Below are 71,249 nucleotides of genomic sequence, written 5' to 3' on the forward strand. Positions count from 1 at the left end.
GCGCTTGCGGGCGGGCCGGCGGGCGTGCGGGCGTCCGCGCTCCTCCTCAGCGGCGGGCCCCGGGCGCGGGCGCGGGCGCGGGAGCCGCGGCGGACGCGACGCCAGAATCCCCCTCGGCGCTGCCCGCGGGCGGGGGCGGGGGCGCAAGATGGCGGCGGCCGGGGGCGGGCGCGCGGCTCATGGAGCCCGGGGGCGGGCGGCGGCGGCGGGGCGACTACCGGGCCGGCGAGGGCGGCGGCGGCGGCGGCGAGGGCGGGCGGGGGAGGGGTGCTTCCGCGACGCCCCTCGGCAGACAATACGGGCGCCTCGGAGCGAGTCCCGAGCCTGCCCGAGCCAAGATGGCGGCCGAGAAAGAGCGGAAGTGACGTCAGGCTCATTAGCATAAGAGGACTCATTGTCCGGCCGGCGGGGGGGGGCCGCGGGGGAGGGCCCCGACGCCCCGACACCCCCCCCCCGAGCCCCCTTCGCCGGCACCTCGGCGAGCTCCCGGTCTCGGGGGGGGGGGGGGGGGGAAAGGATGGGCCCAGCACCCCACCCCCACAGGGACATTATATAATCCCCACCGAGGGGGGAGCTCTCGCGAGACCGGAGGCTTCGCCGCGACCCCGCTAGGGGGCGCCGCGGATAATGGCCGCAGTGCGCCGCCGGGCCCGGGAGCCTTGCCTTCCCCCGGCCGCACCGCGGGCGGCGGAGGCACCAGGAGCGGCGCGGGCCGCAGCACGCCCTGCGCGCAGTCAGGTGGCCGGGCCGCGGCGTGCCGGGATCCCTGCGCGGGCCGGGCCTGGACTACATGTGGCGGGCGGGAGGGGTCGGAGGGGGCGCGCGGCCTCGGCTGCTCCACGTGCCGCGGCCGGGAGGGGCGGGGCGAGGCGGGGGGCGGGGCGAGCGGCCTGCGGGGACTAGAGGTGTGATGTGCGGCCGCGTGCTCCGCCACGCTCCTCGCACGCGCGGGGACGGGCCGTGGAAGCCCAAGGCTCTGAACGGGGGTTGTCCACGGGGCCTCCGCAGGACCAGGACGCACACGGCACGTGCCCCCCGTGACGGGCACTTCCAGGGCTCCCCAACTTTGGTCCTTGTGAAGACAGGGCAAGCGCCACCTCTGTGTCCTCAGCATTCTAGAACCACTTCGAGGAAACTCTGGGAGCAGCACCTCGGCCCACGGAGCACGCCCGCTTCCTTCAGACTTATCTGGGCGCTAATCTCAAGCTGAAGATCAGCTCAGAAACAGAAAACATTCCTAAGAACGGGACAACTGAAAATTGCTCAAGCCTTGCTAGAGAGCTCAATGTCCAAGACTCCAGTCAGGCCCCAAAGCCGCGTCATCCAACAGTAGTCAATCAATCCCGGAAACTGTCTAGGTAGAACTTTTCAAAGTCAGTCATTTGAGTAAACTCTGAACGTCGAGCAAGAGTGGCAAAAAATGTAAGACAAAGGGAAGGGAGGGGTGAGATTCAAGCAACTGAAGATAACGAACCTACATGTTGCACAAGACAGGCAAAGGATACTATGAAATAAGCTCGGTAACTGTTAGTTTCCTTAGATAGACTTAGATTTTAGACAGTGATAATAGAAATACAAAGGGAGAACATCTGGATTTCATCCGTGGCCTCATTTACAAAGCAAAAAGGGAAGGGATGGATGCTGGATTCATATGTAAATGTTCAAAAAGATTTTGCAGTGTTTCAGATCGCAGATTTACTATAAATATGCATCCAAATAGCCCAGAGTCCTTTCTTGACAACTACCAAATGGTGAATATATTCTCATTGATCAAATACTTTATCATAAATTCCAACGGCAATAATGTTTATGGGAATAAAAATGTTTATTTTTGTTTAGAAAGATTGAGAAAAAAGTCTGTGTCCTAGAGTGGTCGGTGAAGACATTGCTTGATACTTGCATTTCACTGAAGTCCTGTTATTTACTGTTCAAAATATTGGACAATAAGAACTTAACTAGGGTCTAGAAAAGGTAGAACTTAAACACGCTCTTCCCCCAAATACCATACTTCTTGAACCTAATTGCACATAAAACCGGGATGAATCTTCCACTTGATTCTAACAAGAAAAGTTACCTTCACCAAGGAAGGTGAGTGACAGTTCAAGGGAAAGGGAAAGAGGCCGTTGGTAACAAAGTGTCCTATGATTTCAGTTCTGAGAGCAAATACCTTCAAAATGACTGGCTCTAGCTACAAAATTTGCTAGAGAAAAATGCAAATGGAAAGTCAGACTTTAAATTTCTTTCCAGCCATATTAAGTTACACAGTGTGAACACTATTCACCTAATATGGTTATTAACTAATCTGAGGCAACTTGAACTTCCAAAGTTAACTCTTCAGTCTGTTTATTCCAAATCTTTCTTGCCCCACACTTGAAGGGATACTGTATGATCCTAAAACTAAGCTACAGTTAAAAATAATTTCTGGGGCCAGAGGTAAGGCACTTGCTTTGACCACGAATGCTTAGTTCAATCCCTGGCATCCCATTTGGTTCCCTGAGCCCACCAAGAATAATTCATGAGAGCAAAACCAGAAGTAACCCCTGAGCATCACCAGAAACAGATTAGTAAAATAAGCCAACGGTGTTTGCACTGGCTTTTTTTTGGCTAATAACTTGTATTTCAACTGGCAGAACAAAATTTTCTGATGGGAGACATAAAAGAGGGAGAGATTTTCTGACTCACTGGAAACGTTTTGTTGTGTGTTTTGTTGAGGAGCCTGAAATAATAAGAAAACAAATGTTTTCTAAAATTTTATTTTGTTTTTGGGCCACACCTGGTGGTGCTCAGGGGACCACTATATAGGATGCCCCATGGGGGGTTGTGCTCAAGTTAGCTGCATGCAAACAATTTATCCACTATGCTATCTCTCCATCCCCGCATTTGAGGTTTTATAAAATTTATTAAGACATTAAAAATTATATAAGCTATGTTTATACTATTACAGTATTTTTCAATAGAAATCACTGCTCAGAAAAAAAACCCACAACACTAAAACAACCCTATCCATTCAACTGCTGGTCAAGCTGTTTCTAATCCAGAAAACTTTTATTTTTATTGTTGGTTGTGGGGTGACATCTGGAGATGCCAGGGGGCCTAATGAGCTCATCTATGCAACACTTGTGCAAAGACACTGTCACATCCCCAGCTCCCCTCATGCACTTATTATATATAAAAAGACTTGATTTGACAGACAAAACATTCAGCAACTGTAAAGAACGAAACTCAGTCGTTTAAGAGATTTTATCTAGTTTAAGATACTCACTATTGTTTTTCTGTCACACCTGGCAGAGCTCAGGGGTTTACTCCTGGCTCTGCTCTCAGATATCGCCCAGGAATGCTTGGGAACCATGTGATGCTGGAATCAAACCACCATCTCTTGGGTTGGTCATGTGAAAGGCCCTATCGCTGTGCTATCTCTCCTGCCCCTACTCAATGTATTTTTAAAGAAAGGGTAGGTGTCCTCCCAATTTATACAAAAACAGTCATATAAAAATAAGCATTTTCTTACTTCTGATAGCAATTAGATACAAATAGCTATCAAGCCAGTCTATATATAGAATGCAAGATCTACCTCTTGTAAGAGATTCTGCAGCATATTAGGCAAAAAACCATTTGCACTTATGCCTTAAAACAGCAAAACATAAATGCAGATCTAGAACACTGCTTATTTTTCTATTTTAATTTGAAACATAAATTGGGGTTTCCTCAGGAAAAAGACTTACATGAAATTCACCTTACCTTTAGATACATGCTTTAAGAGCACATTTTATTAAAATCAGCAACCAGGCTTCTTTAATGTTTAAATTCAAATGAACATAAGTAATAAATGAATGACTTTCATTTATGTAGTAGCAAAAAGAGTTAATAATCCTTTCAAGAAAGAGACTATTTCATTTCCTCCCAACTTGGATTCACCATAAACTCGATCCACAAACGTTATTGGAACCTAGTTGAAAAGAAAAAATAAAGTCAGTTAAGAAACAATATTAGAAAATCAACAAAAACAGGCACAGAACAATAGTGATACAATAGGAATATAATTAGTTCCCTCTAAGTCCTTTGAATAAATTAAGAATTACGTTTTCTTACACCAACTGTGTTCAATTTCAATGTTAAAACATACATTTTATTACCTAAAAATAGGTCATAATAGCTTATTATTGTAGGACAAAGCACTGATTTTTAATACTGAACTCGTCTAAGCTTCAGCATGCATTACTAAGAAAAATATTCCAGAAGTAAAACTCCAGCCTTTTACTTAAATGTTTTCAACAGCTGGGGCCGGGCGGTGGCGCTGGAGGTAAGGTGCCTGCCTTGCCTGCGCTAGCCTAGGACGGACCGCGGTTCGATCCCCCGGTGTCCCATATGGTCCCCCAAGAAGCCAGGAGCAACTTCTGAGCGCATAGCCAGGAGTAACCCCTGAGCGTCACAGGGTGTGTGGCCCAAAAACCAAAAAAAAAAAAAAAAAAATGTTTTCAACAGCTATCTATGCTATCTAAGCCTTAGTATTAAGTGAAAAATTTTGGAATGCCTACATGAGAGGTGACACTGGATTTCACTGTGAATAGGATTAATGCAGAATGAATGAGTCTTCCCTAAGAGTTCATGAGCTAGCTAGCTGTAACTGTAGACACCCTTGTGCCTCAAACTAGGCCTCTGCACTAACAGAAATTGTGCAAACAGGATTCATTATTTTAAATGATTTGTATTATGCAATGGCAGTGTTAGAGAGCTGTATGATCAAATTCATTAGAGGATCCAAACAGGCCTCGAACATGAGTACTCCACTAAGCCCTATCCAGAAACAAAATTTCTACCCTGTAGTGCACAGCAATTCTAAACCACTGAAACTCTTCCACATTTTTACAGCAGTTAGGAAATTAGGTTTTCATTATTAGTCTTAATATTGTTTTTTATGAGGAATAGACACACTTTATCATCTGTAGCATACCTCGCCAATAGTGTAATTCAACTGTCTTGCTCGAACAATCATTTCCATCTGGAAGACATAACCTTTAGAAACACATTTTTCAATTAGCTTCTGTAGAACTTCTTTTCGGTATAATCTGGAAGAAATTAAAATTTCTTAAGTACCTGGATAATGCACTTGCCACTATCGACTTTTCAAAAAGATCATTTATTTGTGAAAACATAAGATTTTAACTAGTCATTTGTATATAACAAAGATGTCAGAGTTGGCAATCACAATACATTTATCCTGAACTGGAAAGACTAGGAAATTTTGGTTTACAATTTAGGATTAACTTTGAATTCCTATATTTTTTTAAATACTGACATGTTTATTTTTATTTTTGTTTTTGGACCACACTTGGTGGCACTCAGATGTTACTCCTGGCTCTGCACTGAGATTGTTCCTGGCAGGCATGCAGGACCATATAAGATGCCGGGGATCCGGGGCCAGAGAGATAGCATGAAGGTAAGGCGTTTGCCTTGTATGCAGAGGGACGGTGGTTCGAAACCCGGCACCCCATATGGTCCCCCGAGCCTGCCAGGAGCAATTTCTTTTTTTTTTTTTTTTCGGTTTTTGGGTCACACCCAGCGGTGCTCAGGGGTTACTCCTGGCTGTCTGCTCAGAAATAGCTCCTGGCAGGCATGGGGGACCATATGGGACACCGGGATTCGAACCAACCACCTTTGGTCCTGGATAGGCTGCTTGCAAGGCAAACGCCGCTGTGCTATCTCTCCGGGCCCCAGGAGCAATTTCTGAGCATAGAGCCAGGAGAAACCCCTTAGCACTGCCAGGTGTGACCCAAAAACCAAAAACCAAAAAAAAAAAAAAAAAAAAAAAAAAAAAAGATGCTGGTGATCCAACCTGAGTTGGTACCAAGTTGGCCATGTGCAAGGCAAACACCCTACCTGCTGTGCTATCATTCCGGCCCTGAATTCTTATATTATTATTAGTTAAAAATAAAATCGAAGCAAAAACCTCTTATTATATTGTATTTTAATATTATATGGTGTTTAAAAATCTTAAATGGGGGCCGGAGAGATAGCATGGAGGTAAGGCATTTGCCTTTCATGCACGAGGTCATGGGTTCGAATCCCGGCTCGAGTCCCATATGGTCTCCCCGTGCCTGCCAGGAACAATTTCTGAGTCTGGAGCCAGGAATAACCCCTGAGCACAGCCGGGTATGACCCAAAAACCACACACACAAAAAAATCTTAAATGTTCTTTTTAAAATATAAAGAGGAAAAAAACGATTTTAGAGTTTGGAACAACAGTTGAAGCTAAAGGAACAAAAATAACCCAGGGAAGAAAAAGTCCAAAAGAAAGATGACTTCCTCCTAAATGACTAGGATCCTTGTTTCTGAGATGCACCTATAATTTCTCCAGGACACACCCCTTCCCTGCATATGGAACCTGCACTATGTGTGTGCGGTCACTTCCCTTCATCAAAGCTCACCAACTCAAAAAGACAGAAAGGGCACTCTTGTCACTGGGATTCAGAGTCCAACCCCCATTAGTTCCACTACACAGCAAACAAGAGGTGGCGGTTTGGGGGAAAGATGGGTGAGGGAGTTTGATGTGACTTTGTTTTCTCCCCAGTTAAGGCCCCAGGACCTGGATTCCAGTTCTTTGTTTCCCCCTATTTTGGCTTTTTAAGCCTTTACATGGTTGTGCAATAAATAAAGCAAGCAGAGCCCATGGGGTCCCTAAGGGCTGAGTGGGCATACTCTGCTACCCACAGAGGCTCCTGAGGAATGTAAAAATAAGTTTGGGGTGAATATAAGCTAGGAAAATTGGAAAGAACTTGGTTCCAACTGTGACTTGCCTTTCATGTTTTGGTGCTTTGGTAGTAGAAGACACCATTTGGGAAGGGCCTGGGCTGTAAATTGCTCCCAAAAGGCAATCACCAGAGTTGTTTTATTTGCAGGGTGTTTGTTTCTCCTATCCACCCTCCCACCCAATATTTCTACACCTACGGCTAATTGTGAGAAATTCTAATGTAGGCAGAATAATCAGGATCCAAGTCTCTCATTAGACTGCAGTCTTTTGGGATCTCCTTTATTTTGTACACAGCACATGCCTCAAACTGTTGGTGCTGTGCCAGAAGGAACCGATGACTTCTTACTGACACATAACCACTCGTACAAGGCACAGGTGTGTGGTGTGTGGGTGTGGGGACAGTGAGGGACACAGCATGGTTGGGATACTCTTCCTCCCCTCTCTCTTAGTGAGGCACCCCTCTTCCACTCTCCCTGTTCTGTTCTCCACAGCCCGATACACCAGGTGATTCTGCACCAGGACACTGACCAACTCACTCATCAACTTCTCCCCATGGGAATGCTTATGTCAGGGCTTATGTCAGTGGAGTTCTGAGGAGTAAAATGACCTTTTGATGAAGCACCTAAAAACAGGTCAAGGTGCAAAGTCCATTTGCACAAAGGCAGAAGCATCACAGCTGGAACAGAATAGTGACAACCACTTGCCATGCATAGTTAAGGCCCTGGGCTTGAAAAAGATATAAGGAACCCCAAACCCAAACAATTACAACCCTCAAATTCCCAAATATCACCACCCATGTTGGCCTGTGAAGTTCCCAGTGGCTATATTCCCTCTGCAGAGTTTGTGTGTACCCTACTAATCTTTAACATTGTTCCTACAGAGAAACTGAAGTATTGGGCACACCCAGCTGTGCTTAGGGATCACTCCTGGCAGGGTTCAGAAGACCCTATAGGATGAAAGAGATTGAACCCAGGTCAGCAGAGTGCAAATTAAGAGCCCAACCAACTGTATATCACTCTGACAACCTGCAACTGAAAATCTTTTGTCTTTGGGCCATAATCAGTGGTATTCAGGGCTAACTTCTCACTCTGCTCACAGGTATCATTCCCGGAGGAGCTTGAGGGACCATGTGGGGTGCCAGGGAATCAACCTGGGTTGACAATGGCAACGTAGGCATCCTACCACTGTATATCAACCCGAATCCTGAAGATCTTAAAATATAAAATCACTCATGTTTACTGTACCTGAAACTTCCTGTTAAGTCAGATGCTCCAGGTCTCAGCAAAATCTGAGTTATAAAGTTGGCTCCACGACTGTCAAATAAAACAAGAGAAATAAACAAGAGAAATAAGAGAGAGAAAAAAAGAAATAAACCTTAAATACTAAAAGATGACAAGTTTTTCATAAGTGCAACATTACTATTCACCAAAAAGTTTAATTCTATGAAACCATTTGCCTAAATTTTAGGTAAGCAGACTAATAAATCAGGGAAAAAAAGCAAAAGCACCATAGCTGGGTGCTGAGCAGGGGAAGGGTGTTGTAAGTTAGCCCCTGAAGAGGTTGACTGATGGGAGGGATGGAGGATGAGGTCTTTCCCCTCCAGCTCGGAGCACACGTCTGCCACCCTGTTCAGCCGGTGGTTCTGAGGCGAAACGGTGGGTAAACAGCTTGCAGACAGTCAGGCTTGTGGAAATAATAGCTTTATTTGGTGGACAATACTGAAATCCAAAGCCTCAGCATCAGTTCCAGCCAAAAAGCCCCTTGCCTTCCACAGACCCTTGTTTTTATCCCCCAGAATCAGGTACCACCCAATGGTGGGATCAGATACCCAATGGTGGAAGCAGAATCAGGTACCACCCTAGGGTGGGGGCAGAATGCCAGGTTACACCCTAGGGTAGGGCACAATCACCGATCAGGGTAGGGTCAGCAACATAATAATCCCATAAAATGTTTACATATACAACAGAGGGGCTGGAGCTCAGGGCTCCACCCATGCTACCCTGTGTTGTGAATAACAGATTTATAACTCCAAATGCATTATATGCCATTAGTCATTAGTTAGAATTTAGAATATCTGTTGGATAACAAAAACAATCAGGAATGTTGGCATTTCCTTTTCAACTCAAATGTGCCAGCTATTTCACCTAGACAACAGGTCTATGCAAAATTGGCATTTTACAAATGGTACAAACGGGAAGGGGTTTTGGTTTTAAATAATCTGTTTTCATTCTACTATGCTTATCTTGGCTCCAGCTGCTACTATAAAAAATACTTAGGCTATGTGGCTTAAATGTCTGGTATTTATTTCCCATAGTTCTGGGGGCCAACAAGTCCAAGATGAAGATGTATGCTGTCTTGATTCTTGGCAGGTACCCTCCACACTTTCAGATGGCAGGGTATAGACGGAAGGGCTAACTGAGGGCTCTTCTGAGAATTACTAAAACCATCCAGACTCTGGCCACTCTCGCTCCCCCAGAGTCCTTCCTCTACCTAGGTAAAAAGGTCATTTAACACAAGATTCCCCTTGGTCCATAACAATGCCTTTTGGTTTGTAGATTCAAACACTATTTGGTATCTATCACTTAACATGCCATTAGTGTCAAAGGACTATTAACATCTCAAAAAGATGTTAGCATTTCAAAAAGCCCTGAGAAAAGTGACTTTTGTAGAGTAGCTATTTTATACAGGACACTCTAGAGTTTTTCCTCCAAAGGGCACTCCCTAGGAACAATTTTACTATTATTATTGTTGTTGTTGTTTTTGAGCCATAACTGACGGTGGCACTCAGAAGTTACTCCTGGCTCTGAGCTCAGAAATTATTCCTGGCAGGCTGGGGGAGAGGGGCAATATGGGATGTAAGGGATCTAACCTGGGTTGGCAAATGCCCTATCACTCCAGCTCTGGAACAATTAATTTTTATTATTATGATGATGATCTTGGGTCACAACTGGCTGTGCTTGAAACCATGTGGGGTGATAAGCATTGAACTGGGGTTGGTGACATTCAAAGCAAATGCCTTAACAGCTGTACTCTCTCCAGCTCTGCAACAATTGTTTTTATACAGAGAAAATGGGTTAAGGATATACCAGAGATAATGCCTAACAAAACATTTTGTTTTTCACTTGTAAAATTAATGGACTAAACCAAAGTCAAGTAAGAATATAGGTGTATGATGTATAAGATAATAGACACAGGCCCTTAAACTAAACCCCAATAACAACAACAACAACAACAAAAAACATAATGCCTAATCTAACTGTATTTTCAATCCCTTTGAGGAATAGAATCTCAAGTAGTTTGGAATTCTAGGATACGGTAATTCTAGGAGTTGGTAATCTTCAACAATGTCCAAAAGAAGATTACCTTTTCCTATATAATAATTTACTCTTCCTCAACTTGTCCCCTCATTGTCAATGGGTGGTATATAACAAGATTAAATGCCAGTTTTCTGGGGATTTGGTGGGGTCAAATTTAGCAGTGCTTAGATGCTACTGTGGGCTTAGTGCTTGGAGGACTCAGTACTGACGGAGATCAATGTGGTTTCTTATTTGCAAAGGAGGTACTTCTGGAAATAATTTTTATCTGATCCCTTCATTTAAGACAGAACAACGTCCATGCTTTGAATGACTTGCACAAGGTTTCATAATTGAGGCAAACTGAGAACTTAAGTTATGCTGCTATGTAAAAAGCAATAACCCATATAGATCTTTCTGTAGATAGAACTCAAGACATCGTAGAATTCCAACCACCTTGAAAAGCAGGTGACACAGATCAAACAAGATTGCTCTTAAATTGTGGGCCAGGTTTTCCCTCCAAGATGATTTATTTTTCCCTATACATCTTTTTTTCCCCCCTATACGTCTTGACATGGACTGGCTTTGATAAAAACACCAATTCTTAGTTAGCTTCAGAGCATAGGTTGACTCCGAAGGTTTTGCAACTATTCCAGGGCACCCTGGAATACCACCTACAAAAGGCATGTTAAGGAAGCTAGTGTGGTTTTTCCAAAGTTCTGAGATGATAGACAAGAGAAGCAAGATGCCCCAGCCAATACCCAGCACCAAGTGCAGGACAAAGGAGATCATCTGGGACTCTGGGAAAAGTTGAAGTAAATTGCAGAATGAGCCAAAGTAAAACCCTTAGGAGCCACTAGCCCATCCACAGAATTGGGAAGCACAACAGACCATTGTTTAAGCTACAGAGCAGTAAGCTTTACTTCCATTTAAAGATTAGGAAAGGTTAAACATGCCAGAAGACAAAGGTAACTAACTGAATGACCTAAAAAGGACTGTAATCTAGATCACGGGGTAGAGCCTACATTTAGATGTTTAATAAAAATTGCAGCCATGGGGCCGGGAAGGTGGCGCTAGAGTTAAGGTGTCTGCCTTGCAAACGCTAGCATAGGACGGACCAGACGGACCTCGGTTAGATCCCCCGGTGTCCCATATGGTTCCCCCAAGCCAGGGGCGATTTCTGAGTGCATAGCCAGGAGTAACCCCTGAGCGTCAAACAGGTGTGGCCCAAAAACCAAAAAAAAAAAAAAATAAATAAAAAAAAAAATGTTGCAGCCATGAAGTGTCTCACTTAAAATGTACTTGCTTTAGAAATAATCTATTTATAGGGCTGGCAAGGTGGCGCTAGAGGTAAGGTATCTGTCTGCCTTGCAAGCGCTAGCCAAGGAAGGACCGAAGTTCTATCCCCCGGTGTCCCATATGGTTCCCCCCCCCCCCCAAGCCAGGGGCAATTTCTGAGCATTTAGCCAGGAGTAACCCCTGAGCATCAAGCAGGTGTGGTCCAGAAAAAAACAAAACAAAACAAAAAAAATCTATTTAGTCCCCAAACATAGATAATTATTACCTTTAAATAGAAGGCCCTGGGCCAAAGAGAAAATAGTGTTAAGGCACACCTTGCACATAGCTGACCTGGGTTTTATCTCTGCAACTACATGACCTTGAGTATTGCTGGTGTGGCCCATAGACCCAGTTAAATCCTAGCACCAAAAGGCTCCACAACACTACTCACTCTAGGCCTCAACTGTTGGCCTGGTTGGTGAAGAATCACCTGGACCATCACCAGGAGGGATCCAGGGAACTCTTGAGCACCACTTGGGAGACTCTAACCTCCCTCAACAGTTACCCCCTAAAAAGAGTAAAATCCAATAAAACGCATTTTACTAAAATAACCATTCCTGTCATGGTCCAAAGGTAGTTATACTGTTTACCTTAATAAAAAAAATCCAACATATTCTAATCAAAATCAGTAATATTTCTCTCAGGTTTACCAAAACAGCATGGTAGTTTAATCCCAATATCTGCTACAAATATATTTCTAACCATTATATTAAGACTAATTTAGCACATGTATGTACCTGATTTACCTGATTAATTTTCTTTTCAAATCCCAGCCGTACACACCTCCATTTCCTTTGTAGCGAGTGCCAGTGACAATGTCAAAATTACCCTCCTTTTGCTTCCTGTAGAAAATAAAGACAGTATTTTCTTTTTTTTTTTTTTTTTTTGTTTTTTGTTTTTGCCAAACCTGACAGCACTCAGGAGTTACTCCTAGCTCTGTGCTCAGAAATCGCTCTTGGCAGGCTCAGGGGACCGTATGGGATGCTGGGGGATTGAACCTGGATCTGTCCCGGGTCAGTAGCATCAAGGCAAATGCACTACCGATGTGCTATCTCTCCGGCCCCCTAAAGACAATTTTTTGAAAGGGATCAAGCTTTCATAAGACAACTGAATGAAGCCCTCAACTTGTTGTACGTACAATGCCAACAGAAGAATTGTACAATTGAAATATTTTTCTTTTTTTTTTTTTTTTTTTGGTTTTTGGGCCACACCCAGTAACGCTCAGGGGTTACTCCTGGCTATGTGCTCAGAAGTTGCTCCTGGCTTGGGGGACCATATGGGACACCGGGGGATCGAACCGCGGTCCGTCCAAGGCTAGTGCAGGCAAGGCAGGCACCTTACCTTTATCGCCACCGCCCGGCCCCTCAATTGAAATATTTTTCAAAGCAAAATTTAAAGTCTATCTTTATATTTTCAAACTTCAGAAGAATATTACTGATTCTGCACCCAATAAAACCATCCTGCACTGCCAATAATGAAACCATGAATTAAAATTCCTCTCTCTCCATTCTGCTTTTATCCTCTGCAAGATACTTTTTCCAATTAGGCAGCCAATGGTAAAACCTCACAAGCTTTTTCGTTGTTGACACAAAGAATCAAAGCCACACACACCTCTTCTGGTCTGGTGTGTTGTTTTGGGGCCACACCAGGCAGTGCTCAGGGGTTACTTCTGGCTCTGTACCAGAAATTACTCCAGGTGGGTTCTGAAGACCATATGGGATGTTGAGGATCAATCCTGGGTTGTCAACAGGGAACACAAACCTGCTACCCACTGTATTATATAGCTGGGAACCCACAGCTTGATCTGTATCAGTTAAATGTCACAGAATTGTGAGAATCCTAAAGGCCAACAGAGATCTCCTTTTAGGAGTTTCAAAACAAACAAACAAACAAACAAAAAAAAACAAAAACAAAACAAAACAAAACAAAACCACTCCAAACTCCTGAATCCAGATGCTCTCTCCTTATGGGTGTTTTCTCTGAGAAGAGTAAAGAGTCTGTATTTTAAGTACATTATCCTAGAGATCAAGACTCCTCAAAGTGGAGCACAAGTGCACCCAACAAATGAGTATTCTAAATTCTAGTGGGAACCATGAAGAGAAATTTTTTGCTACAAAAGACCACTGCCATCAACTTCTTCAGAAATATACAAACATTGGGTCAGAGCGAGAGCATAGCTATAGAGCGCTTGCCTTGCACACGGCTGACCAAGATGAACCTGGGTTTGATCCTTGGTGTCCCATATGGTCCCCCAAGCCAGGAACGATTTCTGAGTGCATAGCCAAAAGTAACCCCTTTGTGTTACTGGGTGTGGCCCAAAAGCCAAAAAAAACAGAAACGGGTTGGAGCGGTGGCGCTAGAGGTAAGGCGTCTGCCTTGCAAGCGCTAGCCAAGGAAGGACTGTGGTTCAATCCCTGGCGTCCCATATGGTCCCCCCAAGCCAGGGGCAATTTCTGAGCACTTAGCCAGGAGTAACCCCCGAGCATCAAATGGGTGTGGCCCAAAACAAAACAAAACAAAAACCCATGTCCATTTTCTGCCATTTGATGAGTACTGGATATGCTGCTCTGTATATTTTTAAATTCTGACAAGTGGGTTACAAAAGTCATACACAGAAGATTCCAGGGAATGGAAAAGTTTTGTGTGACTGGAAAACAAAAGGGGTGACCTTGAGGTGGAGAGTCTGTGGAGGGGCAAACATGGAGGCAGAAATAGACCACAGGGATCTGGGCAGCAGGAATTGTCAAGAGTATTGCCTCGATTTGTGTCTGCTTATTGTGGTTTTTAAGTTTGTTTTTCAGCCATACCCCATGGTGCTCAGGGGTTACACGTTGGCTTGGTACTCAGGAATCACTCCTGGCAGGGTTTGGATTATAAAGGGTGCTAGGGATCGAACCTGGGTTGGCTGTGTGAAAGGTAAGTGTCCTTCCCGCTGTGCATCCTTTCTAGTCCTCATATAATTTTAGCATCTATATTTGAAGACATGCGCTAATATAGGAAATGAGGTAGCCTGACAAATTCCCTGATGGTGAACCTTCTAGCTTCCTGGACCAGCCCCTGGCTGCTCACAGGCTTGTGTGATGGAGAACAAGCTTCCTTATCACTAGGAAGTTGTGCTCAAGCTTTTCTGGGGCTTAAAGAAGTTAATCAAAGGTGATAGAAATTAAGTCATTTCACTTGCACAAGACAGTCCTGGGTTCAAATCCCCAAGTACCACTTATGGTCCAGGAATGAACCCTAAACACCACTGGGTATAATTTCTCCCAACAAAAAAAGATGGTTGCTAGTTCCCCAGGGCTCCTGAAATACATATTCTATATCTACACAATAATTTCTATATATGTTGTCTACATTAATGAAACCATAATGATTAACTATAATTAAACTATATACATACTCTAAACTCTAAGACTATAAACCACTATATAGATACAACTGTGTAAATTATAAAGCCTATACAGCCACAGTCTTATCTAGATGCTTTATTTACTGCTTTTGAGCCATTCCCAGTCGGTGTGCTCAGGGGACAATAGGTGCCAAAGATTAAGCCTCTCCATGCAAAGCATGAGCACTAGCCAAGTGAGCTATCTCCTGGTCCTGATAGTGGCTTTGTTTTTTATAACAACTTAAAATAGCATGTGTCATTTTTATTAAATGTAAAAACATAAATATGTAAAAAAAAAAAAAGCAACAACTCATGACTCTTTTAAAGATTACAGATACCTACCTAATGAATTCAGGAATAAACTTTGGCTGAAATTTAGAGAAAACAAAGTCAGCAAGACAAGCATTTATGGGTCAAGAAACGCTGTAAAGAAATAAAGCCCTTACATGGTGTGAGAGGTCAGCATCCATGATGACTATGTAGTTCCCTGTAGCATGTTTCATCCCGTGAATGTATGCAGTTCCTAAAATGAAAGATATGCTTACTAAGTAATTCAAGTGAAACATCTGACTATACACTTGCATAGGAAAGCTGTTAAGTCCTGGATAATATACAGCAGTCAATTTTTTCCACTATTGGGTGGGGGGGGCGCCCACACCTGGCAGTGCTCAGGATTTACTCCTGGCTCTGTATTCAGGATTTACTCCTGGTGGTGCTGAGTGCCAGGAATTGAACTCAGCAACATCTGCTGTGCTATCTCTCTGGCTCTATCAGTCCTTTCTAAAGCATTTCCTGACAGGAGACCTATGATCCCTGTTGGGCCTGAGGTTGTTACAAGGGATGAAAGATAGAACTTGCATAAATGGAGGCCCCCCACAAAGACTAGGGACCAATCAGTAGGTCAGGGTGTTACAAAGAAAAGGTCCAAAGAAGGCTGCAGCTGGATAGAAAGGTTGAGAAACATTTTTAGTGCACTAGAATCACATTAAACTGGTATCAAAAACATCTCAATTTTTAAATCCCCCACCTCATCTTTAGGTTCCAAGCACCTGTTTCTCCCCATTATGGCCTGTTTCTGAAGACACACTAGCCAGCAACTCCTATACCCGTGCAGTTGAACTGTAAGCCCTTTATACACTTACAGAACAGCATAGCAAGGGCCAGAGTGATATCATAGCAGGTAAGGGAGTTTGCTTTGTATGCGGACGACCCTGGTTCGATCCCTGGCAATCCATATGGGTCCCCGAGCCTATCAGAAATGACTTCTGAGTGCAGAGCCAGGAGTAACCTGAGCACTGCTGGGTGTGGCTAAAAAGACAAACAAAGCACAATCTGGGGGTTGAAGAGACAGCATGAATGCCTGTTGAAGAGACAGCGTATGCCTTGCATGCAGAAGGACAGTGGTTTGAGCCCCGGCATCCCATATGGTCCCCCAAATCTGCCAGGAGCGATTTCTGAGCATAGAGCCAGGAGTAACCCCTGAGTGTTGCTGGGTGTGACCCAAAAACCAAAGAAATAAAAAAAACTGTCAGGGGGCTGGAGTTGTAGAAAACCACTGTTTGGCTGTAAAGCACTAGAGCCTTTTCTGGGATTTTGGGGCCAAATGCACTACCAATTACTCAATGTTCCTCACCCTCTTAAGTGCCTCAGGAAGTTGGCAGGAAAGGGCTGCAGGTTTTCTGCAGGACCTGGAGATGCTGCACTTCTCCAGTTCAAGATTCAGAGACAATTTCAACTCTTGCAGCAACTACCGTGGCTGTAGTAGGTAGAGTTCCTTGTGGAGCCCTGGCAACAATCTAGTCATTTCTGGACACCTAGGGATGCCAGGATGCTTTCCAGGTAGACTCCAGATTATTTAAACTTCAAGAAATGATACACATATTCAGCATCTGTGGGTCCCCACAACAGCAGATAGATATTAAAAGACATTTGGAGACTTATGGCAGCCATTCACCACTGTGAGAAGAGATGTTCAAGAGACCTCCTGCCCCTCTGCATCTCAGTCTAGTCTAGGTCTCTGTAAAGGCCCTTCACTCTAACCTCTCTTGGGATCTAAATGTACTGGCCCCTTCTACTCTCCATTCTAGGGCTGGGTTGGAAGCAACTTCCTGTTGTTCATAATATCTGTGCAGTCTCACTGGTGCTTATGGCTTTTCAGAAATTTTTCACTGTATAGCCAGATGCTCTGGCTCACATTTCCTGAGATACACAGTGGTTTCTACTTTCCCCAGTGAGCCCTGCCTGACACAGACAACTCAAGTTAAACCACTGAATTATCTATCAGCACAGAAGGTTACTATAGGGAGATAATACCATGGATAATCTTGCTGTGGTACAGAGAAGGGGATCTACTTACCAAGTCCCAACTTTTTCTCCCTTGGTCTTAAAACCTTGAAGAAGAGAAAAAACATATTTAACACAAATATCCCAATAAATCAAAGTATTTGTATTTATTTATACAAAAGTCTAGTGACAGAACTATAGCTGCTGCATTCATTTCAGATCTTAAAGCAGAGTACTCTGAGTATTTTTTTTTTTTTTTGTCGAAGTAAAAAAACATTTAGTGGGGCCGGAGAGATAGCACAGTGGCGTTTGCTTTGCAAGCAGCCGACCCAGGACCTACGGTGGTTGGTTCGAATCCCAGCGTCCCAGGTCCCATATGGTCCCCGGTGCCTGCCAAGGGCTATTTCTGAGCAGATAGCCAGGAGTAACCCCTGAGCACCGCTGGGTAGGGCCCAAAAACCAAAAAAAAAAAAAAAAAAAAGCATTTAGTTACAACAGCTGATGGCTAATGGAGTTGTTTACCTAGAAGTGCTTAAGGCTTACTTTTGGCTCTGTGTTCACAGATCACTTAGAGCAGGGGGTGAAAACTGGGGTCAGACACATGCAAGTTGAGTGCTTTAATCTCTGCTATTTCTCTGGCCTGCAAGAGCTTATAAGGAAAGGCAATATTCTTTCACCCTAACCCCACAGGCTGTTTCCTTACCCCTGCTGCCATCTGCCAGAAACCAGCATGTAAATCATGCTTTTCTATTATTGCATTTATCATTGTGAGTGTGATCTATTGATTCTTAGAAAAACAAGGCTTAACCCTTTGCTCTATCTTTGTTTGGAACATGAATGCCTTGCTTATCAGCTCAATTCCCTCACTTCCCTTGGTGATATCACTCAGCCATTCACTGATCTTGACCTTATGTTTGGAGAACCTCATCTCACTTCATTCTTTACCAATTAAGAAGATCTGAAGGTTATCTTCAGAGCAAAAGATTCGCTAAATTTTTTTTTTATTCCTTGGTCAAAAGTCTTTGTTTTACCACCACCCCCCCCCAATTTTGTTACAGCCATAGCTCTAATATTTAGTTATGTCCTTTTATCTGAAAACTTTAAATAGGAGTCACAAACAGTACAACCAGGGGAAGGTGTTTATGAAGGCATATGTGTGAGTGGACAGTGACAGTATTAAACTCAGCACTTCAAACATGCTAGGAACATGCTCTGATACTTGAGTTATCCCAGCCTTTTGACTGGTAACATCAGAGTAGAAGGTAAGGCTTTGACTAAATTCCTGAGGTCCAAGGCTCCAGCAAACTCATGCAGAGGTGATCTTGGACATGCCAGCACTCATCAGTATAGAAACAGGTCAAGTCAGGTATCTTAGCTGGGGGATGGCCATTTGCCAGTATCTATGAAAAAACTGCCTCAGGAACAAATCTCAGATTCTTTAGTTTAATTTGACCATGATCCACTGTTTTTACTACACAGAGCTGCTGCAAGTCTTGGGAAGACACAGGATAAACTACTTTCCTGGTCTCCAGGAAAGAGCGCTTGTGTGCATTCATTTGTTTGTAGGAGCCTTGGTGTGTCCCTTGAACACCTCACTGGAATGAGGCCCCCAGCACAAAGCAGGAAATGGTGCAAAATTCAAGAGAAAAAGGACCTTTCTGTCTAACAAAAAAGCAGACCTTCGGGGCCGGAGAGATAGCATGGAGGTAAGGCGTTTGCCTTTCATGCAGGAGGTCATCAGTTCGAATCCCGGTGTCCCATATGGTCCCCCGTGCCTGCCAGGAGCAATTTCTGAGCCTGGAGCCAGGAATAACCTCTGAGCACTGCCAGGTGTGACCCAAAAACCACAAAAAAAAAAAAAAAAAAAAAAAAAAAGCGCAGACCTTCTAAATGATTTATGATAATTTTAAGTTGCTTGACAAAATCAAAAAGAAATTCTGTATTTTATTTGAGTCTGCGATATATGTTGACAAATATTGGTATTTGTTCTATAAATGTAAATCTGCTAAATTTAACCTTAGATTTTTTTGGCCACACCAACTTGTCTTTGAGAGCTCGGGGGACCAAATGGGGTACCGGGGACAGATTCTAGGGTCGGCTATTCACTCTATCCCCTATCTTAGATGAAAAAAATCTTGCCCCTTCATTTAAAAAAAATAGGTGACTCCTTGTGGCGATGCCCAACTAGGAGGAACAGGCCTGAGGCCTGATTGAGCGGGTCAATGACCCAGGGCCTCCCCCAAAGGGGCAATGTAAAGGTGCAACTGATCCAGTCCAGTCATCCTCAGATCAGGCATCTACTCTCCAACTTGGATTATGGGTTCTCTCCCTTTCCCCAGAGATAATTGTACTACATGTCCCAGAATGTTCTGAAGTTTACCTGACACAAAAATCATGACTCAGAGGGCAGATAATCAGTAAAGTTCAAAGAATGCAGTAATTTCAATTTGGAGATTCCAGAGCTTAAGACCTAACTGAAAAGTATGAGGATGGGGCCGGGTAGGTGGCGCTGGAGGTAAGGTGTCTGCCTTGCAAGCGCTAGCCAAGGAAGGACCGCGGTTCGATCCTCCGGCGTCCCATATGGTCCCCCCAAGCCAGGGGCGATTTCTGAGCACATAGCCAGGAGTAACCCCTGAGCGTCAAACGGGTGTGGCCCAAAAACAAAAACAAAAAAAAAAAAAAAAAAAAGAAAAGTATGAGGATAATGCAAGAACATTTGTCTCACAGATTTAGGAACATATGACTTTGTTTTTGTTTTTGCGTCACACCTGGCAGCGCTCAGGGGTTACTCCTGGCTCTAAGCTCAGAAATCACTCCTGGCAGGCTCGGGGGACCATATGGGATGCCAGGATTCGAACCACCATCCTTCTGCATGCAAGGCAAACACCTTACATCAATGCTATCTCTCCGGCCCCAGGAACATATGATTTTTGATGTTTGAAAGTTATGGACTATCATCAAGAATATTTAAAATATTAACTAGAATTTCTAAGACTTTTATCATGAGTACAACAAGGCAATGAAAAGAAATGAAGTAGTAATTACAAGCAGCAAGACAGAATAAACCAATTGACATTAAGTGCAGACAGTAAGGGGCCGGAGTCGTAGCACAGCCAACACAGGACGGGCCCCGGTTCAAATTCCATATGGTCCCCAGAGCCTGGCAGGAACGACTTCTGAGCACAGAGCCAGGAATAACCCGAGTGCTGCCGGGTGTGACCCAAAAACAAAACAAACAAACAAAAAAAAAGTGCAGAAGAGACTCCAAGTAAGTGTCAATTCTACTCTTTCTTAGACTTAAAAGAAAACCCAGCTACATTCTCTGCCCTAGAAAAATAACTGAGAAAATGAACAGCAGGGATTTATTAGTTTGTGGTAAATTCTAACATAATAATTATAACTAATAAATGTATCTTTGGGAGGAAAGGCATGGGCCATACATGGTGGTGCTCAGGGACCACCTAATATTATATTTGTATATGAAAAAGGAATGCTGGCAGAATACTTGAAAATATGAGTGACTCTTCAACTGCCAAGTGGGTAGAGGCTGAGGGTTCCTGAGGACCATGACAGAGAGTGCTCAAGTGCCTTGAGAAAGTGCTAATAAAAATCCAGATGCCATGAATGGCCACTGTGGGAATGCTCCAGAAGGAAGAGGGAGATGTGAGAAACAAACTTTCAGCAAACTCTGAACAAAACTGTGTTGTGTAAAATTTGGCCACAACATCCTGAAAGGATGAATCCAAATACACAGTGAAGGAGAAAGCTAAGCAAAAATGTTGGAGACAGCTGGAAGCTTCATATGACAGTGTACAGTATGTCACATGAAAGAGGGAGAAAAGGGGGAACTGAAGGTTGAATTAAAATACAACTCACTGAGAAAACAAGGCTCTCTGATGCTGAAAATCCTTTGACTCCTCAGATGGTAAAAGTCAGAAATCTCTGTTCAATGTGTGGCACACCAGAGACCACACTCTGCTTAGACTCTTGTAGTTTTCAAAATCTCAGAGATCTAAGGCTCAGGAGAACACCTGTTTTCAGCTAACTATAAAACCACCACAAAACAGCTGATTTATCTCAGACTGGGGGAGGAAAAATAATATTGAGCAACGATCAACAATGAGGTGTGGCTATCCCTCCTGTTCCTGAGGTTGACCTCTGTCATTCACTAAGTCAAGGAAGCCCCACAAGGGACTTCACCTTTGTCTACCCCCCCTGCTTTTTTTCTGGGTGGGGGGAAGGAGGCAGGGCAGTGGATGGCCACAACCAGTGGTGTTCTGGGCTTATTCCAGGTTCTATGCCTTGGGATAATACCTTGTAGGCTCAGGCTGACGTGGGTTGTCCACATGCAAGTTGAACTCTGCCTGGCCCATGACTTCACCCTTTGCCAGTTTCCTTACCCAGAATTTTAATAATATCTTGTTTCTAGGCTAACACTATAGTCAGTCTGACAAGATAGCTGACAAAGCATCTTAAGTCCTGACTATTTTATCTTGAGTTTTAGACGGCTTGTCATTTTTTACTGTCTCTTCTGTCAACTAAACTAAAAGGAATCGTCACCCCTGACCTAGACTGATTTGAGGGGGAGGGGTCCACATCCAGTGGTGCTCAGGGGTCCTTCCTGGCGGTGCTCAGAGGACCATACAGGATGCTGAAGGTCAAACCAAAGTCAGCCACATACAAGGCAAATGCCCTACCCACTATGCTATCACTCCAATGGTCCTCAAACTACGGCCCGCGGGCCACATATTGTATTTATTCCCATTTTGTTTCTTCACTTCTAAATAAGATATATGCAGTGTGCATAGAAATTTGTTCATAATTTTTGTTTTTACTATAATCTGGCCCTCCAACAGTCTGAAGGACAGTGAACTGGCCCCCTGTTTAAAAAGTTTGAGGACCCCTGCTAGCCTGATATTAAAATATAATTTTTTTTAAAGAGGGGCCAAACAAAGTCCAGCAGGTAGGGCACTTGCTTTACAACAGGCTGACCCAGGATTAAATCCTAGTATGTCATAAGGTTAGCAACCATGTCCTCTCAGTAAATTTTTTTGTTTTGTTTTTGGGCCATACTCAGTGATGCTCCAGGGGTTACTCCTGGCTCTGAGTTCAGAAATTGCTCCTGGCACACTTGGGGACCATATGGGATGCGAGAGATTGAATCTGGGTCCATTCGGGTTGGCCACATGCAAGGCAAATGCCCTACCATTGTGCTATTGCTCCAGCCCCAACCCCAGTAATTTCTGAGTGCAGAACCAGAAATAATCTCTGTCTACCTCTACCTCCAGGCAGGAAAAGCAATAAAGAAATAAATAGAAATGTTCAAAAGGTAATGTCTCTATTTTAAGTAAAAAAGAAATAATGAAGAAATTCTCTAGAATTGCAGGGTGCTAATTTTATATTGATTATATTGAATTAATGTGAAAAAGAAACTGAGAACTATGTTATTTTAGAATCTAAAAGTCAGTTCAGTGAGTACTCCCCTACAATCAATCTGCTTAATGGGGGTCGGGTGAAGGGCTATGACAATAGTACTTCAAACAGTCATAATAAAGTTTCCAGATTGATTAGTAAGGTGCCTCCCAAAGTTGACTAAATAAAAGGTGCAATAGTGGGCTTGGTTCAGAGATGCCTACAAAAACCTGACGATGTATAGATCCAACAGATGAAGTGAACATAACAATCACCTAAACAGCAAATGTGTGGCTCTGTGGTGCTTCACTGAAGACTGACAGCATGAGGACTCTAAGGAACTAATCAGCCTATGTGCCAGGCAGGATGAAGCTACAGTGTGGAAGAGATTTACCAGGTGTGGAAGAGAGACACAATCCCCTAAATCCTTCCTATGTACTGAAATTTCCTGTAACTACACAGAGGATTTTTATTAGGATAGACCTGGCAGCTATTTCTGACAATGCTTAACTGATATTTCATGAAATGCAAAGATTAAGAGAGACTTATGTATATCCATACAATGGCTATCTTCAGAGGTAGGGCTGATTGCCCACAACAGATCATTTAACAATAATCAGAAACATTTTTGTTAGCCACACTGGGGGGAGAGGAGGGTTTGTTACTGACATCTTACTGATAAAATTCTGAGATGCTGCTAATGTAGACATTCCATACTATATAAGACACCTAGCTCCCAGTTCAAAGAATTATTGGATTCCAATGTCAAGATATTGAATAACTTTGATCTATACAAACTGAAAAACTTTTAGAATAAGATTTCTATTTCTATCTGTATTCTTTTGGGTGAAGCATTATCTAAAGTTGAGCTCACAGATACAATTTTAAAAAAATCTATATTAGTGATCCAAACTGAAGCCCACAAAAAAGTAAAATTTATGTAGCCATTATGTATAAAATGATGAACTTCAGAAAAATTGGGGGCAGGAGGTTGATAGAGCATTGATGTTTTAGGCTCAAACTCATTCTATTCCTACAAATAAAAACAAAACAAGGAATATAGAAAGTCACTGTTTCACATGAAAATAGTAACTTCTCCTAGTTACACGTTTTAGCTGTAAGCAGCATTCTCTGCTTATTATTATTATTATCATCATTATTGTATTTCCTCAATAAAGAAAAAAAGAGAAACATATTTCTCATAGTGCCTAATACTATAAATGTCCGTGAATTCACTATCAAGCTTTAAATTTTTGCCCTTAGTTTAGAAAATTAACCTGCAGAGTCCTTCATACAAACCAATACATCCAGGCTTTGGAGGTGGCTTAAAGGGTGATGGGCATGCTCTTAAGTGGGAGCCCCAGGTTTGAACTTGAATGCCATACAGTCTTCAAGGACTGAGCCAGAAGTAGCCCTGAAAACAAGGTATGGACAAAGCACAAATACCACAAGACTGGCAAAATGTGGTACACTGGTTATAGGCACAGGGCTTTTGCATGCATTAGTCACCCCAACAGTACATATTCCCTATTTTATGCCCTGCCAGAGTTAGTCCGTACTCCTCAAACCCCAGTTTATCAAAATATTCTCAATATGAATGTAAAAAAACAATAATCCAAGTATGTTCGAATCATGTGACACCTTAGGTACAATAAAAATACACCTGAATCTCCAATGTACAAGCTGTCCGCTGTTTTTGGTTTTCGGCAAGTGCATTTCAATGCTACTCACTATTCACCTTCTCTATATAAACACATATTAGGACAGAAAAATGCTTGTGTGACTTACTATTTTGTCAGATCCATAAATCTTCTCCAGCTGCTCAGCAACATCCCTTGTTCCATCTGGGCTTCCATCATCTATGATTATAATTTCATAGCTGATTCCACTAAAATAAAAAAATGGTATTCATGTTTAAGACAGTAGTCTTAAATATTTTCTCATGTCTAAAATATTCAGACTTTTGAAAATTACCAATTCAGTATGTTGCTGGAAAATGTTTAAAATCCTGATGTTAAGCCATAGCGATAGCATAGTGGGTAGGGCATTTGCCTTGCACACAGCTGACCTAGGACCAACTAAGGTTTGATCCCTGGCATCCCATATGGTCTTCTGAGCCTGCCAGGAAGGATTTCTGAGCAGAGAGCCAGGAGTAACCCCAGAGCGCTGCTGGTATGGCCCCAAAACAAAAAATCCTGGTGTTGGCTGGAGTTAGCACAGGGTGTTAGTACAATCTTGGTGTTGGCTAGAGTTAGTACAAGCACTAGTTAATTTCCCCTTGATAGATCTGGGTTAGAGCCCCAGCGCCACATATAGTTCTCTAAGTCCTGCAGGGGTGGTTAGAACACAGAGCTAGGAGATGAGCACAGCTGGGGATGGTCCAAAGACAGACACACATACATCTGACGTTTTCTTTTGTGTGTGTGTGTGCCACACCAGGCTGCAGAAGAGTTACTTCTGGCTTTGTGCTCAAAGATTGCTCCTGGCAGGCTCAAGAGACCACAGGGGATGCTGGAAAACGAACCCTCAGCTCTGTCCTGAGTCTTGCTGCTTGCAAGGCAAACACCCTGCTGCTGTACTATCACCCTAGCCCATGGAGTTTAAAATATTTTTAGAGTAAGTGTTCCTAAAAATACCCACAATGTTTATACAAAAGTAAATAGCATTACTTTAAATTTCAATTACCTATATTGCTAGTATGTCTATGTTTGATGAAGTTAAGATAGTTTTTATAGAAACTTAATTAGAAAAATGTGAGGGACAGAAAGAGGAAAATAAATACAATAGAATACATGAGCTTTAAGAACAAGCCACATTTTATTTACCTACTTTTACGGTGGAATCTTTTTATTTATTTATTTATTGTTTTGGTTTTGGTTTTTGGGTCACACCTGGCAGCGCTCAGGGGACCATATGGGACACCGGGATTCGAACCACCGACCTTCTGCATGTGAGGCAAACACCTTACCTCCATGCTATCTTTCCGGCCCCGATGGTGGAACCTTTTAATCAAATTTCAGTACTAGATTTCAAAAGTATGTTTAAAAGGCAACTAAAGGAGCTGGAGGAATAAATAGCACAGTTGGTAGGGTGTTTGCCTTGCAAGTGGCTGACTGGGACAGCGTCAGTTTGATCCTTGGCATCCCATATGGTTCCCCAAGCCTTCAGGAAATGATTTCTGAATGCAGAGCCAGGAGTAACCTCTGATCGCTCACAGGGTACGGTCCAAAAACAAACAAAAAGCATAGGTCAACTGCTGAGAGCTATTATTTTTAAGCCCTAGCCAAGTAACGAAATAATTCTGATTTAATTTCAAGCTTAAAAATCCACTTTAGAGTATGACACAAACCTTTTATAGCCTTATTTAAAAGTTGTACCCTTTATCATATGCTTTAAAATGAAAAGAAGGGACCAGAGTAATAGCACAGCGATAGGGTGTTCGCCTTGCACACTGCCAACCTGGGGCGGACCCGGGTTCAATCCCCAGCATCTCATCCTCCGAGTCTGCCAGGAGTAGATTTCTGAGCGCAGAGGCAGGAATAACCCCTGAGCACCACTAGGTGCGGCCCCAAAACAAAAATACAAACAACAACAACAAAAGAAAATAATTTAAAGAGACTTTCAGTGGGCTGGGAGCAATTGTATAGCAGGTAGGATGCTTGCCTTGCATGTAGCTGATCTGCTCTGGTCTCTTGCATCCCATAAGATAGCCCCTAGTATGGCTAGAAGTGAGCCCGAGAGCAGATTCAGGAATAAACCTCGAGCACCACCAATTTGATCTCCAACCCCCCAAAATTTCCAACACAGTTCAAAATGATTGTCTTTGTTGCTCTTTAGTAACTTCACCTGCACATAGTTTACTTTATATCCAAGCCCACGCACAATCACCATCACCCCATCATCTCTTCATAAGACATGAAGGTACAGCTCACAAAAACAAACCCACAAATTTTGATTCCTCTTGGCCCTGCTTTAAGGAGGCAGAAAATCAAAAGTTGCACTCCAGTTAAAGCGTTACCAAAACAAACAAAACCCAACAACAAAACAACAAAAACCAAAGCCAGTTCCAGCTCATTTGAAAAAATGAGGAAAAGCAAAACTAGTCTCTCAGTCCCCAGTAGCAGTAATGAGTTTCCCACGGAGCCTTAATTTTACAAGTCAAAACCTGTTAAAAGGGCACACTTCAAAAACAAAGACTCATTCATAAGCAAAATTACTCCCTCACCTACTTTCTTTGATTTTTTTTTTGGGGGGGGCCACACCCGCTGCTCAGAAATAGCTCCTGGGGCGGGAGAGATAGCAAGGAGGTAAAGGCATTTGCCTTTCATGCAGGAGGCCATCGGTTCTAATCCCGGTGTCCCATATGGTCCCCCATGCTTGCCAGGAGCAATTTCTGAGCCTGGAGCCAGGAATACCCCCTGAGCACTGCTGAGTGTGACCCAAAAACCACACACACACACACACACACACACACACACACACACACACACACACACACACACACACACGAAATATCTCCTGGCAGGCACGCGGGACCATACACACACACCTAAATCAGATTGTATCTGCAAAGGAAACAGTTGCTTTGTCTCTTCAGTTCGATATAAAAACAAAGAAAGATTGAAGTAATAAAAGGTAAAAAACAAACTGGGGGGGGGGATGGGGCAATATGAATTAAAAAAAAAACTCAGGTGATCTATATATATATATATATCTGCAAAGATTGCTAATTTCCCACAAAGAAACAACCAAATGCTAGCCTTTCCAACGTTTCTTTTTCCATCGAGGCCATTTTACTAATGCCCAGATTTACCGATATGACCTGAGAGCAATTGGGCAGATACATCCGTTTCTTCACCCCATCTCGGAGATTCCACCGCCAAGCTATGACTCACGAAGATTTTATCTTAGTATTAGACTATCACTGCGTCGTGTGGCTCCTGGTATTATAGTAACACAACATCATCTCATCAAGACTTTGCCTTTAACGGCGTTGTCAAGGACTTGGCTAGACTCTGAATAAGACGTCAACTCAAGACTCAAACCTCCTTTGTGAAAAATCAAGGTACATTATGAGGGAAAAAAAAAAGGCAAACCAAAAAGCTCTGCAAAACACGCATTTAGCGCTACGGCTCAGGCAGACTAAGAACTTCCTGAACATTGGTATGGTATAGTAGGGAAGGCGATTGCCTTGCACGCGACCCACCCTGAATCGACTCGTCGGTCCCCTGAGCTCACCTGGAGTGATACCTGAATGCAGAGCCTTCACCCCAAAGTACACCCAAAACAAAACAAAAAACACAAGAAGAACGGAAACAATAACCACCAAGCCGGCCGATTTCTTCATACACAATCGCCTTAGTCTGGGCGCCAGGTTGGGAAGCTGACACAGAATGATGGTCCCCGAAAAATCACACCCTGCCCCAACCAGTGTAACCACGAACAAGTAAGGAACCTCGTACGAAGACCAGAATTTCCTGCTGCTATTGCTGCTGCTGCGGGGGAGGGAACAAACCAGATCATCAGACGCTCCAGACGCCCCCGCCGCCGGAGAGCAGCGAGCACCTTCGGATTCGGGCTCAGTCCGTCCTTCTGCCAGTCCCTCCGCAGCGGTGGCACCGGCCGGGCCCGACTAAGCCCGGCCCGGCCAAACGGCCTCCCCGCCGCCTCCCTCGGGCTTACGTAAGGCCCAGACGGGGGCGGGGGAGGCGGTGCGCTCGTCCTTCCGGCTCCAAGTGCGGATCCCGGCTCGGAACAGCGAGGTAGGTGGGGCTCCGAGCCTCGCCCCGATATATCAGGAAACCGGGGTTCACCTCTTCCCATTCAAAAAAGCAAAAACAAAAATAAGGGCCGGAGAGATAGCATGGAGGTAGTGCGTCTGCCTTGCATGCAGAAAGACGGTGGTTCGAATCCCGGCATCCCATATGGCCCCCCCGAGCCTGCCAAGAGCGATTTCTGAGCGTAGAGCCAGGAGGAACCCCGAATTGAGCGCTGCTGGGTGTGACCCCCCCAAAAAAAACCAAACCAAAACAACAACTAAACCAAGCGCTTGTGGCTGAACACAGGCGTGTGTGTGTGTGTGTGCGTAACCCAACGTCTCTTAACCCCCTCCAAAAGCGGGGATTGCTAGACCCCCGGCAGGACCACCCACCCATCCATTAGCCTCTGCTAAGGAGAAAGACAGAGACAGACCCAGCAGAGCCGCCCGCGCGCATCCAACCGCCGACCCCCAGGCCGCGCAGCCGGCTCGTCGCTCGCGCAGGGCTCGCGGGGCCTCGCTACCTCTCCGAGAAGCACTTCACCAGCAGCCACACGATGAGCGGCAGGTTCTCGCGCTCGTTGTAGGTGGGCAGGAGCACCGAGTACTTGTCTGGCGCCGCCGGGCCGCGAGCCTTAGCAGCACGGAGACCATCTTTCTTGGAGGCCATGACGGAACTGCGCGAGCCGCCGGAAACGGAAATATGTAAGCGGCGCGGGGGGGGGGGGGAGAAAGGGAAGGTGGGTGGGTCGGACGATACCAAATGGAGACCGGCGGGGAGGGACTGTGTGGGATGCTCCTTTATCTCGGCCCCGAGGCAATATTTATCCCTGTAAATATTTAAAATCACTTAACTCTTTCATATATAATCCGGAGATGGTTTCAGAAGTGATATGTGTAGTTGAGCAAATTTATCGCGAGGCGATTTATTATGGTTCGTTCCAGTTGCTAGGATACGGACCACCGGAAACGGAAGTGCCCTTTGCAGCAACTTCCGGTAAGGGGGCGCCAAGATGGCCGCTCGGGCCGAAGTGCTGGCTTTACAGGCGCAAGTTGCCCAGCGTGAGAAGGAGCTGAGCTCGCTGCGGCAGAGGTTGGCGGAGGCTCTCTCGGCGGAGCAGGAGCCGGAGCAGGAGCCGGAGCGGCCGGTGCCCGTGCCGCCGCTGCCCCCGAAGGCCGCCCTGTCCCGTGCAGAGATCCTGCGCTACAGCCGGCAGCTGGTGCTGCCCGAGCTCGGCGTGGCGGGCCAGCTCCGCCTGGCCGCGGCGTCCGTGCTGGTGGTGGGCTGCGGCGGCCTGGGCTGCCCGCTGGCGCAGTACTTGGCCGCCGCCGGCGTGGGCCGCCTGGGCCTGGTGGACTACGACGTGGTGGAGCTGAGCAACCTGGCGCGCCAGGTGCTGCACGGCGAGGCCCTGGCCGGCCGGGCCAACAAGGCCTTCTCGGCCGCCGCCGCGCTGCGCCGCCTCAACTCGGCCGTGCAGTGCGTGCCCTACGCCGAGGCCCTGACGCCGGCCACCGCGCGGGACCTGGTGGGCCGCTACGACGTGGTGGCCGATTGCTCGGACAACGTGCCCACCCGCTACCTGGTGAGCGACGCCTGCGTGCTGGCCGGCCGGCCCCTGGTGTCGGCCAGCGCGCTGCGTTTCGAGGGCCAGCTCACGGTCTACCACCACGACGGCGGCCCTTGCTACCGCTGCGTGTTCCCCGAGCCGCCGCCCGCCGACACGGTGACCAGCTGCGCGGACGGCGGGGTGCTCGGCGCCGTCACGGGCATCCTGGGCTGCCTGCAGGCGCTCGAGGTGCTGAAGATCGCCGCCGGCCTCGGCCCGTCCTACAGCGGCCGCATGCTGCTCTTCGACGCGCTCGCCGGGCAGTTCCGCGCCATCCGGCTTCGCGGCCGCAGAGCCGACTGCGCCGCCTGCGGGGAGCGGCCCACGGTGACGGCCTTGCAGGACTACGAGGCCTTCTGCGGGTCGGCGGCCACCGACAAGTGCCGCTCCCTGCACTTGCTGCGACCCGAGGAGCGGGTCTCAGTCACCGACTACAAGCGTCTTCTGGATTCCGAGGTGCCCCACCTGCTGTTGGACGTCAGGCCGAAGGTGGAGGTGGACATCTGCCGGCTGCCGCATTCCCTGCACATCCCCCTGAAATGTTTGGAACAGAGGGACGCAGCCAGCCTTCGGCTCCTGGGTGAGGCTATCCGGGAAGCTAGGCAGGGTGTGCAGGATGGGGCCGACCTCCCCGTTTATGTGATCTGCAAACTGGGCAATGACTCCCAGAAAGCTGTGAAGATCCTGCAGTCCTGGAGTGTGACCCGTGAGTTCGATGTGCTTCTGGTTCAGGACATCGTGGGAGGCCTCATGGCCTGGGCAGCCAAAGTCGATGCGTCGTTTCCTGAGTACTGACTGAAGCCTCGGAGGCTGGAGGCCAACCTGAGAACTTGTTACCTTAAAGACTGCTCAGTGTTTTGTTGTTGTTTTGTTTGTTTTGTTTTAATGGCAGTGCACAGAAATGCCTAAGGGGTCAATGATTTCTGAATACTGGGATTCCTTTTTTTTTTTTTTTTTTTTTTTTTACAACAGTGGTATGTATGTTGTAACTTAACATTAGCCACATGTTATGGAGCTGATTCTGAGACTGGTTTGGTTTTTTACGGCAGGGGGCCATACACAACAGTACATGAGTTACTCCTGGCTCTGCATTCAGGGATCATTCCTGGTGGTGCTCTGGAGATCATACGGGATGCTGTGTAGATCAAACCTGGGTTAACCATGTGCAAGGCAAATCCCCTACCTCCTCACTATCGCTCTAGTCCCCACTGAGAACGGTTTGGGTCTGGGAAGGAACCTGGAACAGTGAAATGTAATGTGACAAGCTTTTGGTCTTTGAATGGGAAATCATTGACCTGTTCTACATTTCTCCCACCTTTAATTAGAAACACGCTGCTTTGCCCCTTTTCTATTCCTGTACAGGTGCAGTAAATGCCATCTTACTGAGTTGGTAGCAGGTATATTTGTGGTCAGCTTATTGGTTACCAAGATGAATCAGTTTTCTCAGGTTTTAATTTGAGTGAAAGAGTATCTTCTCCTAGGGGCGGAGAGATAGCACAGTGGTAGGGCAATTGCCTTGCATGCGGCCAACTAGGGGCAGACCTGGTGCAATTCCTGGCATCCCATATGGTTCCCTCAGCTTGCCAGGAACAATTTCTCAGCACAGAGCCAGGAGTAACCCCTGAGCATTGCCGAATGTGGCCCTAAAACCAATCAATTAATAAAAAAATATCTTCTGCTAATTGAATAAAGAAAACCAAAGTTTGAACCTTTCTATTATATGTTGCTACTTTCCCCCCCCCTTTAAATTTATTTATTTATTTATTGCTATTTTCCCCCTTATGGTTGCGTTCAGTTTCCAGCAGACTCCTCGTGTAATTTTTTTTTTTTTTTTTTTTTGGTTTTTGGGCCACACCGGTAACGCTCAGGGGTTACTCCTGGCTATGTGCTCAGAAGTTGCTCCTGGCTTGGGGGACCATATGGGACACCGGGGGATCGAACCGCGGTCTGTCCAAGGCTAGCGCAGGCAAGGCAGGCACCTTACCTTTAGCGCCACCGCCCGGCCCCATGTAATATTTTCTGAATGTCACAGCAGTGGTTTGATTTGCTTGGTGTTCTTTCAACCTCAGAATCAACCTGTCTCTGTCTCTCTTTCTCTCTGTCTCTCTCTGTCTCTGTCTCTCTCTTGTCTGTCTGTCTCTCTCTCTCTCTGTGTGTGTGTGTCTCTCCCACCCTCTCTCTCCTCTCTCCTCTCTCTTTCTCTCCTTGCTCTCAACTTAAAATCTCTCTCATTTTCATTCTATGGTAAGTGGTTCCCAATATCATCTTGAATTAAAATGAATAAATAAAATAAAATGAATTAAAAAGGATAAACATTCTGATATCCTTCACAAACTTAGCTTGAAGTAACACAGCAGGTAGGGCACTTAACTTATATGTAATTGACTCAGCTTCAATCCCTGGCATCCCATTCTGACCTGCCAAGAGTGGTTCCTGAGTACAGAGCTAGGAGAGCAAGCTGCATGTGGCCCAAAAACAAAACAAAAAGGTTTGGCCAGTATTTGTTGCTTTATGATAGTTAAGTGTTATTTATTTATTGTTTAAGCTGTAAAAATATTACAAGGACTAAAGTGCTGTGACCCCCTACTGTTTGGTCCCGAGCATCATTGACTATTCCTGGACCCTGGGGCACTGTCAAGTGTGATTCTTGGAGACACCCAAGTACCATAGGGCTCAAGGTACAGTATTTTATCACCTACCCAGTTGGTACCCCATATCCCTGAGCTCTGCTTGGGAAGCCCCCCTCAAAACAGTCTTTATTTATAGTTTGCTAAGATCTCTGTTGAATATATGAAGTGTTTTTTTATTGCATTAAAATCATGTGTATTTTAGGGGGTTGGAGCAATAGCTGCCTTGTGTGCAGCCTACCCCTGTTGGATCCCCTGCACATAGGATTCCTTGAGCATAGCAAGAGTGAATCCTAAGTGCAGAACCAGGAGTAAACCTTGAGCACTGCCACAAAAATGTGTATTTTTTTGATCTTCTGTAACATTGTGAATTGCTTTGAACTCTTTGTGAGCCAAGCAATGAGAACTCAAAACTTAAAAAATATAAAGTCACCCCACCAGCAATTCTCAGGTGTCTGGTCCAGTATTGGCCCCAGCTGCAACATCCAGAAGGGGCTCCCATGTGACAATTCCAATACCCATAAGTGCTCTCATGGACTTGTAATTTACTTTTCCTGTTTCCATTTTATTTCAGCATTTTTGTTTGGGGCCTATACCTAGCATTTCTTCTTCTTTTTTTTTTTTTTTTTTTTTTTTTTTTTGGTTTTTGGGCCACATCCGGTGTTGCTCAGGGGTTACTCCTGGCTGTCTGCTCAGAAATAGCTCCTGGCAGGCACGGGGGGACCATATGGAACCTGGGATGCTGGGATTCGAACCAACCACCTTTGGTCCTGGATCGGCTGCTTGCAAGGCAAACACCGCTGTGCTATCTCTCTGGGCCCACCTAGTATTTCTTAGGGCTTACTCCTGGCTCTGTGCTCAAAGATCATTCTTGGTCGTGCTCAGGGAACAAATAAGTAGTGTGGGGGACTGATCTGGGTCAGCCTCATGTTTTACCCCTTGTACTATTTCTCTGGCCCTATTTCAGCATTTTTCAGCTGTGTACAGTATATGATTGTTTACATATTGTTGTCAAGCAGAATTTTCATGTGATAAAGGGAGTCTTCTCATCTTCCAATATAAACACAAATTTAAATGAAAAAAAAAAAAAAACACCTGGCATCTGATAAGTGAATATCTGATAAATTGAAGAACACATGATGTATCCAGGGCTGTACTCAAGAAATCAGGTGGAAGTGGGAAAGCTTATTATGGTTAGGGATTTTCCAAAAACATTGCCAGTCAGACAAACCTTGTAGGTCAAATTTAGTCACTTTCTTGCAACGTCTGATACAATCTCTGTTGGATATGAAGACAATCCAAGAAATTAATTTAGCTAGAGAGCTGCTAGTAGGAGGGGAGGTGCAGTTAGAGATCTGAGGACATTTGATGTAAATTACCAGAACATGGGCTGGAGTCCTGTATTCAGCCTTTTATCTGTCACCCTTTCCAGAGGAAGACGATCTTCAAGATTTTACCTTAGCCTTTTCTCTCTTCACATCCTGTAAAACACACACATACCCATTTAGTCAGTATTAGTGAAAATTTGTTATCCATCCTGCTTCTTATGATTAATTATTTCTAAACAATAAATCCTACATGGAGAATAGTCAGGCTTCTCAGTCAACGAGGCTGGGAACCTCTTGACCCCATGTTTTTCTCTAGTATGTCTTGTTTTCATAATCCTCATGGGGCCCCTACTTCAGATCTGTTAACCGGGGGCTGGACTCCAGCATATCTCTGTCTCTGTCTCTGTCTTCTGACCCGTTAACTGGAGCTGGACTTTAGCATCTCTCTCTCTCTCTCTCTCTCTCTCTCTCTCTCTCTCTCTCTCTCTCTCTCTCTCATCTCTCTCTCTCTCTCTCTCTCTCTCTCTCTCCCCTCTCCCTCTCCCTCTTTCACCCTTCTCTCCCTCTCCCTCTCCCTTTCTCCCTTCCTCCCTCTCCCTCCCTCCTTCCCTCGCTCCCTACCTCCCTCCTTTCCTCCCTCTCTCCCTAATAGCATCCTTTATCCCTTTATTAACTGGGAAAAAAAAGTCATTCCTAGACAGGATGTAGTGACACTGGTTGTTGTTGTTGGTGCTGGTGGTGTGTGTGTGTGTGTGTGTGTGTGTGTGTGTGTGTGTGTGTGTATGTGTATGTATGTCTATCTGCACTTTTGGACCACACTCTGTAATGCTCAAGGGTCACACTTGGCTCTGCACTCTGTGTGTGTGTGTGTGTGTGTGTGTGTGTGTATGTCTATCTGCACTTTTGGACCACACTGCAATGCTCAAGGGTCACTCTTGGCTCTGCACTCTGTGTGTGTGTGTGTGTGTGTATGTCTATCTGCACTTTTGGACCACACTCTGCAATGCTCGAGGGTCACTCTTGGCTCTGCACTCTGTGTGTGTGTGTGTGTGTGTGTGTGTGTGTGTGTGTGTGTGTGTGTGTGTATGTCTATCTGCACTTTTGGACCACACTCTGCAATGCTCAAGGGTCACTCTTGGCTCTGCACTCTGTGTGTGTGTTACTCTGCTATCTCTCCAGCCCCAGTTTCCTTTTATTATTAAAAGATGGCATTGATTAACAGTCATATTCAGAAGTAGCTAGTTGTCACTTTGAACCTGGAAGCACTGACTTGTTCAGTAATGTTTATAAAGTATTTCTTCTTTGGAAATGCAGGACTTGTTTCTAGAAGACTCCAAAAGGTGATAGAAATCGGTGTTCCACTGGAGAGGGTAATTTGTGGAACAAGGCTGGTTCAGATACAAATCAGGAAATAACCTGGCAGGCAGAAATTATTTCATGGCTATTTGAATAGTTTCCTGCAAACCTCAGGCCTATTAGGTGCTTTTGAGAATTTTGGAGAGACTTGATGCTGTGCTTCTAAGAACGCCACCCCACACATGACAAAGCATTTTCTTTCCGGATGCCTCCCCTTCTCCCACTCCATTTACAAGTTGAAGGCAGCCAGCAGCATATCGTTACCAGTGTCACCTGACCCAGTCCCCCATCTTTATCTGGGCAGGAAGCTATGTTTTTTAGGAGCTGAAAAAGCTTGTGGTGCTCAGGGCTTACTCGTTCTGTGCTCAGGGATCATTCCTGGTGAGCTCAGAACTATATGGAATTCCAGGAACTAAATCTGGATTGGCTACATGCAAAGCCAGTACCCTACCAGCTGTACTATCACTCCAGCCTCTCCTAAGTCAGTCTTGGGCAGAGGTATAGGCAGAAATAGCCTCACATTAAATATGCAGGAATGAGTTCTGATGCCCTCAAATATAGAGTTCATATTAACATTCCCCTAATGTGTGAAAGGTCTTTTGGGAAATGGGTTGTTCAGAATATGACAATATTCAGGTCTTATTATTAAATGGTTTCTCAGAATTGTGGCTATGTTCTTACTTTAAGATGGGATTTGAACTTGATTACTTTTTTCCTTTTTATTTAAAGAACTGTAAGTGCCTTAACGGGACCAGTTAGGTTTCCAATTTCTGGAATAAAGATGAGTAAGAGAGCTCTCTTTGTCATGGGGCTGCTGTTGAAATGTGAGGATAAAATAAAAAAGTGTGGGGCCGGAGAAATAGCATGGAGGTAACGTGTTTGCCTTGCTTGCAGAAGGACAGTGGTTCAAATCCCGGCATCTGATATGGTCCCCCGAGCCTGCCAGGAGCAATTTCTGAGCGTAGAGCCAGGAATAATCCCTGAGCGCTACCGGGTGTGACAACCCCCCCCCCCAAATAAATAAAAAGTGTAAATGCCAGAAATAAAGGGAACTGCCAATTCTGTTTTGCACATAGCAGGCCGAGGCCAGAAAGAGCTTGATAACTATCTCCTGTAAAACTTCCAGGTGGGGTTTTAAGTTATCTTATCCTCTGAGAAACTTAGGCCCTGAGCACTACACGGTATGGACAAACTTCCAAATGTACAATAGAAAACAAAATCAAAACAGGCCCAGAGAGGTTGTGCAGTGAGTAGGACACTTGCATGCACCCAGTCCAAATTCTAGCAAATTGAACCACATAGGGTCCAGGAGCTCACAGAGGGCCCCTGAGCACGGGGCCAGGAGTAAACCCTGAGCACTGCCTGGTGTGGCCCCCAAGCCAAAGAAACAAAACAAAGAAGCTGGAAGCTGAGCCAGAATGATAATATAGCCATAAGGCACTTTACTTGCACACAACCAACTCAGTTTCAATCTCCAGCATCCCATAGTGTCCTCCGAGCCCTCTAATTCCTGAGTACAGAGCCAGGAGTAACCCCTGAGCATCACTGGGTGTGGCCCAAAATAAACTAAATTAAGCTATACTGTTATTCACGGTGTTCATATCCACATGAAGCAATATCCCCCTTCAAACTACTCCCTCCAACCTGTGCACCTCTTGGCACCATAACACTAATGAGTTAACCAGAAAAGAAAAGGGAGAGGACCCTCCTGCACCCACCTCTTCTCAACTGGCCTGCCTCTAGAAGCCAAAATCAGCACCCCCATATCTACTTGGATGTTTGCCCCTCCTCTTCCTGTGGGGTTCTCTGTCTCCTTCCCTTTCAGTGAAGGCCTTACTGCTTGCTCAGAGATTCTGTGCATATTTATATTTGCCTGGAAAGGATGTGAGAGTAGATTTCCATCTTTTGTCATCCTCCAGGGCACAGACATGTGCATAGTCAGTGCTGGAAGCTGATCTGTCCCAATTGCATCTAGATCTTGAACACTAGTCATTCTGAACTACCTTGTTGGATCAGCCACTTGTGGAAGGAAGGCCACTGGACAATCTCCAGTTTGGAGCATTAGGAAAAAACTGCTTTTAGCACAATTCTTTTTCTTGGTTTTGGCCTATACCTAGTATTGCTCTGTTTACTCCTGGCTCTGCATTCAGGAATCACTCCTGGCAGTACTATGGGATATCAATAAGGGATGGTGAGACTCCAGCTTGGGTTGGTTGCGTGCAAGGCAAATGCCCTATTTGCTGTGCTATTTCTCTAGCCTCTGAACACAATTTTTAAAAATACATTTTATTTTTACTTTATCAAGTTCAAACCGGACCAAGGATGTGGCTCAAGTGGTGAGACATATTCCGCCTTGCTTTGTAGAAGGCCCTAGGGCTGAATGAACCCCAGTAACACATGCCAGCCAACCTCTTCCCCCATTGCTTGAGGGATTATCCCCACAATAATAGGCAAAGTAAAAAGGGAACCCCCCCCCCAAACTTCCCTTCTCCATTCTGTCCTCTAAAAATGGAACTTCATTAGAAATGGATTTACACTTTTTCTAGTCCTGATTGTACATGCCCAATTAAAGCCTCTGATCTACCCCTTCTAGCTATTAAGTGTTACAACCTGGTGAATTCTGATTCCTGGATGGGAGAACAAACTCAAAAGGCCAGGATTATGCAAAGCAGAGGCCTGTGAATGGGCTGAGCTCAGAAGTTCAGCACTAAGATGCTGCCAGGTCTTGTCTTCCTCCATCTGGACCTTGAAGCTCTGGCCAGCTGACGTGGCAGACGGAGGCCACACAGAGAGCCTGCAGACCACACCGTGCAGGCCACATGGTTGCACGCCTGAGGGGTTTGGAAGAATGTTCTGCAGCCTTGGGGAAGGGAGTGTTAAATAGATCAGCTGCCAAGTGGTTGCCGTTCTCTTTCCTTCTGTTCCCCAGCTGGGGTACACATGACCCCATTTTAGTGCTCACTGCTCCTTGGCCTTTCACAAACAATGGCACGGTTTCCCTGTACTTACACTGGGGATGTGGCAGCAAATCTGGTAAACATGCTCTTTGCTTCCACAGCCCACATGGTCGTGGGCAGCAACCATGAAACACAGAAGATGGTATCAAAATCGTCCACATAATTCTCGAAGCCTCCTGAAAAGGATGCGGATTTCCTGGTGGTGCTGGGAGCAGAACCTTCAAACGTCTGAAGCTTTGGTTGTTTGCAGCACCCCATCCCCTCAAGGCAGTCCCAGTCACAGGCATTGGGGGTGCTGCAAACCTTCAAACTGGGGTCAAACATGAGTGCATGAACCCTGGGACCTGCCTCTGCCTGAGCAGACAGTTAAAGGGAGACATGAAAAATTTGTAGGACTTAACAAAGCCCAGGAGGAGGGAATGGGTGATTTTCAGGGAATCAGGTCTTTTGTTGTTGTTGAGGCCACTCCCAGAGATGCTTGGAGGCGTTTTGGTGCTGGGGATTGAATTCATGGCCTAACACGTGTGAATATACTCTCTTAGCTATAAATCTCATTCCTAATGTTAGGATTCTTAAGTGTGTGTGTGTGTGTGTGTGTGTGTGTGTGTGTGTGTGTGTGTTGTAGTAGTAGTATAAATACACCTATTTTGCTGGGGGAAAGGCTCTTTGTGTGCTCCCAGGCATGTTTCAGGGAATCGAATTCAAGCCTCACTCTGGCAGGGCTAATGCTCCATCTCTGAATCATACCTCTGTTGCCATGCAGCCCACCAGGGTTCAACCTCCAGCATCTCAGGTGATTCTCTAAGCTCACCAGGAGTGATCCCTGGTAAGAGCCAGGAGTAAGCCCTGAGCACTGGCAGGTGTGGGACCCTCACTCCCCCAAGCAACAAAAGATTTTCCCAACAGGCTGGCTCCATAGTTAGTGGAAAAAACCTTTTTCCCTTCCCAGGTCAAACTAGTGTAGTTTTATCATCCCATGTGACTCTTCTGGGCTTGAGGATGGGATTATGTATCCTCCCAGAACAAAACAGCACAAATCAGTTTATCTTTTCATTTGAATAAAAAGTCTTTTTCTATTTTGCTTCTTGTTTTTTTGGGGATCACATCTGAAATGCTAACGTACCATGTAGGGTGTCAAGGACTGACTTGGGTCAGTAGTACCCCCTATGCTATTTTTATGGTCGCTGAACATAAGGTTTATGTTCTACCTTTTTAGACAAATGAATCTCACAACTCTATGTATCTGAATGTCCAAAGGTATTGAAGGATAATCACAAGCCTACTTCCCATGAGTAGTTGAAAGTCCAAAGAATGGGGCCAGGCGGTGGCGCTAGAGGTAAGGTGCCTGCCTTGCCTGCACTAGCCTAGGACGGACCGAGGTTCGATCCCCCGGCGTCCCATATGGTCCCCCAAGCCAGGAGCGACTTCTGAGCGCATAGCCAGGAGTAACCCCTGAGCGTCACCGGGTGTGGCCCAAAAACCAAAAAAAAAAAAAGAAAGTCCAAAGAAGGGGAAAAGAAAAAGATTCAACTGTAGGATGGCTGAGCCATGCAGAAGTTTGGTTTTGGATGGTTTAATTCAGAGATTACAGTTTCTTCTTTCTTTCTTTCTTTCTTTCTTTCTTTCTTTCTTTCTTTCTTTCTTTCTTTCTTTCTTTCTTTCTTTCTTTCTTTCTTTCTCTCTCTCTCTCTCTCTCTTTCTTTCTTTCTTTCTTTCTTTCTTTCTTTCTTTCTTCCTCCCTCCTTCCCTTCCTCCCTCCTTCCCTCCCTTCCTTCCTCCCTCCTTCCTTCCCTCCCTCCCTCCCTCCCTCCCTCCCTCCCTTCCTCCCTCCCTTCCTTCCTTCCTTCCTTCCTTCCTTCCTTCCTTCCTTCCTTCCTTCCTTCCTTCCTTTCTCCCTTCCTCCCTCCCTTCCTTCCTCCCTTCCTTCCTTCCTTCCTTCCTTCCTTCCTTCCTTCCTTCCTTCCTTCCTCCCTCCCTCCCTCCCTCCCTCCCTCCCTCCCTCCCTCCCTCCCTCCCTCCCTCCCTCCCTTCCTTCCTTCCTTCCTTCCTTCCTTCCTTCCTTCCTTCCTTCCTTCCTTCCTTCCTTCCTCTTTCATTTTTGGGTCACACTCAGGAACCATATGGGATCTGCTGCATCCAAGGCATACACCCTATCGCTGTGCTATCACTCTGGCTCCAGAGGTTGCATTTTCTATTGAATTGGTAGTGAACTCTAACAGCTGGCCCAGATTCAGGACTGATTTCCTGCTACAGGGGAAGTGTCTTTCTTCATGGGATGCCAACTGTACTTGTTTATGTTGACTATCCACATAAAGTTGCAAAATCGTCCACCCATTGATTCTCCACAATTCCACTTCTGACAAGAGGAATGAAGCTCATGTGATCTAAATCATTTTCTTCTTCCTTTCCCTGATTGAATAGGACTTGGGAAAACAATTTGACAGAACCTATTTTCTTTTTTTTTTTTTTTTTTTTTTTTTTTTTTTTTTTTTTTGGTTTTTGGGCCACACCCGGTAACGCTCAGGGGTTACTCCTGGCTATGCGCTCAGAAGTCGCTCCTGGCTTGGGGGACCATATGGGACGCCGGGGGATCGAACCGCGGTCCGTCTCCTAGGCTAGCGCAGGTAAGGCAGGCACCTTACCTCCAGCGCCACCGCCCGGCCCCTTCTTTTTTTTTTTTTAACAGGCAGTACTATAGCACTTTATTTTTGTGAACATAACTTTAAATTAGGTGCATAACATCATTTCAAATACCATACTGTTAACCTATCAGTTTCCTCTATTTTTATATTATTTTATTTTATTTGTTTTACACACCGTGCTACTCTGGCCAATTCCTGGAATAGCATGGTACTCTGGTGCTATTCCTACAGACTCACTCCTGAGGTAGTCAGTAGATGATGCAAAGCTGGGGATCAAACTCAGGTCTCCCACACACAAATCATATGCTCCAGTGACAGAACCTATTTTCATTGGTTTCTCGTGGAGTGAACAAATCCATGTGACATATGGCTGGTACCCTCAAGAGCCTGTGACCCAGCCACAAGATCCCAGAAGTTTAATCTCTCAGTCCCCTCCAACATTTCCCTCAGAAGTCAGGGATCAGAGCAATAGTGCCTTGGGTATGGCCTTAAATATGGCTGACTTAGATTTGATTCTCTGAAGCCCACATGGTCTCCGAAGCCCTCAAGGAGTAGCTTTTTTGAGTTGCATTCCTGAGTGCAGAACCATGAGTAACTCCTGAGCAATGCTGGATTTGGCCCCCAAACTATACAAAATAAAAAATAAAATAAAACAAAAGAGTAAAAGGAATCAAATTCTGAGAAGCTTATTGGATAGATCCTACTGGAGCTTGGCAGTAGTAACTTAATGCCAGATTCTCTGTGAAGCAGGTGAAGCCTCAGACTGCAGAGCACTGTAAGATGAGCAGAATCTGCATCTCAGAGGTGAGACATAACCAGAGCAAATTATGTTGCTTAAAATCTCATCACACCCACATCCAGAGCTGATCATTGCAGTGACCAGAAACCCCCCAGGGGGGACCCGGCCAGCAGGAATTAGCTGGGAAGGCTTCTCAGACGACTGCACTCCTATTTTGCTGAGTAGAAGAACAACCACACTGTAAAAAATCTGAGAGAGGTTAATAATAAAGACCCAAGGCAGCGTCTCACTGGTCAAGGGTGTCTTTATTGGCTACAGTTCCTTCTTAAATAGTGAAGGAGAAAAAGGGGCAGTACAAAGGTGATGTCAATCATACTTTTGGCGCGAAGGCTCATAAGGAAGTGGGCAGTGGGCTAGGGGCTGGATGACCTTTAAGCTATACTGAACGTGCTGTTTCAATGGAAACTTCTAGTGTCCTTCTAGCTGCATTCCTAATTGCTTGACTATCAGGAAATGGTGCAATATGTGCTTGCCTAAGTGATCTTGAACAGACAATATAGCATATACTTATTGATAACAGCCTAAATTACTCCGGAATGTGGTCTTAAGGAATGGGGCCTAGTTTCTGATAACTGGACCAGGCGGTTTTTTCTCTCCTCCGGGCTTATAGCTAAATTAAGTCCTGCAGCTACATTCTTTTCTCTTAGCTCAGAGATTTACAGCAAGACTGCATATTGCTTTTAGGTGAAAAGCTGGGCTATGGCAGAGAGAACAGCAAAATGTCCTCAAACAAGTCAGTCCCCAACATCTCCCCCTTTCTCTTCTAATAAAAGAAGGAAAGTCGTGAGCGGGTGGAAGAACCGTGTCTTAGGCATACAAGGTTTGACCAGGTCGGACACGGCCAAAGCCGCATTTAAAAGGTGGCTACAAACGCCGTGGGTGTGCGCAGAGATCCGAATTATACGTTGTAGCCTTTTAGGGCCGTGCCCTAACTGGGACCTTGCTAATCCCGTCGTAGGTGTCTCCACAGCCGAGAGCACAAGTGCCGGAGCGAGCTCCGTCTGTTAGCTATGCGCTCTATCTCCTGGAAACTTAGTGGCTGGATAGGCGGCTTGGTGACTAAAGCCAAGTTTTCACAGGAGTCACGCGGGGTTAGACGCTGGTAGTTAACCTGAATAGAGGTTTTTGCCTTTTCATCTACCTGGTTTTTAATAAAGGCAGTAATTTTGCGGAAAATCCATGGGCCAAGAGAAAAGAGCAGCATGAGGCTAATAAGAGGGCCCACAACGGTGGACAAGATTGTGTGGAACCAAGGGGAAGAGAAAAACCAATCCTGGTACCAACCTTGTTCTTCATCGAAATGTTTTTCAAAATCTTTTATACCATCACCAATGTGTTGAACGCTATCTCTAACTAAACCTGTTTTGTCTTTAAAAATACAACATTGTTCCTTAAGGGCTACACAGACTCCCCCCTCTTTCATAAGGGCAAAATCTAAAGCACGACGATTTTGGAGAACAACATCAGCAAGGGAACTAATAGTATCTGTGAGAAATTGCAGACTAGTTTTGATTTCATTAATGTCTTGCTCTACGGCTTGAGTAAGAGTGCGGAAATTGGATTGAGAAGATACAAGAGAGTAGATACCAGTGCCAGCGCCAGTAGCGCCAACAGCAAGGAGAACTGCAAGTGTAACGGAGGTGAAGGGCTCACGGCGTCGTCGAGAGAGAGATTGAGAAGAATATGAATAGGGTGAGGTGGCAGGAGAGGGAAAGGTATGTTCTGAGTGAATGGTGATTTTTGGAATGAGAATAACGAGGACACAGTAGTCATGTGAAAGGAGAAAAGAAGAACGAATGATAAAGGGAGTAAGGCCAGAAGCACAGGCAAAATAAGTACTATTGGGAGCTAACAGATAGGTTTTTGAGGAGGAAGAGTTGTAGATGTCAATAGTTTTGTTGCATACATCAAGTAATTGGCTAGGAAGCAAGGAGTCATTAGGCTTAATGCAAAGGCCAGAGCCTACGACTTGACCGACTGTAATGCCATGTTGAGGTTGTGTGTTCCAACGGAGGTCAGAGGGGTTGGAGGTAGAGGAAAGGTTGCCAAACACTGCAACACCTTCATAGAAGGGCGGTTGAGGAGAAAAACAAAGCCAACATCTTTCATAGGCAGGATCTGTAAGGGCAAGAGCAGAAGCATTCATAAGATTGAGAATAACTTGCGAGGAGGGAGAAGGACCGGAAGGCATAGTGAGTTGTCTGAGAGAAGGAGAGGCAGATGGAAGAGGAGAAGGAGGAGAAGGCATGTGTGATGGACCTGAATGAGGATGAAGAAAGGTGTTAGGACCAACGGCGAGGGGGTGAGAATTCGGCAACTGTTTAAGCAAACGGAGGGAAAAAAGAAGTCCAGGGTCGGTACGCCTAATGTAAAGTCTGAGTCCCCATTGTACGGTTTGAGTCCAGTGATGCTGACGTCCAGCAGCAGTAAATTCGATGATGAGGGGGTTACACCAACCACGGGTAGAGGAGGATGCATCACAGCTGGGAAGAGGATGAGTAAGTGGGGGGCGAGAGACGGTGATAAAGTCCCAGGAAGATGAAGGTTTCCAATAGGTAGTTCCAGTGGTCTCACAACCCCATGAAGCGCAGAAGTACTGGTTATGATCGCCACATTTATGGTCGATGGAACGGGGGCGATGATGTCCTGGGCAAACATAGAAGGTGGAGAAGTGATATCTTAAATAGTCACGGCGAACAGCAGAATTGCAACCAGCGGTAGGGGGGGCGTAGGAGTTATAGCTGTCAATAGCGCGGGGTTGAGGTAGATGAAAATTAGGGGTGCCCCAGTAAGAGCTGGCACCCATGGCTAAGGCACAAAAATCGACGTGCAGAACAGGCCAAGGAATGGAGGTGGAGAGGATGGAAGTTTGGTTAGCGACGTCGCCAGCCTCATTGATGATCTGCCAAGTGTAGTTGAAGACTTGGTAGCGTTTGTTATTCTGGGAGTGGCAGACAGATGGGAGCTGGAACAACAACAGCAACAGGAGGGCACGCATTTTGGACGGTGGTGGATGAAACAACGATGTTAGCGGCGATAGGTTCTGGAAGAGAAGGAGGAAGGGGATTCTCAGGGCTGGGAGCCCTGGGCGCGTTATAATGTTTGACCAGCCGGTCTGGAAGCCAGCGGGTGTTGCCCGTGTCTATGTCATGGACACAAGCATGGCCTTTGCCCCAGATGAGGACGGGGTGTGGCCCTTTCCAGAGTCCAGTGTGAACATCTTTCCAGAGGACTGACTGGAAATCAGAGGCAGTGTTGGGATGCCAATATCGATCAGCCGCAGAGCGGTTTTGAAGATCGAGTGACAAAAAGTTAAGCACAAAGAGTGCATGGGCAAGCAGGAGACGGTGCCTGCCGTGGCGAGCATACAAGATTTCACTCTCGCCAGAGAGCTTTATGAGCATGTTCTTTAAAGTTTGATTAGCTCTCTCCACAATGCCTTGACCCTGGGGGTTATAGGCTATTCCTGTCTTGTGCTGGATGCCAAACTTAGCACAAAAGTTTTGAAATTTTTGGCCAGTATACCCTGGGCCATTATCAGTTTTAAGAACTTTGGGCACTGCAAGCGTGGCAAAGCAGTGCAGCATGTGAGCAATAACATCAGCAGAAGATTCTCCAGTATGCAGGGAGGCACAAATAAACCCACTGAAGGTGTCAACAGTGACATGAATGTATTTAAGTTTGCCAAATGCTGGATAGTGTGTGACATCCATTTGCCAAAGTTCACCAGGCACAAGGCCGCGAGGATTAACTCCAACGTGAGGTTCAGGAAGAAGGGAAAGACAGGATTTACAAGAGCGAACAATTTCACGAGCTTGTTCACGAGTGATAGCGTACTTAAGACGTAAGGTTTGAGCATTGAGATGATGGAGTTTATGGGCAAGAGTAGCTTGTTGCAGAGTGTCATGTGTAGGAGCTGGAGGGGTGGTGGAGAGAAAACAAATAGCTGAAGAGGTGGCACGGGTGGCTTCGTCTGCAAGGGCGTTGCCAAGCGTAAGGGGGCCAGGCAAACCCGAGTGTGCACGGATATGTGACACGTAAAAGGAATTGGTTCGTTGTAAAATGAGCTGTTGAATGTGGGAGAAGAGTGTGAAGGCAGGAGTAGAGGGTTTAATAAAGGGTACTGTTTCCAAAAGTGGCAAAGAGGAAGCAATGTAATGACTATCAGTGTATAAATTAAAGGCTTGAGGAACAGAGAGAAAGACCTGATGAACGGCTTCCAATTCCACAAGCTGAGCAGAAGTGTGTGTGGTAGTGAGCGTATTGGTTGTTCCATCGACTGAAAATGAGGCAGTCCCGTTAGAGCTACCGTCTGTAAAGGCAAGAGAGGCAGAGGGAATGGGCTGATGTTTAGTGAGCCTAGGAAACACAACAGGATGTTTATTAAGGAAGTGCAACAGTTTGTCAGCTGGCATGTGTGTAGATAGGGTTCCTTGAAAGTATGTGAGAAAGAGGAGCCAGGCTTGATCCATGTTTGCTAGCCAGGCCAATTGATTGTGTGTGTATGGAAGAATAATTGTGTCAGGGTGTTTAGCGAAGAGTTTGAGGGATGTTTCACAGCCTTGATGTAAGAGCTGGAGGACAGAGGAAGTGTATGTAGAAAGAACTTTGGAAGGTGAGGAGGGAAGGTGAATCCAATAAAGGGGGGCGGACTGCCAGAGAACGGCGGTGGGTGTGAAAGCTGTGGAGCAAACAATGAGCTGAAGATCAATAGAAGGGTTATAGTAAGTGATAAGTTGGTTTTGGATGGCATGATTGACAGAATCAAGTGCGGCACGAGCTTCTGGAGTGAGAGAGCGTGGGCTGGAGGGGTTGGAATCTCCTTGGAGGATGTCAAAAAGGGGTTTTAGATCGCCTGTGGTGAGTTTAAGGTAAGGGCGGAGCCAATTGATGTCACCAAGAAGGCGCTGGAAATCATTAAGTGTTTTAAGGTGGTGGGTGCGAATTTGCACCTTTTGAGTTTTTACTTGAGAGGGTAGTAATTCAAATCCAAGAAATAAGTGAGGTGGAGAGGTTTGAATTTTGTCTGCTGAAATTTTAAAACCTTTTGAGGATAGGAGAGAAATTAATTTAGTAGAGACTGAATGCAGGAGAGACTCATTAGGACATGCGAGAAGGATGTCATCCATGTAGTGAAGGATATAAACTGAGGGATAAGAGTCACGAAAGGGATCAATAAATGAAGCAACAAATTTTTGACATAGTGTAGGGCTATTACACATTCCCTGGGGTAAAGATTTCCAGTGAAATCGTGGACAGGGACCAGCACAATTGGGAACTGGGAGAGAAAATGCAAAACGTTTACAATCTTCTGGGTGAAGGGGAATAGAAAAGAAACAGTCTTTGAGATCAATAATTATTTTGAAAGTGTTGGAAGGGATGGCAGACGGTACGGGCAGTCCGGCCTGAGCAGCTCCCATGGGAATCATAGTTTTGTTGATGGCTCTAAGATCATGAAGGAGGCGCCATCTGCCGGATTTTTTGCGAATAACAAAGATAGGTGTATTCCAGGGGGAGGTGGAGGGTTCTATATGTCCAGCCTCAAGTTGTTCCTTTACAAGAGCTGAGGCGGCTTGGAGCTTTTCACCGGATAAAGGCCATTGGTTTATCCAAACAGGGGCATCAGAGCGCCAGGTAATTTTTTCTATAGGAGGCATAGGGGCGTTTTGAACTGATACAGTATAAACAGAACTGAAACCAAGACCTTGACGGCCAGGATTAGGGGAGGGCTGAATGGGTTTAGAAATGCCCTGCAATGTCTTTCCTAGGCCTTTAGAGGGTGTATACCCCTGTTTCATCATTTGAGCGAGAGCAGCAGGATTTTTGCACTTTACAATATAGACACCCATCTGTTCCATGATATCTCGGCCCCATAAATTAATGGGCAGGTCGGGAACTATGTACGGACGTACAAGTCCAGTGTCCCCGTCTTCGTCCTGCCAGACCAGCTTATTGGCGCTAATGAGGACTTGTTTGACTGTGCCCGCGATTCCAGAGACAGAATCAAAAGAGGCTGTGGTGGGCCAGTCTGGGGGCCAGTCAGTAGGAGAAAAGCAGGTGGTATCAGCGCCAGAGTCGAGAAGACCCGTGAAGGGCTTGCCTCCAATAGTGATAACTAGAGGGGGCCTAATTTTACACATGGCTCGTACCCAGAAAATGTCTGAGGAGCCAGGATCCGAATTGCCACGGGTTTCCGGAAGAGAAGGCAGGTTGACGTTAAGGGGAAGTGGAAGGGCCTGAGCGATACGCTGCCCAGGTAGTACCTGAACTGGATAATAGGGGGCGACTGCAAGAAGTATAATTTCTCCAGTATAGTCATTATCCACAATGGAGGGCTGAATAATGAGGCCTTTAATAATAGTTGAAGCACGCCCAATGATCATAAAGAAGTGACCTGGTGGTGGAGGGCCAAAAATACCTGTGGGGATTTGATAAACGCCATGCTCAGGAGTTAATAAGTGGGGGGTGGAGGGACACAAGTCCAGTCCGACGCTCCCTGGGGTTGCCCTGACAAGGGAGGTTGCTGGGGTGGGAGCATATTGGGGGGCACCAGAGGTTGCTGTTGGCAAGGTGTTTGGTGCTGAGAAGGCGGCTGTTGCTGCTGGTAATAAGCCTGGGGGGCTGGAGTGGGCTGTGCCGGCTGACTGGGCTCCGAGGCCGGGACAAAACGTTGGAACTGACGGCTCGGGGCCCGGAGCTGGCCCCTGCTCGAGTTTTTTTGAGCCGGAGAACGTTGGTTAGGTTGCAGGGGATTGCCATGTATGTCTTTAGTGGAACGGCACTCTGCGACCCAATGGCGGCCGCGGCGACAGCGCGGACAAAGTGGAGGACGGGGAGAGGTCGTGCCTGTTTGCATAGCAGGGGCTTGGCGTTGAGGGCAGTTGTTAGCAAAATGGCCAGGCTGGCCGCAAGAGAAGCAAATGCGGCCTTTATTTTGTCCTTGAAAAGCAACTATGGCGCCAGCCACCTGGGTGGCAAAAGAATGGGCATTTTTGCAAAGAGAGATCATTTCCTCAAGGGATCGAGACGGCTTAGGGGATTTTAAAATTTGACGGCAGGCGGGACTGGCATTTTCAAAAGCAAGTTGCTTAACAAAAGGATTGGAGGTGTCTGTAATGCCAGTGGTTCGATCAATAGCTTCAAGAAGGCGAGAAATAAAGGCATGATAGGGTTCATCGTCAGCTTGTTGAATTTTAGCAAGAGGAAGAGTAGGGGCAGAGGAGGAGGAAATAGCTTTCCAGGCTTTGAGACCGGCCTGGGAGGTGAGATTAAGCACTTGATACGAGAGGGGGCGCTGTTGTTGTATGGTGTCATAAGGCTTAGAGCCAGAAGCTTGAAGGAACTCAAGCTCGTTATCATGGGTGAGCTCTCTGCAGTTGTTAATAAATTCAGCTTCCCAAAGAACAATATGTTCAGGCTTAAGGCAACGGCGAACAATGATGCGCCATTCAACGGGAAAAAGATTACCACCATAGGAGAGACTATCTAAACAAGAGAGGGTATAGGGGGCTTGAATGCCATAGTCTAAAACAGCTTTGCGAAGCTCCTTAAGGGAGGTTTGATCGAGATCTCGAATTTCTATATTCTCACGAAAAATTAAACCAGGGCCACGGTGGTGAGAGGGTGCAGGTGAGGTAGGGGGCGCTAAAGGTGCGTCATCTGCTGCCTCAAGGGCAGGGATGTTTTCGTTGTCTGCAGCCTCAGCTTCTCTCGCAGAGAAAGCCGGAGCTAAAGGACAGGAGGGAGTGCCTCGAGCAGCATCTATGGTACGAGAGGAACGCTGCCCTGCAGCTTGTGAGCGGGTGACCATAGGATGAAAGGAAGCAGAAGAGGAAGCAGGGGAGGCCTGAGAAGGTTGTGGAGCAGCCGACAGGGCAGGGACGCCCGAGGGAGGATGCAAGATTGCGGGGTATGCTAGGGTTCCATAAGGTTTTGCTGCTTGAAGCAGCTCAGCAAGGTCTCTTTTATGGATGGTAACATAATGTAAAGGAGTCTCACCCTCCGGAGAATTAGCATTGCGAGGCTGGGCGTCTTCTTCTTCCACATACGAATTGAGCTGACTGGAATCAACCGCTACAGAAGCTGTGTTCACAGCGGCTTGTGCCTCGCGATCACTCTGCGCCCTCTCAAGGGGGCGGGGATCAGCGAGCGGAGGGAGGGGTAGGTTAGAATGAGGAGGTAGAGACTGCTGAGGTGAAGGCGGGGGAAGGTCCTCGCCATTAGGAATGAGAACAGGAAATGTAGCAGTGTGAGCAGGTTTTTGTTCACGAAATTGATGAAACTCGTTTGCGAGTTGTGAAATCATGGATGTAATAGTAATGAGATGAGAATCTAAAGCAGTAGGCTTAGGGGGATCAAGAAAGGCACATTTAGGAGGAGGAAGAGTTTGTGTGGCTTGTGTGATTAAGGAGCTGTGGCAGGCAGAGGTCTGTGTTTCTGGAGAATTAGATTCCTGAGGTGGAGCAGAAGCATGGACAGAAGTAAGGGAGGGATATAAATGAGAAGCATTAGAGAGATCTTTAAGAGCATTATTTACTTTGGAGACAAAGGTAGAAGAGTCAGTGGTGGAGGAATCAGTGGTGGAGGGAGGACAAGGGGAAGGATTTTCAGAGGGAGAAGGGAGATGAGAGACAGAATTAGAACGAGAAGGAGTCTTGGAACACTCACGGGAGACTTGCTGTACATGAGATTCAACGGCCTGAATGATGTCTTTGGCAGTTTTGGTATCTTTAATTACAATGACATCTCTTAACAGGCTCCAAAATTGAAACATAATTTTTTCCTTTTGTGGTTCATCATGATTTACAAAATAATCACTCATTTCTTGTCCTACTTTGTCCCAAGTGGACGCAACAATTTCTGGACATGAAATGACGAGCCAAGGACATACATTATGAATGAACATAAGAAAATTACAAATATCTTTTTTGGTAACCTCGACATGTCTGGCTTTCAACTCAGACTGAATATCAATAATGAATTTAAGCTCAGTACTCAAAGAATTACCCATGGTAACGTATCCTATGGGCTAAAACCCCAAAAGCCAATCAGGGGCGGCGATCAGAACGACTGGAAAACTGCAGTTTAAATATTTTGATTAAGGCTAACTCGTTTTCAACGCTTACCCTGATAAGGTATTCCTGCGATTTATGAAAAGAGCTCCGGACACGCCGACCTGTAGTCGTTCGGAGTGTGGCAGTGATCTTCGTGCCCCACGTTGGGCGCCAAAATGCAGTGACCAGAAACCCCCCAGGGGGGACCCGGCCAGCAGGAATTAGCTGGGAAGGCTTCTCAGACGACTGCACTCCTATTTTGCTGAGTAGAAGAACAACCACACTGTAAAAAATCTGAGAGAGGTTAATAATAAAGACCCAAGGCAGCGTCTCACTGGTCAAGGGTGTCTTTATTGGCTACAGTTCCTTCTTAAATAGTGAAGGAGAAAAAGGGGCAGTACAAAGGTGATGTCAATCATACTTTTGGCGCGAAGGCTCATAAGGAAGTGGGCAGTGGGCTAGGGGCTGGATGACCTTTAAGCTATACTGAACGTGCTGTTTCAATGGAAACTTCTAGTGTCCTTCTAGCTGCATTCCTAATTGCTTGACTATCAGGAAATGGTGCAATATGTGCTTGCCTAAGTGATCTTGAACAGACAATATAGCATATACTTATTGATAACAGCCTAAATTACTCCGGAATGTGGTCTTAAGGAATGGGGCCTAGTTTCTGATAACTGGACCAGGCGGTTTTTTCTCTCCTCCGGGCTTATAGCTAAATTAAGTCCTGCAGCTACATTCTTTTCTCTTAGCTCAGAGATTTACAGCAAGACTGCATATTGCTTTTAGGTGAAAAGCTGGGCTATGGCAGAGAGAACAGCAAAATGTCCTCAAACAAGTCAGTCCCCAACAGATCATTATCAACGATCCATCAGCAACTTTTAGCTTACATCCTGTAAGAGAAAGGATCTTACAAGAAGAAGCCTTCACTTGCCTGAATCTTTCCAAGATCCCGAGTAGAATCCTAATTTTGTAACTTTTTTCTTTGCTTGGGTCACTGAATTACAGAAACTCAGGCTTTCCAAATCTGGATACTTCTGTTCTTTTTCTTTTTCTTTTTTGTTTGTTTTTGGGCTACACCCAGCGGTGCTCAGAGGTTACTCCTGGCTGTCTGCTCAGAAATAGCTCCTGGCAGGCACGGGGGACCATATGGGACACCAGGATTCGAACCAACCACCTTTGGTCCTGGATCGGCTGCTTGCAAGGCAAACGCCGCTGTGCTATCTCTCCGGGCCCGATACTTTTGTTTTTAGCCTTTTAACCCACACTTTCTAATCTCTCATTCCACATGTAGGGCATCTCCATTTACTTCAGAACCTACAAAGCACTGCTCCTATGGCTTTCTATTCCCCCTACTCTCCCATATTTTCACTTCTTGTACACTCATATTAGATTTCATTGTCCCTCATGACAATTACTTTCTAACCTAGTTCATACTTAGAAGCACCTCACTGGGTTAAACACTTTACTGGAACAATCCCAAATCTAATAAAATTCAGCCTTCTGGTCTATGCCTCCTGCAGTGTATCTCCAGAGGGCCGGAGAAAGCACCACCAGCTGATGAATGTTTTCCAGTTGACTGGGCCCCCATCTGCCCTGTGGGGAAAGTCTGTGTTTTTTTGTTTTGTTTTGTTTTGGTAGGGGACATCCAGTGGTGCTTAGGGCTTACTCCTGGCTCTGCACTCAGGTATTACTTAGTGGAGCTTAGCATTACAGGGATCAAACCCTGTTCAGCTCCATGCAAGGTAAACATCCTCCCTGGTGTGCTATTGCTTTGGCCCCAGTGGGGATAGTCTGATGAAGAACTAAATGGAAGAGCAGAGAAGAGAAACCCTCAACTACACTTTCCCAGTGATTCTCACTAAAGTCCCAGTACTGACTCTCTTTGGCCCACTCACTCTAGTAAGCAGGAATGAATTATTCTGATTGGCCAGTTCTGGGTCACATGATTGCCTTTGGAACTAGGTTGAAACTGTGGTAAATGACTTTCAGTCTCAGAGACTGCAAGTGAGGGAGAGTTGGTTTTTGAATAAAATGCAGGTTTTATTAGCTTGCTTCTGAAATGGTGAGGCTAAAGACCAGGAGAGAGTGTTAGAGAAATGGTTTCATGCAGACAGATTCCAAAACTGGTCTCGACATAGGGGAAGGGTGTGTGAATCTGGGGAGCCGTGGGTTGACTGGACTTCTGGGGGTTGGGGAGTAGGGGAAAAGATGGATGAGGTTTTTTTTTTATTATATAAAATCTCTAAGAACCATGATTACAAGCATAATTGTAGTTGGGTTTCAGTCATAAACAGAATACCCCCCCTTCACCAGTGCAACATTCCTACCACCAATGCCCTCCTCTTTCCCCACCCATGCCTGTATTCGAGACAGGCATTCTACATCTCTCATTCTTTAACATTGTCATGCTAGTTGTTAGTGTAGTTATTTCCCTAACAGCATTTACCACACTTTGTAGTGAGCTTCAAATTGTAAGCCGTTTCTTCCGGCCTTTCCAGGCCTTAATTCTATTATCTCCGGGCCTTAGGAAAATTTCATGACTTCATATCTCCTGATGACTGCATACTATTCCATTGTGTATATGTACTACAGTTTCTTAAGCCATTCTTTTTTTTTTGTGGTTTGGGTCACACCTGGCAGTGCTCAGGGGTTATTCCTGGCTCCAGGCTCAGAAATTGCTCCTGGCAGGCTCAGGGGACCATATGGGACTCCGAGATTCAAACCTTCTGCATGAAAGGCAAATGCCTTACCCTCCATGCTATCTCTCCGACCCCTTAAGCCATTCATTTGTTAATGAGTTGTTATGACTTTGTGAGAAGGCACTGGCACAGGGTAGGTGGATTTAGGTAGGTGGATTTAGGGAGCTTGGGTAAGTGAGTAGGACTGGGGCTAGAGACTCTGATCAAGACTGGTTTGATTCCAAAAGCATCTCCAGATTGACAGAGTCAGAGGGGGCTGGAACAGAGAGTCCCCCAAATGTCAGATGTTAATTGTGAATTTGAAATAAAAAAGCCTCTCTATTGCTCTTCAAATATTAATCTAGTCCTTATGGCTAGAAGTAGACACACAGAAGTAGGCAGGTGACACACAAGTTACCCTCTACAGAAGTATCATTTCAGCCATGTCATAGCCCTGCTATGACCTGGTGAGCTCTGGAGACTGTATGGGGTACCAGGGGATTTAACTAGGGTCTACTGCCTGCAAAGCAAGTGCCTTGCCTGCTGTCTGCCCTCTCTCTAGCCCCATACTTTCTCAGGTTCTATGCCAACAATTCTACAGGATCCTGGGACCTTACTGCTGCACCCTCCTCGCAAGCCTCCTGTTCCTTCATTCTGACTTTCTGACAAGTGTCCATTCTCATGGAGTGGTTAGTCCTGGGATGCAGCTGTCCCTGCCATTCACTGGACTCTCTGTGTCCCTATGGGGAGAAGCTTTCGGTCACAGAGTAGGGGTGAGGGACTGCAGTTCTCACTTCCTCTGGCACCAGGCCAGAAAACTCTTGTTTGCTTTCAACTGGCCTGAAGTGAAGCCTGATGTCTCAGAGAAACAGGATGCTAGAGGGCACTGGCAGTGTCTGTAGCATTACTAATCACCATGGGGGCTTGAGTGGCTGACAGAGTGTGAGACACACCATCAGGGCTGCTGTCACCTGGACCATCCCCTGAGTCCCCTTTGCCTCCAGGCTATTTACTTTGCTGGCTCTGTCCCCAGTGAATTGGCTACTCATTAGAGATCGAAGGTTAGAAGATGCCTCTTGTTTTGGGGAGGCCTACACAACCACACTCCACCAGGCCCACAGTGGCAGTGCTTGTGTGTATGTGTACTCTAGGAACCATGTGGTGCTGTGCACAAACTTGGGGCCATGTACATGCCTCTCTGAACACTTGGCACTGCCTTCAGCTTCAAGAAGATGCCACTTCTGGTCAGAAGTGGCTGCTAAGCCACATCCTGTCACATGGGCCTGGGTGTTGATGGAAGATGTGTTCTCTGTGCTACCCCCTCCTCCTCTTTTCCCAGCAACTGGGTCTATCATTTGTCTGCTTGCATACCTCTTCCCTTTCTTCAGATAGTCTAAGGTCATCTGAATTCAGTGGTTTTCCTGACACTTGCCTGATGAGTTTTTTTTTTTTTTTTTTTGCCAGAGCTTGTCTGAGGATCATCATGACTTAAACATTTCTTTCAATTTAAAAATTTTCATTATTTAGAGTTATTCATAATGGAATTTCGGGTATACTATGTTCCAGCACCAGTGTCAATTTCTGTCTGTACCAGCGTTCCCAGTGTCCCTTTCTTGACTCTCCCAATCTTGATTTCTTTTTAGGGGGATTGGGGCCATTTATGGTGGTATTTGTAGGCTACTCTTGGCTCTGTGCTGAGGTGGCGTGGTGAGTTCTGGGGGTGTCTGGAGACCATGTGCAGGGGGTTAGGCTTAAGCTCTCTGACAAGTTTGCTTTCAATCCTTTGAGCTCTCTCTCTCTCTCTCTCTCTCTCTCTCTCTCTCTCTCTCTCTCTCTCCCCCCCCCCCTCTCTCTCCACCCATTTCTGTCTTAGGTCGTCTTGATCATAGTGTGTAGAATTAAATAATTAACGATGGTGCTGGATGGAGAAGGATGGAGGCCTTTATTCTTAGGCCATGGCCACATGGCTTCATCCCCCATCAACCAGCGGGTCTGGGGTCCAGGAAAGCGATGGGTATTGAACTCACTCACAGGCAGGCTTCAGAAAGCATTAACTTTATTCATGCCCTATCCACCACATGTGTGGCCTATATCATAACCTTTTAAGCATTCAGCCATTCTTAGCTAGTCCTGCATCTTAACTCCTTTCATCCATCTTCCCTTTGACCTCCATGCTGGCAAAAGACCAAAAGTGGCCTAATCCCCTCTGGTCAAAGCCTTATCTACCCTTTCCAAGACTCCTCCCAGGAAATGGGCGGGGTCTTGCAGGTAAGGTCAAGTTACCTAGGAAGAATGGGGGGGGGGGGGGGAATGAGGCTTCAATAGTGAACCTAAGAAGTGTATTTTGATCTCCAGATCTTTCCTAAGTACATCTCCCAACTCAGCCACTCTCTCCCTTATGGAGAGTGGGGGTGTGTCCCTTTGTTCAGCACCTGAGATGATGAATCCCCATTCCTCTTTTTTGCACCCCCCAAGTGCAATTGGTCACTCATGTTCCTTCACTCTAGGGCCCCCCAGCTCTTCTCTGTTCTTCAATCTAGTCAGAATCATTGATCCCGGGAGGGGGGATATTTGGGTCATTGGTGATGGGAATGTTACACTGGTGATGGGGGTGTCATCTTATATGACCGAAACCACAGTCATGTTTGTAACTAAGGTGTTTAAATAAAAATATTAAAAAAAAGAATCATTGATCCCTGATCTCCGGTTCCCCATCTCTAAGCCTGTTCCTCTAAGCCTGTCTCATCTTTCACAGCAGCTCTAGGGGGATCAGTGAATACTGCAATCTATGGTGCTGGGGTCCCCTCCCCTTCCCTCAGCATATGGTGGTATCCTTTGGTGTGCTGCAGCCTTTACACCGGGAGGGGGCGCTAGATCACTGTTAGACTCTTCCTCATTTGTACTGTAAACCCAATGAAGTATTCTTGTTTTCAAAAGAAAAGCAAAGAAGCATTTTGAAAATACTCCTTTTTTTTCTTTATTTTGAAAAGTGACATGCATCTTAACATTGAACTTAGGATAGGGTTAATGAAAGCCCAATGTGAAGTCCTCTTCCATACACTTGTGCTCCCCGTCCCTTCCCAGAACCCCTCCCTACAGCACTCTTCCTATGCCTGGCATGATTTCAGCAGTTCTAGCTCTGCTCATTCATGCAGTTTATGCGGCAGCCTTATGAAGCAAACAGTATCAAGAGAAGAATAGAGCACAGATGACTGCATTGACCCTGGGTTCTACTGTGGCTGGTGGCAGAGACTGGATTTGAATCCAAGCTCTTGGGTTGGAATTGCAAGAGCTGCTTCTGTGAGAGCTGAGCTCGTGGAGCAGGCTCGTGTGTATGACCAGCCTTATGTGTCCGTATGCAATTTCTGCTCTGGCCACCTGCAGAGTGGGATGGACAGGTCTAGTATCAGCATCCTCAGAGTAGCAGACTGGGCTTCTCTCTCAGACTAACACATTGGCGCACCTCTCCTCCTGCAAAGAATAGTACTCCAAAGTGCTTCCTCAGACTATCCCTCCCAGGTTATCACAGTGAGCCTCCCCTGTGAGCCTCCCCTTCACACTAGCACATTGGAGCATTCTCCCTTGTCCCCTAGACTATCACACTGCAGCATCCCCCCACCCCTGTCTAGCACAGCACACGGTAGCCCTCTGTGCTGCCAGCATGGTTGGAATTTGAGATGGATCTGGTTACTTCCCCAAGGGTTTAGGGCTCATCTGGAAGTGGGACTTGGAGAAAATCTACTTAGGACTCTGAAGTTCCAGAAGGTTCCAGGCAGGGAAACCACTCTTCCCACCTGCTAACTAAGACTATGCGGTGAGAAAAAGAAAAAGCTTTTCCTGACTTGAGAGGGAGATGCAATGAGAGAAGGGCCCTGGAAGAAGGGGAGTAATAAAGGGGAACCTTAGACATTCCAGATGTAGAGATAAGTCAGGGTCCTTTAAGAACTGTAGAGACGGGCCCGGAGAGATAGCACAGTGGCGTTTGCTTTGCAAGCAGCCGATCCAGGACCAAAGGTGGTTGGTTCAAATCCCGGTGTCCCATATGGTCCCCCGTGCCTGCCAGGAGCTATTTCTGAGCAGACAGCCAGGAGTAACCCCTGAGCATGCCGGGTGTGGCCCAAAAACAAAAAAACAAAAACAAACAAACAAACAAACAAAACAAAACAAAACAAAAAAAGAACTGTAGAGACAGCCAGGCCCAGGTTGCAGTTCTGAGAATGACCAGTAGGTGGGAGTGAAGGACAAGCAACCTAAAGAGCTTTGCAGACTCCAGATCATCGCAATTCAAATTCAGCGCATGAATTGTGCACCCAGCTTTGGGCGAATTCATAATCTGCGTCCCTATCGCTCCACAGAGGACATTGATGAAGTATTGTGCTACGTAGTTCTTACTTGAGAGCCCCCCCCCCCCCCGAGGAGTCTTTTTCCTTCTTCCCTTCAAAAATGAACACAAAAGACTTGGAGTTTGTGAAGCCTAAGATGTTTTCTTTTACCTATGTTTGAGAAGCATCATAAAGAACGTACTGTTCTCCTCCAAGGAGCAGCACAGCCCTACGAAACAGAATCAGAGATGCTTTCCACTGATGGGACTGTGACCTTTACCAGCCATCCCGCTGCTTGCTCTGAGCACTGGAGCAAGGATCAGCACCTCACCTGCTTGTTCAATGGAAGTGCCATGGCCATGAGCTAATTAAAGTCTGGGCACAAGGTTCAAGTCTGCTGAGAAGGCAGAAATGTAGTTTTTGATGGAAAAGCAAGTTTTAAACTGTTAGTGCCTCCCAAGGCAATGTATAGTTCAAAGAAAGTACTTTTGTGAATGTCTCTCTGCCATCAGCCATCAGTCTCTGCATCATGAATGGCCCATTTTAGGGGTATGGTAACACTATTTAAAATGAGAGAAGAGGGGGATGGAGCGATAACACAGTGGTAGGGCATTTGCTTTGCATGTGGCTGACCCAGTATGAACCTGGGTTCGACCCCCAGCATCCCATATGGTCTCCTGAGCCTGGCAGGAGTGATTTCTGAGCATAAAGCCAAGAGTAACCCTTGAGCGCCACTGGGTGTGATCCCAAAACAAATAAATAAAAATGAGAGAAGGGCCAAAGAAATAGTGCAGTAGGGAGGGCACTTTCCTTGCATATTCAAGTCCTGCCACCACATATGGGCCCCAGAGCCCTGTCATGAGTGATCCCTGAGAACAGAAATAGGAGCAAGCTCTGAGTACCACTGTGTGCTCCAAAAACTAAGCCCCCCAAAAGAAAGCATTGTGAGAGAGGGGTCACCTAGGTCCTACCTCCCCTCTTTGCAGGGTGGGATTGTAACTATGCAGCAGGATGTTTGGAGGAGCTCCAAAAGGTTGAATTTGGAGGCTGCCTTAGGAGGTTAGTCCTTGGATTCTTCAATCTCACTCAGAACCTCCCAGAGAGTAGCCAAGGATCCCTGTAGCTCACTGAATTCTCCACTCTGAGTAACCCTGGGAACCCACTCTGGTCACCAGCAGGTGGAGGGGACAAAGTGTGGATGTTAAGAAAGCAAAGGGCTGAGTGACCTTCCTAGGTTATCCTGGTTACAGAAAGTTCTGAGGGAGGATTTTGAGGCTGCTTGAATTTGGGTGCAAAAAAGCCCACAGCTCTGTTTGTGTAGTTAACCCCTGGCTAACTACAAGCATTTCCTCTGTAGGAAACAGCAAGCACCCTTGGTCATGTTTGCAGTGTGTGTGTGTGTGTGTGTGTGTGTGTGTGTGTGTGTGTGTGTGTGTGTGTGTGTAAAACCCCTGCTGGTGGGATTTGGGGTTCACCAGAAACTGCATATTGGTTTTTTTGAGCTCAGGGGATTGGAAAGCCAGAAGATACAAAAAGGGCATGGAGAACTCCTTTTATTTCTGCAGCCAGGCACGAGGCCCCATGAATGGCTGCTTCCACCCTCAGCTGGAGGCTGAGGCAGATAGAAATCGGTACAAACATCTCTGCAGAAGGAACTCAGCTCTCTGCAGCCTGCACACACTTTTGAGCTCATTTCCTGAGCCCCTGATAGGCTTCATCCCTGCCACACCTGAATTTAGCCTCTGCTTTTCTCCCTGCTCAGAACCTAGATGGAAGAAAGAAAAAGATATTTTCCCACCTATGACCTATACAAACCCCAGGTATTTCCATTCTATTGGCAGCAGTTGTCTTGCTATACTATTCTATGTCTTAATCTTTCTATGGTAATGAAATCTTTCTATGGTGAGTACTACAACCCTTGCAATACCTAGTTAAGTAAGGTTTGTTGGGTCAGGGAGATAGTACAGTGGGTAGGATACTTGCTTTGTATGTTGGTCAACCCAGAGCCAGGTAAGTACTGAGCACAGCTGAGTGTGACCCCCAAATTAAAACCCAAATACCCCCAAACAAAAGAAGCATATTTATTCTTGAAACCCTGCTTTTTTGTTTTGTTTTTTGGGCCACACCTGGTGATACTTAAGGATTAGGACTAGCTCTGCACAGAGGATTTCTTTCTGGTGATGCTTGGGGGCCATCTGGAATGTTGGGGACTGAACCTGAGATTCAGTGCTTGTAAGGCAAGCATCTACATGCTGTACTATTGCTCCAATCCCATTTTATAAACAGGCTCATACTGTGTGTGTGTGTGTGTGTGTGTGTGTGTGTGTGTGTGTGTGTGTGTGTGTGTGTGTGTGGACAATCAGTTATGCTCAGGGATCATCCAACACTGCTCAGGGATCATACCTGATGGGACTATAATGGGTGCTTGGGATTGAATATGGATCTCCCATGTGCAAAGTAAGTGCCCTATCTGCTGCATATGCACTTTCATCCAAATATGCACTTATTTTGGTGGGGGGGGTGTTGGGCCATAACTGGTGACATTCAGGCATTACTCCTGGATCTGCATTCAGAAATTACTCCTAGAAGCCTTGGGAAATCATATGGGTCGCCAGGGATCGAGCCTCGGTTGGCTGTGTGTAAAGCAAAATGCCCTATCCTATTCAGTGCTATTGCTCTGGCCTGAAACCTGCACTTCTGGAGGGAAACCCACAGCAGCTTCCCCCTCTTTCTTGGTTGCCCAGGGGGCAGGTTTGCAGTGGAAATCTACTGCAGAGCATGTTCTTGTTTAAAATCCATGCATAGTGCCGCCAGCCAGCATCCTCACTGTTATTACTGATTTGGTTTGCTTCCCAATGCTGTCGTCCTTCCTTCCTGGTGCGATGTGACAGCATTTTGCATCATTCTCTCCTCCACTCTTCTCCTTTCTCCCACTTACTTTTCATTCCCAGACAGCTTGGTTCAATGTGCAAATAAGAGAGTGGCTGAGGGAAGAGGGAAGCTCTTACTGTGCTGCCTGCTGGAAGGAAATTGAAACAAATAGATATTTTCTCTCTCTCATGCTCTCTGCGGAGCGAGTAGAGGCAAGTTTGTGGAACTTCTTAGAAGGGACAATCTGGGTAATTGAGCTTCTAGTGAGGTGCCTCCCACAGCACCCTCACTTCTCACTGAAGATTCCCAACAAAGGTCGCTGTGGCTGATACTAGGTAGCCTTGGGTACTAGGTATCCTTGGCTAGTTTCTTTTCTTCTCTTTTTAAGTGGAATTTTTGTTTTATTTAACAAATATTTTTTTTTTTGGTTTTTGAGCCACATCCGGGTGCACTCAGGGGTTATTCTGTGCTCAGAAATAACTCCTGGCAGGTTTGGGGGACCATAAAAATGTCGGGGATCAAACCTGGGTCCGTTCCGGGTTGGCTGCATACAAGGCAAAAGCCCTACTGCTGAGTTATTGCTTTGGTCCCTTCTGTAGAATTTTAAAAAATTATTATTATTGTGAGAGAACAGGGTTTGGGGGCCAGACCTAGTACTACTCAAGGGCTATTCCTTTTTTTGTTTGTTTGTTTATTTGCTTTATTTTGTTTTGTTTTTGTGTCATACCTGGCAGTGCTCAGAAGTTACTCCTGGCTTTGAGCTCAGAAGTCGCTCTTGGCAGGCTTGGTGGACCATTTGGATTCTGGGATTCGAACCGGGGTCTGTCCTGTGTTGGCTGTGTGCAAGGTAAACACCTTACCGCTGTGCTATCGCTCTGGTCCCTCAAGGGCTATTCCTGACTGTAATCAGGAGTCACCTCTGGTGGTGCTAAAGGATATTAGGTTTCGAACCTGCTTTGTGGTTGCTTTAAGCACAAGTAAGTACCTTTTTACTTCCTGGACTATTTCTCCAGTCCATTGGCAAACTTATTTTTTTTGGGAGGGGCACACTCAGTGATGTTCAGGGTTACTCCTAGCTCTACACTCAGAGGATTACTCCTGGTGGTGTTTGTGGGACCATACAGGGAACGGGATTGTGTAAAACAAGCACCCTGCTGGTTGTGCTGTTGTGCTATCGCTCCAGCTCTACTATGGCAGATTTCTTACCTGTAAAATGTCAAATGTCCACAGATCTCAGCCACATTTTCTGTCCTGGGAAGCTGGTCCTTGGACCACATGGCTCAGGTGTTCTGTGCTCACTTTCTGGCTGGCAGGGGCATAGACAGAAGGTAGAGGCAGAAAGTGGGTCCTGAGGCTCCATTACTGAGGTGTCCATGGCTTGACCATGGTTTGACGATGGCTCATGCCAGGCAGATGCCTGAGAGTATATGTAAGTATGTGTGCACACGTTTATTGATATATATGTAAATATACGATATTAACCTCTTGTAACAGTAATTGGATGTGGATATGCCCCCGAATTTGCCCTTGGCATTGTACCTGTATATACCTCCTGGACACTCCCCCTGGTAACGGACAATGGTCAGGTGGGTATTTAAGGAAAAAGTTTGACAGTTGGTAGGGGTGTGGGCAGGGGCCCAGGGTAGAGTCCTGAGCAGAGTCTGCAGGCCCACTGGGGTCGGAGTTAATCAGCAAGCTGCTGCCTGTTCCACCTCTCTCTTTCTTTATTTTCTCTCTCAAAGCTTGAACTTACAGGTCTCCTCCAACCCTCTCTGCCCAGTAAATTACCCCCCCCCTCAGAAATCCTGGCAGTGGCAGACTTCAAACTGGGAATAAAACAATCCATTTGTTTCTACCACTCTCTCTCTCTCTTTCCTCTCTTGCCAGGGCCACTCCCTTGGGCGTCCCTGGTAGCTACATTGGTGAATGTACACAGTGCATGCACATTTATATGCACACATGTGTAGGCATGTGTATGTATACATATGTGTATTTATGTACCCACGTGGAGTCTGTATTGTTTGTATGTGTATGTGTGTATGTGTGAGTGCATGGATGTGAGTGTATTGTATATGTGAGATGTATTGCCTCTTGACTCCAAACCTCTTCCAATAATAACTGATGTCTTTCCCCACACAGTTCTTTAAGCACCTTTAGTTTTCTCAACATACACACCACTGGCTCTGCCATTCTCCATTACCCATCCTGCTCTTGGTGGTGGAGCAGGTCCCCAGGGTCCAGGCAAATAATTTCCTGCTTACTCGTGGCCTGGCAGGGTGGCTCCGGGATGGACACATGGTCTGAGTTTATTCTGTCACGGTGACTCTCAGGACTTCTGGCAGGTGCTCTCCCAAGGGCTCTTTTCTGTTAGACTAGAAGGCTGAGATGGTGGCAGCCCTTCTGTCCTCATGAAGATATACCTGAATATCTGTATTAGAGCATAGGTGAGGTGGGAACTGTGACATGGGAGAAATAGATGCACGTGGCTCCTGCAGCTGAAATGACCTGGGAACTTTTTGGTCTTCCAAGTGATGCTCAGGATCCCCAGGGACCCCTGTTGGTGGTTCTCAGCCAACATGTAGGTGCTTGAACATGAGGCCCAAGAATGTGTGAGAGACTATTGGGGTGCTCAGTGCTGCTTGGGGGTCCCTAGGGCTGTGCTCGGCAATGCTCGAGGACTATATGGTGCGGGGGATTGGACTCAGATCTTCCACATGTACCTTAACTCTTGCCATCTCTCCCTAAATGGACCTGCAGACTTTAGAATGTCCTTAGGCCTCATCCCAACCCCTAAAACCAGTTTATGTTGGATTTTCTGTTACTATTTGGGAACATAATAATCCCTCTTTCTCTAAAATCACAAAGTGGAGGGAAAAATGATCACAGAAATCTGTTCTTTGCAAGGTGCCTATGGTGGGTCTCCATCCTGTCAAACCCTTCCTCATTCCTGCACAGCCCTTGGGGGGAAGTTACCTCACTCCCACCATGTTCCAAATGAGGAGACAGTGCTCAGAGAAGGGTCACAAGCCCCTTTACCGGCTGTGGTGGGGAAGCTACATCTCTGAGATCCCTGAGGCTGCATCCTATAGACCCAGGCATCTGTCCTGGCAGCAATGGGGTACATACTGCTGAAGGAGGGCCCATGCGTGAAATCTGGGATCCTGAGTTATCTAACTGCTAATGCAAAACTCTCCAAATGCTGCTTCTGCCAAGACTGCTATAACCAAGTGCGAACATGCATTTGTAATGAACCCTGTAGGCAGCTGAGAAACATGTGAGAGTCTCTGAAAAACCAGGCTCCCCAGGCCAGAATGATAGCACAGAGGCTGGAGCATTTGCCTTGCACATGGCCAACCTGGGTTCGATCCCTGGCATCCAATATGTCCTCTGAGCCTGCCAGGAGTAATTTCTGAGTGCAGAGCCAGGTGTAACTCTGAGCACCACCTGGGGTGGTCCAAAGCAAAAAACACATAAAAATAGGCTCCACATCCTCTCTCCATGTGCTGCTGGTTTCTCAGACCTTCTTCCTAAATGTGTTGGGGGGGGGGCAGAGGAAATAGGGCTGTAATGGCAATAGCTACTACTTGAAGTTTCAATGGGGCTAGAGAGTCTTCTTTTCCTTTTTTTTTCCTTTTGATCATAACCAATAGTACTCAAGGACTACTCATGTCACTGTGCTCAGGGGTCACTCCTGGTGCCACTCAGAGGACAATACAGTACTGAGGATCAAACCAAGGGGTCCTGCATGTAAACCCTGCCCTTGGCCTATTGAGTATCTCTCGGACTTTGGAGGATCTTTATTTCAATGAATCTCAGCATTCCTTTCCTGTGTGTGTGTGTGTGTGTGTGTGTGTGTGTGTGTGTGTCTGAATGTGTGAGTTTGAGTGCATGGTGAGAGTGTATGGTATATGAATGTGTGAGAGTGTGTGTAGAAGTATGTGTGAATATGTAAAAGTTTGTGTGGATATGGATGTATGCACATACACACATGCTATTTCTCCTTTGTACAGAGGATGAAGTAGTTGTTCAGGAACTTGCAGCAGCCTGTCAGCATCTCACACGTGAGAACTTTAGCTCTATAGCCTGAACTCCTGGGACTTGTGACTGTCCCTGTCCCCACATCTTGCTACAGAGGTTCAGAATAAGAGCATTTGGGAACAGACTCTCAGAGAACACATGTGCCGTCTTGGCTCTTGGGCCCCTGTGCATCTTTGATTGTCGAGTTTCCTGTACTCTCATCCATCTAGATTTCGGTGAGACATATCAGTCTATTAAAATGAGAAATACTAGGTTTTTTGGGGGCCACATCTGGCAGTGACCAGGTGCATTCCCTATTTCTTGAGCATTACTCAGGAGACCCTGTGGGGTTGGAGATAGAATTTGGGACTCCTGCATGTAAAGCACTTGTTCTAGCCCTTTCAGCTTTCTGCCCAGCCCCAGTAACCTAGTTGATTGAATCTTATGAATGAAAGTCCAAGGGGAAGGGATGAACAATTGCAGGCACTGCTGGCTGTAGGGACACATTGCTGATAAGTAAAGAAGCCGCTTCCCACACAACACTTGGTCCTCTTTTCTCCTCTTTGCCTCCATTTTCAAGGCCTCATCTCTGTACCACTCAGTTTATATCTGATAAGATCTATAAAAATCCCTACAGCCCTTGAGAGGATGAAGCCTGGGACTAAAGCAATGCTGCAGATTCTCAAGAACAGTGATTATATCTTGTTACTCTACCCCTCCCTATTGAGACATCATAGCCCAATAGGGTAGTTAGAGATCCAGCAATCATGTTTAGGTTCCAGGAATAGGAAGAGCAGAAGAAGGGCCATCTCATTCCTTTAAGGAATCTTTCAACATTCTCTTCAAGACTTTGCTCACTTTACTGGCCAGGCTTTATATGTGGTTACCTTTATCTGCCTGGACAAAATGGGGGCACTGTTAGGAAGAAGGGAACAGAAGAAAGCAGGTGGGCCACCAGAATTTTTTGTCCCAGGGTGTTTAATAATTTGTGTGCCAAGTTCTAAATAATTTTGAACTTCTGGCATGAGGGGGCATTTCCCTTGTGGAATCATCTTTCTGCAGAAACAATTGCTGTTAGTTCAGCTAAGCTTCAGGCACCCAGTCATTGGACTTATCATTTAACTCTGTGTTTCTCTGTTCTTTCCCACCAGGGTCTTCCTCCAGCATTGCCTCCTTCCTGAGGCCCCTCTAGTCTTGTGCTATAGTTCCTTCATTGACATCATATTCATGATATCATTCTTCGATTGTCATTGTCACTGTCATTCCCATGTCAATCACTGTCATTGTCATGATTCCCCTGGAATATCCTGGATGCCCATATGGCCCCAGGTGAGCAATGCTGACTAGAGAACAATGTTGGATCTTTCCTTTTGGGAAAGTGTAGTAACACAGTCCTGTGTTAGTATTACAAACATGGTGTGGAGGAAACCAACAGCCACTAGAAGATCAAGGCAATGATGTGGTCTTGGTTTTTCTGGTCTGTGAAGGCCACTTGATGGCTTTAAATTTCTCGTGGCCAATTATGGATTTGGGCTTTGACAGGTTACTTGGTGAGCAGTGTGTTCTTTGCAGAAAAAAATCATGCCACCTGGCTTATGGTCTCCAAGTTCTACTGTCACTTTTCACCCATTTAACCAAAAGGCAGAGACATGTGAGGAGGGACAAATGCACATGGCAGACTCTGTTTCAAAGAAGAGTTTATATGGAGACTTGGGTTTAAGAGTACCCACTGCTTTGTGCAGAGAAGGGATGATGAAGGGCATTGAGAGAGCTAGAGAGCAGGGAAATGGGGTGATGAGGATGCAGATGGGGCTGGACTGTAAGGTGACACCCAGCTATTAACCAAAATAAAGCATTCTCCTATTTCCCTTTCTTTTAAATCTCTCCTTTGATATCTAAAAACATATGGATCACTCTGCCCTACCCTGTCCTGGTGGATTTTGTTCAAGGACAATTAAAAAAAGGTCATATTTTGGCTTGGAGCTTGGAGAAGAGATCATAAGGCAGAAGCTATGAGAAGCAACTGATTACTTGACACTCCTGACTAGCTTTGTTTATTTATCTTTCATCACTACCCTGCTTCTTCAGACCCATACATTTGGAGGTAGAAATACGGTGCTTTGGGTGATCTTACAACCCATGAGTTTTATTTTCCAACTGGCACTCGAACAGTGACCCAGGACCCAGGGTCCTGAGAAGACCCCAACAATGGTGAGTTATTTGATCCTCTGGTGGACAATCACCATTACGGCCTCCTTGAACTGGACAGACTGTGCAGCGCTCTTCACCAAAATATTAGTGCACATGGCCCTTGTTCTGAACATAGCAGAGAGTCCCCTCCAGTGGGACAGAAGCAGGCAGTGAGGGGAGAGACTCTGAGCAGTGTCCAAGAGGCTGAGGCCTACCACTTTTCTTCTACCAAAGGCACTTTGTGCAAGGACCTCAGTGCACCCCTTCCCAACCTGCAACAGCTTATTGAGGTCACTGATGGGGTAGAAGCCAAAAAGAAAGCTCTATTTGAGGGAGATCAATAGCAGGGAGATGAGTGGGTCTCTTCACCCAGATTCTGGCTCAGGAACTGAAGTCTCTTCTCTCCCAGAAGACCTCAGTAGCCTACTATAGAAGAAAATAGAGGAGAAGATAGGGGATCCACGCCCAGCTGAAGAAGCCCAACAATTTTCAGAACCTCCTGCAAATTTCTTCTAGGTTAATCTCTTGATCCTATTTGTGTCAGTAATTATACTGCTCGTTAAACTGTGTGTTCTGGTTAAAATATGTGTTCTACCCATATAGATCTTATTGCTACTCTTTAGTTCGATGCCACACTGCAAACAGATAAATTTGCATCCAACTTTAGTGGTGTAATATTAGTTTAATTTAAATACTAATTATTAGTATTAGTTTAATTTGCACAGCTCCAGGGAAATGCATAATGTTATGTTTTAATAGTTCTCAGTTATCCTAGTGCATGTATCCCAATTGTTGTGTTTGTGTATATTATGTAGCAACTTATTCTCAAATTATGTCTGCAAAAATGTCCTAAGGTACTTGTCCACAGAAGTTGATGGAAAAGGAACTTAGATACTATAGACTCTTATACAGTGCTCAATAGAAGAATATATTAGAAAACATATTTTCAAACTGTATATATACATCTGCAGAAATGTTCTTGTAATTTTGTTTATTGAGGTTTATGGAAAAGGAATTCGGATGTTCTAGATACATATTACAATGCTTGGTGTAAGGATGTTTAAGAAATTTCAAATTAAATGTAACTGCAGAAAAGTTCTAATGTTTATGTTCAGAGATGTCTATGAAAAATTTTGTGGTATGTATTAGACAAAGATATGAAAAAAATTGATTGTTTTGAGAATATGTATGCACAATCTGACCTTTGATGCTTTTATAGCCAACTTTTACTGTGCCTATTGCAAAATAACAATCCCTTTTATAAGTTCTGATCTGGGTTTCCGCCTCTGGTGGAGAAAAGTAGAACAAAATTTTTGTACCATTTCTAGAATTTTTTGTTCTTTTTGAAACAGAAAGAGTGGAATTATGACACCCAGCTATAAACCCAAAAACATGGGCATTCCATCTTCCTCTTTCTGTTAAATCTCTCCATTGGATCACTCTGCCCAGATCTGGATCATTGCCCTGCCCTGGTGGATTTTGTTCTGGGACAATAAAGAAAAGACAGAAACCACTAGAAACCACTGAATCCTTGACTCTCCTGACTGGATTGGTTTAGTAATCATTTGCCTCTACCCTGCTTCTTCAGACCCATGTGTTTGGGGTAGAAATACGGTGTGTGGGGTGATCTCACAACCTGTGGGTTTTATTTTACACTGGATGGTGGGCACAGGTGGAGCTGGACTGTGGGCAAAGGTGGTGTGTACAGTCAGGGCTGGGCAGTGGGCAGAGGTGGATGGTGGGTACAGACAGAGTTGGACGGTAAGCAGAGATAGGGGCAAGTTTGCTGACTTCAGTGCTCAAGGGACTTGGAGTGAGTGAGAGAAAACTCAGTGTCTGGGACTAATACTACTTCTTTATTGTTTTAATTTGTTAACATCATTTCTCCCCTGCCCTTCTCTTCTTTGTTGCTTATGGAGCTCTAACAGGCTGGGTTGTGGGGGTTGCTTGTAGACTCGCTGATGTTTATGCTCACTGAGCTGTGGTGCTCTGGACCACTCTGGTCAGTGCTTATGGGGCTCTCACACATCTTGGTTGTATGCCTAGGATTCACCCATGCAGGCAAGGGAAAATCCTTCAACATGTCCCATGTGAGGCTGTCTTTACAAACAATTGGGGATGAAAGTTTGATGGTCCTGTGGGCATGGGGTTTGTCCACCTGGTAATGTTCTTCATGGAACATGGGCGCCCCTGGCCAGACATTGCCCCCTGCTGCTTTCTTCTGCATCTCATCTCAGCTCTGTTGGAAGCTCAGGGAAAAAGGGTCTCTGCAGACCATTGTTAATTCAGTCTCCTCCAGAGAGAGTGCTCACCTGGCTCCCATGTTTCCTAGACACAGAGAGAATGCTTGGGTCTTCACACCTTAGGGTCTTTGCACTGATGGTTCCCTTGGCTGGGTTTGCTGTCTCTTTTTTGCTCTCTCAGATTCCTGAAAACACCTCGTTTCCGAGCCCCTTCTGTAGTCCTCTCCTTCATCCCCTGCTGGGTCACCCCATGTTCAGCAACCTCAGTCATGACAACGGTGCCATGTCAGGCTTGCTCCCTGTTTCTGTGAGGTCACACATGGCACCTTCCCGTTTCTGCCCTGCACAGTGAATAGACCCTCCTGTCTTCCCAGTGTGGTCTCACAGCTTGCTTTGACTATGTGGAGTTTGTTATCTGAGTTTAAGGTGCAGGAAGCTGGAGTGATAGTACAGTGGGAAGACTAATCTGGGTTTGACCCCTGGCATCCTATATGGTCCCCAGAGCACAGTGTTATCTCACAAGTACTGCCAGATGTGGGCCCCAAGACAATTGCCTTTAAGGTGGGACCAAGGACAGGTGACCCCATTCCATGACTCCTCTGCTCTGTGGCAGTGCCAGGCCTCACAGCACCAGAAACAGATATGACAAACCTAATAGTAGGGCTCAGGGCTAGCCTTTGGGACATACAAGCCTGGGACCTCTCAGTCCCACTCTGTTCGGGTTGGTGTGGAGAAAATGATCCCTTGAAGAAGAGCTTGAAGCGCTGGACACCAGCGCTGGTCAGAGTCTGAAGGTGCCAGAAGTGTAACTCCTGGCCTGAGTCTGACTTTGTTTTTGTTTATGTGTCACACCTGGTAGCATTCAGGGTTTAATCCTGGCTCTGTACTTATGAAATTGCTCCTGGCAGGTTCAGGGTCCATATGGGATACCAGAATCAAACCCGGTCCATCCCAGGTAGGAAGCAAATGCCCTACAGCTGTGCTATCGCTCTGGCCCCTAGTATGACTTTTATCACCTTTCTCCAACCCAAATGCAACCTGCTTCCTATTTCCTTCACGTTTGATTTTGGGCATCAAACTTGGCAATGCTGGAGGCTACTCCTGGCCTAGTGCTCATGACAATCAGGCAGGGCTAGGCCTGGAACCTGCCTCTTGCCCCAAGTTCTGACTTGTGTCTCCTCAAGAATAAGCATATGTAGCTCCCCCTGCCACCTCCCATGGTCTCTGGGATGGACAAATCATCACTGCAAGGGCAATACTGCCCCTTCCTGGCACTACTTATGAAGGGAATGAGCCAGTGGGCAGACAGGCAACTTGGGATGAATCGCTGGTGGCAGAGCTCAGAGCAGAGATACAGCTCTGCTGACTATGATTGTATTTATTCCCTATCCTTTCAGGGACTTTGCATGGGAGCTGGGCTTAAGGCCACCTCCCATCCTGCCTCACTCCTTTCTCTATGCACTCAGGGGTGATACTCAGTGTTTCTTCAGGAAACAACCGGGAGGGCTCAGCCATGACTTGTCACATGGTGTGTGATGAGCAGGAGGGGGAGAGAAGAGGCATGTGCTGGGGATGCCACCAGGATCCTAGAGAAACAGAGTGGAGGCAACCAGACATGTGGTGCAGGCAGCCTGGCAGGGTTGGACAGGTGAGCACCCCCTGCTGGAAGGGCCAGTGAAGGTTTTGTTTGGGGTGCTGCTGTCACAGGGATTTTAGCCAAGGCAGCAGGGTGTTTGAGACGGAAAGAGTGAGATGACAGCGATCTGGGGAGCATGGGCCTTCCTTTAGCAAGAGGGGGGGGGTTCCAGACCCCCCTGATGAGCCCTCAATGTGGGGTGGGGGTCCGCAGTGTCCAGGCAGGGGTTCCTTGCTGGCTGGGCCCAGATACCGCTGGGACTCGGCCTCTTCTGCTGGCTTCACGGCGCCCCTCCCCAATTTGGATTAAGTTTGGACTAACCATATAAAGCATTTCTTTCAGATATGAAGATAAATCACCAGTGGGGGGGGGTCATCAAAAGTCAGCTTTCTCAGGGATGTCTTGGGGGATGTTGAGAAACAGTCAACATGGAAAAGCAGGGTGGGGAGACAGGGCCAGAGGTGTGGGTACATTTACTAGCAAGTCTCCAAAGGCCTGGCTGTCTGAAAGCTTAATGAGAGTGCCCAGGCCCCACATAACCTGAGGAGAGAGGCTCTCACTCCTGTGAAAAAGCAGGTCTCAGAAAGCCATGTGGGCAGGGTTGATGGCTGGGTCCTCATACTGCAAAAGCTCTACCTGACAACCTCCACTCTGGATACACCCCAGATACAGACACACCCCTGGACACACCCACACATCT

General features: G+C 46.0%; 2 protein-coding genes across 2 annotated transcripts; one reads left to right on the forward strand and one right to left on the reverse strand.

Annotated features, from left to right (window-relative positions):
* Window positions 1–3,664: 3,664 nt before the first annotated feature.
* Window positions 3,665–28,887, reverse strand: DPM1 (dolichyl-phosphate mannosyltransferase subunit 1, catalytic). The gene is made up of 9 exons (XM_049780547.1): window positions 28,742–28,887; window positions 24,248–24,347; window positions 17,121–17,154; window positions 15,211–15,287; window positions 15,107–15,132; window positions 12,126–12,221; window positions 7,993–8,061; window positions 4,952–5,066; window positions 3,665–3,946 (listed from the first exon to the last, which is right to left on the reverse strand). The coding sequence occupies exons 1-9, from the start codon at window positions 28,885–28,887 to the stop codon at window positions 3,842–3,844; spliced, it is 768 nt and encodes a 255-aa protein (XP_049636504.1). The 3' UTR covers window positions 3,665–3,841.
* Window positions 28,888–29,230: 343 nt separating this feature from the next.
* On the forward strand, window positions 29,231–30,777 carry MOCS3 (molybdenum cofactor synthesis 3). The gene has a single exon (XM_049781337.1). It carries the CDS (start codon window positions 29,231–29,233, stop codon window positions 30,620–30,622), a length of 1,392 nt encoding a protein of 463 aa, XP_049637294.1. The 3' UTR covers window positions 30,623–30,777.
* Window positions 30,778–71,249: the final 40,472 nt, after the last annotated feature.

Source organism: Suncus etruscus, chromosome 9 (genome assembly GCF_024139225.1).
Source record: "Suncus etruscus isolate mSunEtr1 chromosome 9, mSunEtr1.pri.cur, whole genome shotgun sequence".
NCBI classification, from domain to species: domain Eukaryota; kingdom Metazoa; phylum Chordata; class Mammalia; order Eulipotyphla; family Soricidae; genus Suncus; species Suncus etruscus.

Bases quoted from the DNA above. Each gene is read 5' to 3' on its own strand.
- DPM1 (XM_049780547.1), bottom strand. From the start codon at position 28,887: ATGGCCTCCAAGAAAGATGGTCTCCGTGCTGCTAAGGCTCGCGGCCCG. The intron at 15,288-17,120 runs GTAAGTAGATCC...CTTTCATTTTAG, and splicing joins GGAGAAAAAGTTGGGACTTG to GAACTGCATACATTCACGGG. The intron at 12,222-15,106 runs GTAGGTATCTGT...TATTTTCTACAG, and splicing joins TTTATTCCTGAATTCATTAG to GAAGCAAAAGGAGGGTAATT.
- MOCS3 (XM_049781337.1), top strand. From the start codon at position 29,231: ATGGCCGCTCGGGCCGAAGTGCTGGCTTTACAGGCGCAAGTTGCCCAG.